Consider the following 72089-nt stretch of genomic DNA (forward strand, 5'->3'; position numbering starts at 1 on the left):
ACTTGCAGAGCAATCTTCGAGGTGCGCCAGTCTTGCCATAGACTAAGCCACGTGTAGTGATAGTCTAGCCGAGTAATACCCAACCAGCTGACTCCTGCATGCTCACCGACCTGTTTCCGACCAACTTGTCAGGAGGAACTGCTCGCGGTTCAAAGGGACTTGGAGCAGATGACAAGGAAAAATGATAAGTGGCGGGCATATTCTTTATGATTGCCTTAGTCGGACGTTCACCCCCTTCGACTCTATGCTCCGGGTCACCGGCGTTCATGTCCGCCCAACCCCTGGGGATAATGTGGCCGGTCATATTGACTGGTTTTTAGCGGCCTCCGAGGAGGCAGGTGACCTCGAGCAGAGGCTTTGTAACACCGTCGGCAACCAACTTCCTAAGGTCAGAGTCTCCGGTGACTGCCTTGCCCTTGGCTGCATCAGCGATCAGTTCCCCGACCTCGACTTTGCTCTGGTAGCCTCTGCAGGCTTTGGCCGTGTTCAGCGGACCACGACGGATCTCAGTGACCATGCAGACTCATTTTTGTACGCAGCTCGCTCCCTCCTTTGGACCATCCGGTTCAACCCGCTAAGGGGCATCTTTGGATCCTGGGGACACTGAATAGAATCGTTAGAACCAGTCCCCGGGCTTTACCCGAGCGGTCAACTTGTAACATAGGGACCTGCTTTTATATAACTCTTCCCTGTGTTCATGTGGCGAGTGGGGCTCATTTCTTCCTAGAGGGGACCAAGGCTTTCGTACCGCTTGCTAGCTAGGTTAGTAATGTTCAGGATAACCCTTAGCTCGACAAGCCCTTCGGTGGCAACCAGCGCTCGACCCGAGTTAGGACTTGTGACCTTGTGGTCCTTATCCCTTAGCAGCCCACATTCCTGACACTACACGAGCGCCTCTACATGAGCGCCTCCTTTTGTTCATTCCCTCGATTTAGCACTCACCATATGAGTGACCATGCAAAAAAAAAAAGCTAGCAGCATGCACAAAAGTGAATCCTAAACTATTCTAGCCCTTGATGGATCATGCTAAAAGATGTTAATACAAACGGACCGTACTAAAACAGGTGACAGACCTACAACTGACAAAGCCTAGTTATTCCTAGCTCATCATGCCGGTGGGTAAGCATGCCCACCCTACTCTGGCCATCCTATATGCCTTGTACCATCATCAAACACCATCAAGCTCACCCGTCAGACCATCCCACAACATTAAATGCTACAAGACAGGTCACTACAACACCACGCCGCCCCACGATCATGCCTCACTAAAAGCGAGCATCTGAGGAAGGAAAATACTCGAGTGGGAAGTATTAAATGAGAATTTATTGGTTATGTGAGTATCTGCTCTGTGACCAGTAAGGTTTGGTTGTTGGATTTTACCCTGTGAGGGCAAAAATCTAAAAATAGGCAACATATGTAATTGTATTTTCTAAAATAGATAACACATTGGCATATTTGTAAATCTAGCTCCTGTATTCAGCACCTCAAACACCAAAAAATTGATTTCGGTACTTGAGGTACCAAAAACTCGTGTATTCAGCACCTGAGGTGCCGAATATGGCACTGTTCACCGTATTTGGCACCTCAGGTGCCAAAAACTCCCTGCATTCTGCATCTAAGTTGCCGAATATGGTGAACATGGCCATATTCAGCACCTCAAGTACCGAATATAGGCCGACCCTGCTCACATTCACGTCGGTCGGTGCTTTCGGCGTGGTAGGTCACGTCGTGTTGGGTCGTTTTGCTTTTGTCGCCTTTTTGAATGTGTGCGTTGTCGTGTTTCACTATAAAATGCAAGCACGCTGTCGTGTTTCGCTATAAGGAGCCGCAGTGCAACCAGAGAGCAGACGAGCAGCGCGAGCAAGGGAAGAGAGGAAAGGAGAAGCAGCAGCGCAGCGCGTAGAGAAGAGAAGCAGGACGAGGTGAGGAGTAGCAGCAGCGCGAGGAGAGGAGAATCTGCCCAAGATGAGGAGGAGCACTAGCGCGAGTTACAATAAGTACTTAAATTATGTATTTAATTAATACTTGCAGCAATAATATTAATTAGATTTAGTAATTGTTTAATCCATTCAGTTACATTTGTATAATTATATGCTTGGTTTGATTATATGAATTTGATTATTTTCTTAGTCAGTGTAATAGTAATTAGTGTGAATTCTTATAATAGTAACTAGCGTGAATTTGTATAATAGTAATTATTTTCTTAGTCAGAGTAAGTAGATTGTATAGTAGTAATTAGTGTAAATTTGATTAGTCAATGTAATTAGATTTTTTAATTAGTTTAATAACATGATGACCTAGTGGTGGCACTTTGTGCTAGTGGTGGCGTAGGGTGATGGCCTACTGCATGCATGCTCTCTATAGGTGGAAGTATGGTGTCGGTACAATGAGAGGAAATAGAGAAAAAAAAAGAAAAAAGAGTAAAGGATAAAAAAACAATTTTTAGGAAGATTCAAAAAACATGGGTTGGGCAGAAAGATTTGATAAAAATCACAATGCACCAAAAAATTATCAAATTGATTTTTTTTAATTAATAGTGGTGTGCACCTGTTTAATTAGTATTTTAATTTCATATATGAAAATAGTGGTGCGCATAAGAACTCCTTCCCTTAGTTAAAGAAAAGAAGCAGCTATGAAGTCAGATAGAGCAATATTTTCAGTGTCTTCTAGTTAGCGTAGACTAGTCTCCTTCTCTCTTCAGCTCACTCAGCATAAAGAAATCTATGAATATGTTAATAGTGCATTGGTTAAATGTGAGCACTAAAATTTTGCTAGAAACTATAGACATAGTATTATTCACCGTAAAAAGGAGATGCTCACCCAGGTTGAGAGCGGCATGCTAATGCTTCTGACTTCAAGAAAAGCAAATATGGTGTAAAGAAAGCTAGCAAAACTAACTTTCAAAATAGTTTTGAATTCAATTTATAATGAGATTGAATATTTAGTCAATATAACTTTCATGTTAGTTTAATTAATATTTTAATTCAATATTAAATATTAAATATTTCATTTTAATTCAATATTGATGATTTAATTATCATTGTTAATTACTTAAATATTTAGCATTGTGAAGTATAGTACTATTTAATTTGCATTATTAATTTATTTATTATTTATTGAGGGGCGTAATTAGTTGTGTATCGTACATATATCTAAGTAGTTATTTTATTAGATGTACTTTATTTAGCAGATACGGTATAACTTTGATTCTTCGTAATAAATATCATATTTATTACGGAGAATATTCAACAGTTTTGCACGGGAGGCTCGTAACAATTCAAAATTGCCAGCACATAGAGAGTTCGGTTGAGGTATTTAATGACTTAGATGGCTTGAAATCACATATTATGAGCCTTTTACGTGTGAACCAGCAATCTCATACTGTTATCCTGGAGGGTGTGCGGCTACGACTTGTTCCAAATAGCCCGATCGTTGTCCATACATTGTTCGAGATGGGAAGGAGTAATGCATGAGCTTTGTACTCATGCAAGGTATTGGAAGAGAACTTTGATACGGGGGTGTGCATAAATATAGTATCATAACTAGTGCAAGGTGATGTAGTGACTACCGTAGAAGGATCAGGTCAGCAGGTGATACATGAAGAGGATGGAGAGCATGTCGGGGAGGGTAGTTCTGATAGAGAGGGAGCTAGAGTGGACCCTTCTTAGGTAGATGTAGGATTCATGGATGATGAAGTTGGTGGTAGCGAGGATGAAGAAGCTGCTAACAACAATGACTCGGTGCCTACCATCCAATACTTTCGTGGTGCTAGGCTGCTGGATTGTGTCGTCATTGAGTATAACACCTTATCTAACTAGAGATACCGGAATAGCAATATACAAGTCGGGCAATAGTTTCGTAACAGGGGGGAGGTCATCCACTTTATTAGCAACTATGTTGTAATGAAAAGAAGGGACCACAAGTTCACCCGATCTAACCCTATTGAGTATGAGATCAGGTGTATCAAGTACCCAAATTGTCCTTACTTTATACAAGCACATATGTTGAAATATGAGAACTATTTTGTGATCAATAGACACACCTCACATACATGCAGCGAAGAGGCTATTAGGAATGTGAGCCACGCTGTTGATGCAAGGTTCATAGCTCAACTCTTCAACACTCTTGTTGGCATGGATGTTTGTTTATCGCCAAAATCCATTATGGAGGAGGTGCAGACTAAGACGGGTATGCTGATCTACCACACCACATGGCAAGCGAAGCAGAAGGCGTTGAAGATGCTGTTTGAAAGCTTCGAGGAGTCTTACAACTATGTTCTGAGGCTACTGCAAAAGATTGCCATGACAAATCCAGGGACTCGGTGAACCATGGCGGATGAGCCAATCAAGCTAGAGGATGGGTCATACAGCACCACTAACTAATACCTCATTAGGTTATTCTGGTCCTTTGGACAATGCATCGAAGCTTTCAGACATTGCAGGCCGGCTGTATGTGTGAATGCCATATTTTTTAGCGGCGAGTACCATGGTAGGTATGACAACGATAGCAGCAGATGCAAATAATTAGATCGTTTCTCTCGGCCTTTGCAATGGTTGAGAGTGAGAACAATGATAGTTGGTTGTGGTTCCTCACTTTGGTGAGGACACGTGTCGTGGAAAACAGGGAACGAATTTGTATCATCTCAGACCGCAACAAGGGCCTTCTGCATGCGTTGGATGTGCTGCATGATAGCACAAACAACTCCATTGTATGGCCTGACGCGGAGAGAAGATGATGCATGTGACACTTGAGAGCGAATTTGTACACATGGTACCGCAGCAAGTCTCTTGTAAAGAGATTCAAAGGGTTGTGTCTACAGAACCGGTAGGCGAAGTTTAACGAGTTATGGAGAGAGTTAAATGAGACCACTCTCAAGATGATGGTAGATCAACAAGCACAGGAGATCAATCTATGAACGCAAATGGTTAGAGGACAAACTATCGTTAGCCGTTCACGTGCTATGTTCAACCGGTGGATAGCGGGGCAGCCGATAGAGCGTTGGACCGTAATCCATGACACTCACAGTGCCAGGTTAGCACATAGAATTTAAATGATCATATTGTACTCTTTCTTATGCGAATAGGCCTTCTAAATTATTGTATCCCATGTTAGGTACATCATCATGACAACGAACATAGCGAAGGCATTCAACAATGTCCCAAATGGAGTACGAGGCCTCCCGTTATGTGCCATCATTGAGCTCACATTCTATAGAACAGTGAACTACTTTCGAGACAATGGTAATACTGCTATGACAGCAGACTACTTTCGAGCTCACATCCTAAGGTGGAGGAAATCATATCCAGAAGGAGGAACAAGTCACACTTTTATCGTACAAGGATCTACTACCTGGACAACAATGAATTCGAGATCATGTGCTGCCGTAGGTATGCTTCAGGGTATAGCGTAGGGGACACTGTGCAGCAATATCAATTTGGGTCTTATGAGGTGAATTGCACATGCAATAAGCCAAAACTGCATCATATCTCATGCTTGCATGTCTTAGCTATTTGCAGGGATATGAGCGGCAATGACGGATCATGGTACATAGCACCGTACTTCACGATCGATGCATTGAGGAACACATGGCTTCCAAAGATGCGGTCCTTCAACATCAGAAGCGGCTAAAAAGCGATGCAGGGGCCTAAGTGGGTACATTATCCCCGAGCACAATGCACGGATCCTGGAAGGCCTAAAGCCATGAGGCTGTAAGGTGACATGGATGAAGCAGATATGTTGACGGCCTATGCAAGTGCAAACTTTGCAAAAAACCTGACCATGATAGGAGGACATGCCCAACCCGGCAGTAAACTATCATACCACTATCGAACTGTAATGTATTAGAGTTGTTGCATTTTAGTTTGTTGTTTCAAGTTATTCGCAGTCATAGTTTGTATTCTAAATTATTATTCACCTATTAGTTGTACTACTTATTTTGTAATATATCGTTTGGTACTGGCATCACATACAATATTTTTTTATTAAACCATGAAGCTTGTTATTTACCTATTTATTGAACCATGAAGCATGTAATATATTCTTATTTTTTATTCACATACTTATTGAACTATGAAGCTTTTAATATATTCTAATTTATTATTCACCTACTTATTGAACCATGTAACTTGAAATCACTGTCATGGCTCATGGTGGTTTTCCCGAGCTTCTTCAGCAGCAGTATGACGAGAATCATAGGGGACGAATGATTTTCATAGGGCATTAGGTACCATGATTATATGTGATTTTTAATTACCATATTGCTACTAACTCGGTACATGTATTGGATACCATTTCCAGTTGTTTTCGTTGCGAGCCCAAAGTGTCCACATGATTAAGGAGTTAGACCTCGATTCTATGAGCCACTCACACGGGTAAGACTATTACCTTTCGCTCTCATGATGGCCGGAGCTCCCATGGCGGGTGGTGGCAGAACACCTCTCCCGCCAATTGAGGAGCCACTGCTCACAGGTCTTATCGACCGGTGGCATCCTGAGACGCACACGTTCCACTTTTCTTTTGGCGAGATGACCGTAACATTGAGTGACATGGCCATGCTGATCGGGCTGTCAATATGGGGCACCCCGTTAGTAGTTTTGCAATGAACAAAGGAGCAATGGAAGAGTTACGTTGAGGGTAGATAATTATTTGTTATGTAATGCACTTTAAATATTGTAGTTCTATTCAAGTTTCATTGGCCGTCTCCATCTTATAGGTTTGGTGTGCAATATGACAAGAAGGATATTGGCTTCTTCATGTCCTGGATTCATGGGCTACCACAGTTCGGTCCATGCCCACCAGATGCGGACAAGGCTATAGTTTTACAGCACTATGAGGTGTACTTATACATCCTGCTAGGAGGTATTATGTTTTGCAACACGGTAGGTGATTATGTCATCTCTCATATTGTATGGTTAGCAAGTCAGCTCACGTCATATCCTTATGAGTCAACATCTTACAATTGGGGTGCTGGGTACCACATACAGAGGATTGTGCGATGCAACCCAGTGATCAAAGAAGAGAGGATCAGTTACATGCTGCCTATACCTCTTACAGCTATGGAGCTAGGAGTACCTCCCGGTTTGTCGGCCTTGGGTGCTCAAGAGCTACTATCCAGTCCCCATCTATGATGGAATTGCATATGATATGAGACTTACGATGGGGTATCGGTGGTTGCATGCCAGGCTGAGATGGAGTCAGCAGCAAGACCATGGTAGCTACTCCCGGGTGATCCGTGATTTGGACGTCCTTAGCGTCGATCTCGTGGAGTGAGATCCATGGTGTATGACATGAGTGACCAAAACTGCGATTGGAGGGCTCATCGCATCATATTATTGGCGGCACTCAGACTTATGGATGACCAAATGCTTTTTTTTATACATGAACAACATGGAAGTATATTCTCCTGAATGTGTACAGAGGCAATTCGGGTACCGACATATGGTGTTAGTACCTCCCCCACAAGACGTCAGCCGAGTGCACAAGTAAGTGTTTATTGTAGGTAGCATTAGTACCTTTGGTGATCTATGTTACTAAATTATAACTGTTTCATTCACGTACAGGAGGGGTGCACAGGGGGGCGGAGGCATGCCGAACTAGGCATCCATGAATGTTGAGCACCTACAGAGGTGGACGAAGTCAGCCACGGTGGATGTCATCATTCCTGCTGGACAATACTACGATGCCACGTACTGGGAGTACCTTTCGTTGTACCATCCACGCATGCGTGTCACCTTACCTAGTGGACTTATAGAGCCAAATCCCAGACCCTTCCCCGAGGATCGTGCCCACCGTCTTCAAGTTGTGGTAATTCTTGCGGTACTTATAATGATTTTATCAGTTAAACCTCTGTATTACTGACATGGCCCTCATCTTATATAGACCGAAGAGGCGCACAAGATGCATACACAGGCGGAGCAAGCTTGTGGGGAAGCAAACGGGTACCGACAAGGAAATAGGACGTGCTACTTCCATGATAGCTCAAGATGACGACGATGACGATTCCATACCACAACAACCCCTCCCTCCTCCATAGGACATTGATAACCTTGAAAATGATGGTGGATTTGCTGGTACTCATCCTTACAACTTCCCATTACCACCTCGGAGACGACAGTCATCTTACCCTGATAGCATTGACTGGCATAGCTGGCATTCTTCCACTAATTTACGTTGCCACTTTCTTCTGCCATCTTGATATGATCTAGGTATTCAACATCTATGCACTATGAACTATGCAAATGGCAGGCAGGACTATTTATTTTGTTTATGAACTATTTATGAAGTATTTGTCTAATCAATGTGATGGAAAGTTTATTATATTAACATACTATCCAAGCACAATTCTTTCCTACATATGAAAGGTATTTGTGAACTCGAGTTTTAGACACGCCAATGTATCAGCAATACCTTGGGGATTAACATTAGTTGCAACTCTAAAATCAACAATGTGATTGTTTGAATTGTTCAACCTCAGGTTGTGTTTGCTTTAGGATGAATGCTTAAAGCAAGCTTTGACCTTGGATTAAGATCAAAGGGATAGATGTTACTTCTACACCCACTCAAAATCAACAGCTTTCACAAGAAATGCTTTCAGAGGATTCTATACCTCCATGAAGAGCAATAGTAACTCATTGCTGAACTTTTGCAGAATGAAATGATCACACCAAGCAACGACTTTCACAGGGAATCTCTGTCAAGCATCAATGTCACACTTTTTCAGCTTTCACAGGATATCCTATGCTCCAACCCCAGCCAAGCCCATGCACTCAGTCCATACACCAGCCCCCAGCCAACATAAATAACCACACCCTCATCCATGGATAAACCACTCATTCCTCAGCTTTGTGAACTGCAATATCTTGCTCAGCTCTACCAAGCCCACCTAAGAAACATTGGTGGATTTTCATCCCTCAGGGGTCGAACCACCGATGTGCTTTTGTGGCGACCTTTGTAGGCTTCGCGAGTCCCAGAATATCTCTTACACCTATGACCTATGCTTCTTCATGTGTGCCAACTACCATTACGACAAGCCTCGACATGGACCGTATGAGTACCCACTGGTATAGCGACGTATATCACTAATGTGACACTTTTCATACGATTTCATGTATTGTCTTACTAATCTACCCCCTTATTTCATTTGTCCAGTCTCCTCCACCTATCTGTGACTTCATAGAATGGCTGAACATGAAGCAAAATGTGCACCAGAAGTGGTGAGTCGACATGAGCATGCGGTGGAGGAGGGAAGTGCACGAATGCCAGGAATACGAGCAACAGTAGGAGGAACTATGGCTCAAGTGTTGTGAGGAGGAGCGTATGAGGAAGGCAGCCAAGGAGCGCACTGCGGTTGAGGCACGTGAAGCAGAGAGGAAAAGGAAGTGGAAGAGAGCCCATCGTGCTAAAGCGGAGGGCCCCAATGCCCTGCAAAAAGGGCAAATATCCTAAGTGCACTCAATAGAGAGCATCTAATGTAATCCGATCTATTTTTATTTCCTAAGGTATATTTGGTTTAGCAGCGGCACACTATTAAATTAGTCTTTATGCGTACCATACATGCCCACGTTTGTTGTCGTCAACTCTTTAAGGTTAGGGTCTATATGCACAATGACGAAAAACCTCATATCGCGTGTAATATTTATCAGCGTACGTAATGTCTATACCGGGTTATATGATAATCGTACTTCATAACTATTATTATTCGACAAATTAGATTTTGTATCCTCCCGACGTTACTTCCCTAAAAAGTTACTTACATACATTAAACGAACAATAAAATATCGATAAAATTACATTGAAATAAATTTACACACACTCACTCATCTGGTTCATTTCTTTATTTATTCGCTCGTACCCTGATAAAACTAAATTGTGCTACAAAACCAGTCCGCTCGCACTTTATAGCGAAACGAAACGACATGATCGTCGCACCAAAAGCACCGACCAAATGCGATGTGAGTGGAGCCAACCTGTATTCGGCACATGAGGTGCTGAATACAGGGAGTTTTCGGCATCTGAGGTGTTGAATACAGTGAACAGTGTCGTATTCGATGTCTCAGGTGCCGAATATAGGATTTTCGGTACCTCAAGTGCCATAATCGATTTTTTAGTGTTTGAGATGCCGAATACATATGTTAGATTTGCAAATACGCCAAGATGTATTATCTATTTTAGCAAATATGGTTACGCCAATCGCCTATTTTATACTTTTGCCGCTCGTGAGACACACTTTTTTTATTACACTGACAGTGATTAGATCAATCTCTTCATGTTGACCGAGAAATTCCCCAAAGGAACATGGGGATTTTTCTCGCGCCTTGCCGAAATCAAAATATTTCTTGTGAAATTCCTGCGTTCTTTGCCATCACCAACTATGGAAAAGCTAAGTATGGCAAAAAAAAAATTTATAGTAATACTAGCGTCTATGACACGTGAGGGATAGAGCCATGAAATTGCGGAAAACCACAGCACACTGCATGCGTAGCTCCATGTCACGCTCTGTTTTACAGTCGTGCTCACCATGCTACAACTACAAGAAGCATTATGGCGCATTGGCAGTTGGCACCCATGCTAACGCCCGTTACAACACAGAGCTTTGCCCATGCTACCGGAGACAGCTTCTTTGCCGAGTGCCTCAGGCACTCGGCAAAGGATGATATACACTCGGCAAAGGCTTTGCCGAGTGCTACACTCGGCAAAGGACGCTCGGTAAAAAATTTGTCGGCAAAGACCTCTTTGCCGAGTGCACTTTATCGGGCACTCGGCAAAGGCTTTGCCGAGTGCAATGCCATGACACTCGGCAAACAGGACATCTTTGCCGAGTGCCTGTGAATCAAACACTCGGCAAACAGGACATCTTTGCCGAGTGCCTCACCTTGGCTCTCGGCAAAGCGGAGGCCTCTTTGCCGAGTGCCTTACCATGGCTCTCGGCAAAGCGGAGGCCTCTTTGCCGAGTGTCATGGCCATTGCACTCGGCAAAGTGACTGAAAACAGCCTTTTTTATTTGTTTTTGACATCCCATCCAAACAAACAGATATATATATATATAACAAACATCACCAACATCACATATATATCATCAACAGCACATACATATCACCAACACCACATATATATCACAAACATCACATGTCTCACAATATATAACAAATAAGTTCACAAGTAATCCAAGTGCTCCATCATCTACAACCATAATTGCAAATAGAAGTACCATTAACAACTACAAGTATCATCACCAAGATGGTCAATGAAACTGATTTGGTGAATGATTCGCTGAAGCATGAGGATCGTTCGATGCCGCCGATTGATTCTGCACAAAGGAGAAGAGATTGCATGTGTGAGACAAGATAAATATATACCATACATGAATAAAATTTTCATACTCCACTAGGTTTGACCGTAAGCATGAACATACAAACTAAAACATTTATACTCACAGGAGTAGAATAGTGAGGAGGTGGAGGTGGAGGTGGAGCGAATAGCGAAGGTGGCGGAGTCACACCCGTAGCGGCGCCAATGTACTGAAGAATCTCCACCATCCTCCGCTGATCGGCCTCCATCGTCGCCTGCATTTGCTCCCGTATCCTCCTCTCTTGTTCCAGCTGGGCCTACAATATATTCACCCTAATGTTACAATAATGCAAAGGAAAGGTATGAAAAAACCAATGAACGACGAATAAACCAGAAATAACCTCGAGTGCCTCCACCCGGTGGTGTGAAGTGTCCTTCCGAGGTCGTATGGCCGGGCTCGTGCTCGTGCTGCTTGCTCGAATCTGGGAGAGACTGGGAGTAGCGGCCGAGTCGATTGCGCCGTCGCCAATCCAGTATCGCCCATGCTTCTTGCCTCCTCCCACCCTCATGACGACTTCTCCATCAAGGTCCTCGGTGCTCGGATCGTACTCTGGCCCATGGACCTCCCTTGCCATCGATGTGTACTCACTAAGGCGGTTGTGGACGGTCGCATTGCTGTACGCCTCGGGCCCGTCCTCCGGGTTGTAGTCGACGTCGGACGTCGCCTTGCCCTTGTGGGCCATAGCAAATGCCTTGAAGATGGAGCAAGGCTGGCCACCATGTGACGCCGACTGCGAGAAAAACAGCAAGATGATTAGAAATCATGCAGAATTGAGCGTTAGAATAAATAAATGAATTCGCGTACCCATGTTTCTGCGTATCCGCTGAGGTTGCGGCTGCCTTGATGGTGTGCTACACCTGGCATCATCAAACGCCGCTCCCGGCACAAGTTGTGCGTCTCCTCCCACTCGCGTGAGCACCACTTGTCCACCATCTGTTCCCAGCACTGGGGATGCGCGGCGCACCAATAAGGAATCATCTACAGGCCATCAAGATGAAATTAAGCCTACTTAATCTCAAAAGGAATCAGTATTAATGTTCTGTATTTACCTGCAGGTACTGGTCCCGGGTCAGCGTCATGGTTCTTGCGTCCCTTTTGGTGACCTTCGTTCCAATGACGGTCCCGTGGTAAGTTACGACGGCCTGGATGCGCGCCTCGTAATGCATGTCCACGACGAGTTTTTTGCAGCATTTGGTAGCCACCGCATCCGCCCTGGCCTCATGTCCGTCCTGGCATCTAAAGAAATCCTGCATACAAACACGATGTATCCATTCATTATTTAAAGAATGTCCAATAAATACGATGTATTGAGGAATGTAGTGCGAGGAAGACTTACCCACAGCTCTTGCTTCACCCGCTCCGCCTTGTTGTTGAATACCCTGTGGGCCCGATCTGCAGCATCGGGGGCGGCGGCGTAGTGGTCAAACGAGTAGGCCGGCCCCGTCACTCCGGCGTACTCAACCAGGCCAGGGAAGTGCTCCTTGCACAGAAGACCGAGGATGCCATTGACTTGGCGTGTGTGAGCACCTCCACTCGCCACAATCGTCCAGTTCCTGCCCAAGTGATTAACAATCGTCCAATTTCTATTTTGATATTCAACATATCATATAAAGTAGTGATAACATCTAAAGTTACTTACTTTTCCCCCTCGGGTCGAATCAGCGGGCGTCTCTCACGAGGTATCGGTCGCTGAGGGAGGCTCGCGGGACCTCGCAAGTAGACGCTGGACGAACTAGAGGAAGCGGAACCCCCTGCTGTCGCCTCCTCCAGCGCGTCCTCCTGCGCCTCCTCCTGCGCGTCCTCCTGCGCCTCCTCCTGCGCGTCCTCCTGCGCCTCCTCGGCGTCCTCCTGGGGCACCTGCTCCTCCTCCTCCTCCTCACGCGACGACTCCCTCCTGCGGCTGCTCCTCCTTGTCCTTCGGTACAAGGACGTTAGCTTCCTCATCCCACCGCCCACCATCTTTGTTCAATCACCTGCAATTAAAAAGAGTAAACCAATAAGCACAGATAAACAAGAAGTACTTAGAAAGAGATGCAAAATAAACAAAACGTAATTACAAAATAACATAGTATTACATGTATTAGAAATAATCTTCATGATCGGGATTAGCTGGATCATAAGTCTCATCATCACTATCAATCATGTCGAAATAATCAACACTATCCGAATGAGCAATGTTGCCATTGTCATTGTCTAAATGTAATCGCTCAAGCATTTGTAAGTCTTTCACATTTTGCACCTCATCTCCAACGTCCTCTTCAATAACCGTTTCATTGTCTACTTCCATTCCGATCGCTTCAGTTAAGTCTATCTCAAACCTCCCTTCCAGTCCCTCTTCTTGAAAGAACTCTCCGTCATATGTGTTTGGGTCTAAGTTGTAATCTTCATCGTTTGGGACAGGCACTTTACCGTGTGGCGATACCCTGTGCACAATATCCCAACCCTTAAGATGCCTTATGGTTTGACACGCATATGGGAGATAATAAACTTGCGTGGCCTGTTGGGCCACAATATAGACATCGTCTCCTGGTAAGACAGAATCCTGTCGAATTTCGACTAGCCCAAGATTACAATATGTCCGCCTCGTTACTTCAGGATCAAACCAATGGCATTTAAATATGACGGGATTAAAAGGTTTGGAACCATGAAACTTGAGTTCGTATATTTCTTCAATTCTTCCATAATACTCGACCTCATCAACGCCGGGCGTAAAAACTCCGGAACTTGTGGTTCTTCGATTGGGCCGACTCTGCTCGTAGCTTGTTGTGCGAAAGCGATATCCATTCACGTCATAACCAGAAAATGACCTGACCCTATAGGCAAATCCATCGGCAACCTGTCTCAACTCGGCACACATAGACGCATCCCTCTGGCCCTGCAAGCTCAAGCAGGATACATCGTTATATTATTCGCACGTACGAGTAACTTGGAATGTCAAACTACGTACGAGCTAAATTAGACGGTACCTTCCGTTTGAACCAAGAAATGAAATCGGGCATTCCATTTCCCGCACCCTGTCTAAGAAGGGTATCTACCTGCTGCGGGGTAGGATCCCTTGATTGACGCCAGAATTCATCCAGAAATTCCCTGTACCAACGAGAAACAAGGGGGTTGGATGCAGAATAGTGATGGCGTATTTAACAAGTTCGTTGAGAACTTACTGCATGTACGGTGCCACTTCGTCAAGGTTGGTCAACACGTATAGCATGATATGGCGCCACTCTTCATGATTCAAGGTCTTGGGGGTCGATGCACTTGCGCTTCCGAGTTGGCCTCGGAAAAGGCTGAGGTTCGATTCATTTTCGCCAGCATTGTAACGAGGGGGTGGATTATGCACGCTAGGGAGGTGGTCACCATAGTATGTTGTTGTGAAGTTCGCCACCTCCTCCAGAATGTATGCCTCTGCAATGGAAGCCTCGATTTTGCATTTATTTCTACATTTCTTTCGAAGAACCTTTAGACATCTCTCGATTGGATAGCACCAACGGCCCTGCACGGGCCCCCCCATTCGTGCCTCGTACGGGAGGTGCAAAATCAAATGCTGCATCGGATTGAAGAAGCCGGGTGGAAATATCTTCTCCAACTTACAGAGCAACACAGGTGCCATTCTTTCCAAGTCAGCAATCACGGTCCGAGATAACTCCTTGGCACAAAGCTGGCGAAAGAAATAGCTCAACTCTGCTAGCACTAGCCAGACATGCTCAGGGACATAGCCCCGAACCATCGCCGGAAGAAGCCGCTCAATCCATATGTGGTAGTCATGACTCTTCATCCCTAAGACTCGCATAGTAGATAAGTTCACTCCCCTCCTCAGATTAGCTGCATACCCATCAGGGAACATTAACGTCTGGATCCATTCTAGTACTTCCCTCCTTTGAGGCTTGCTCAAGACAAAATCGGCCTTAGGCCTTCTCCATGTCTTGCCGCGACTAGGAGGCTTCATATGTTGGTTTGGTCTATCGCATATCGTTGCCAGATCCACTCTAGCCTTAACGTTGTCCTTTGACTTGTCAGGAATGTCCATGATTGTTGCCCAAAGTGCCTCGGCAACATTCTTTTCAGTGTGCATTACATCAATGTTGTGTGGAAGGAGAAGGTCATCAAAATAGGGGAGCCGAGTCAAGCCCGACTTATGAGTCCACATATGTTGCTCACCATATCCCACAAAACCACCTTCTGGATTGACCACGAGACCATCTATCTTTTCACGAACCGTGGCACCAGTCATTATCGGTGGTGCAGGGTCTGTCACTACGACACCTTTCGTAAAGTTCTTGATGTCTCGTCTGAATGCATGGTCAAGAGGGAGGAATTGCCGATGTTTGTCGAACGATGAATACTTGCCACCCTTCTGCAACCAAATGAACCTCAGACCTTCCTTGCATACTGGGCATGGGAACTTCCCGTGAACACACCAGGCGCAGAATATCCCATACGCCAGGAAGTCATGCAGGGAGTAGTGGTACCAAACATGCATTTTGAAGTTTTTCTTTGTAGCTCGGTCGTATGTCCATACCCCTTCCTCCCAAGCACGGACCAATTCATCAATCACAGGCTCCATGAACACACCCATATTATTCCCCGGGTGTCCAGGAATTATCAACGACAAGAATACGTTCTGTCGTTGAAAGCATATGCCGGGGGGGAGATTGAGGGGGATAACGAACACGGGCCAACATGTGTATGGGGCAGCCATCATTCCATAAGGATTGAACCCATCTGTTGCCAGCGCAACACGTACATTACGAGCCTCTTTAGCTTTCTCATGATGAATGCCATCGAAGTGGGTCCATGCTTCACCATCGGATGCATGTACCATCCTGTCAGGATTGTATCGTTTGCCATTTTTGTGCCATGTCATCTGTTTCGCGGATTCCTCGGTCATGTATAGCCGTTGGATCCTCGGTATGAACGGAAGGTGCCGTAGGATTGTCACGGGAATGTCAAGCTGCCTCTTCTGGCCATCACCAGAATCTACCTCCAGGAACCTAGATGATTTACACTTTGGACAGTACTTTGCTTCCACGTATTCTTTCCTAAATAGGACGCACCCCTTCGGGCAAGCATGTATCTGCTCATACGGCATCTTAAGTGCACGAAGGAGTTTCTGTGACTCGTGCATGCTCTTTGGCAGAAGGTGACCCTCCGGAAGCAGGCTGCCAATAACTGTCAACATACCATCGAAGGCGTCTCGACTCAGGCTATACTGGGACTTCAACGCCATTATGCGTCCAATGGCATCCAGTTGAGAAACCTTTGTCTGGCCGTGAAGGGGTTTCTGTGCCGCGGCAAACATGTCGTAAAACGCCTTTGCGGTTGCCTCTGGCTCCTCCTCCGTACGTCCTTCAGCGAACTGTGCCTCGTGATAGTCATTTAACATGTTTGCTACCCCGGCCTCAGCATCATAATCCTCGACGCGTGGCCTCACCACCTCCTCTCTCGTACGATCGGCTTCACCATGGTAGACCCACCGGGTATAGTCTGCCGTAAATCCATTCTTCCAAAGATGTTCCCCCATTACCTTCTTCGTTTGTCTTTTCCTGTTTGCACATTTGCTGCAGGGACAGCAAATTTTACTCGCTCCTTTAGCAGCCACGCCAAACGCCCGTTCCAAAAAAGCATCGGTCTTGTCGATCCATTCATTGGTGACCTGACCCTGACTTGCGCGGCCCGTGTACATCCACTCACGGTCCTCCATCCTCTAACATATATAGCGGCGAGTAATATAAACATCAATTGCATCTACACGACGTTCCTACTATCTTATAGGTGAGGTTAGGTCCTAATCCCACACGAGGATCCGTAGATGAGGTTAGTTTCCATTCTCTACTCCTATTCGAGACAGAATTTCGGCAGCACCTCCCCGCTGTTCTCCAAATACACGTCCTGCTAGGGAGAGTGTGTATCCGGAGAACAACAGGGAGATGATGCCGAAACTCTGTCTCCGATCGGAGCAGATCATGAAAACTAACCCCACCTACGCATCCGCGTGCTGTCCAAAAAACGTGGACAATTCAAAACAGATACGGTTTTAGATATGCAAATATCTGCATATTTCCAACCGTATCTCTTTCGAACGGGAGACGCCTAACTAGGTTACGTGATCTACAACATGATACGGAAAGATGGGTTATACCTAGGGTGGCGGTGGAGTCAGGCGACGTGGTGCAGGCAGTCTCGCAGCGCCAAGGAAGGCGATCGGGGTCACCGAGGTACTCCGGCGCCGCTCCGACTGGCTCTTCTCTGCCAAAAAAGAAATATAAAACTGTTAATACAAAATTTCGGCAGCACCTCCCCTGCACGGTGAGGTTTCCAAAACCTGCAACAAAACCAACGGCACGATAGCCGACATGCACATATATATGAACGGCACGATGGCCGACATCCACAAGATTATATCCAACCGCATATATATAACAATATCACAACCACTCCTACGACTACTTTGACTACCACCACAACTACTTTACCACTACTACTACCGCAACCATTAGTAATACTACGACGACGATGGTATGGCATACCTAGTGATACGGAAACGTCGGGAACGTGACAACGACGACCGGAGCGCCTCCTCCTCCTCCTTCTTCTTCCTCCTTCCTCCTCCTCCTTCTTCTCTTCCTCCTTCTTCCTCCTCCTCCTTCTCTCCCTCCTTCTTCCTCCTCTCCTTCCCTCCCTCCTTCTTCCTCCTCTCCTTCCCTTCCTCCTTCTTCCTCCTCTCCTCCACCCCCTCTCTTTCCTCCTTCTTCTTCCTCCTTCTTCCTCCTCTCCTTCCCTTCCTCCTTCTTCCTCCTCTCCTCCTCCTCCTCCTCTCTTTCTCCTCCTCCACCGGCGGCGCGTGGCGGCGGGCGCGGCGGCGCTGGCGCAGGCGCAGGGGCCGGCGGCGGCGGGCGAGGGCGGCGCGGGGGCCGGCGGCGCAGGGGCCGGCGGCGGCGGCGCAGGGGCCGGCGGCGGCGGGCGCGGGCGGCGCGGGCGCGCTGGCGGCCGGCGGCGGTAGGGGCCGGCGGCGGCGGGCGCGGGAGCGGCGGGCGCGGGAGCGGGCGCGGGCGGCGGCGGCGGCGGGTGCGTGCGTGCGTGCGTGTGTGCGGGCCGGCTGGGCCGGGTACTTAAATCCCTGCTTTGCCGAGTGCCCCCGATCTGGCACTCGGCAAAGAGGGGTTTTTTAAAAAACATGTGCAAATTCTTTGCCGAGTGCCCCCGATCTGGCACTCGGCAAAGAAAACCGGGATTTTTTTAAAAAAAAATTCAGGGTCTTTGCCGAGTGCCAGAAATATGGCACTCGGCAAAGACCCTCTTTACCGAGTGCCAGACTTCCGGCACTCGGCAAAGTCCCTCTTTACCGAGTGCCAGACTTCTGGCACTCGGCAAAGAGGGTCTTTGCCGAGTGTAATTTTTTAACACTCGGCAAACCCTAATTTTTTTCCCCCCTTTTGGCCTCCAAATTTTTTCTACGGTCCTCATACAGTACCTGGTACTCCATGTTCCAATGTGGCACATTTCTCGGATTTTTTCTATATTTCTTTAATTCATTTCAATTAATTGAATTTTCTTGGATAATTCAAATTATAACTGCTAGTCATTCGAATAATGAAAAAAAATGAATGGAAAAATGATATTCATGTTATTTAGTATATTGTGAGACCGTATCCAGGAACATAGCACCAATTTCGAATATCAAGGTCACGAAACATGACCACGAACTTGCGATCGAGTTGTTTTTAAATTGTATAAAAAGCAAACAAAGTCCGAAAATCTTGAAACTTGTCAAGATATCATGATATCATATGTGGAGGCTGTCATAAAAATTTGAGAAGGTTTTAAGCAAGTTATCACGTACGATGCTTGCAAACCGAAGAATCTCAGCAAGGTTTTAAGAAACTTCTTCGGAGATTCTTCGGTTTGCAAGCATCGTACGTGATAACTTGCTTAAAACCTTCTCAAATTTTTATGACAGCCTCCACATATGATATCATGATATCTTGACAAGTTTCAAGATTTTCGGACTTTGTTTGCTTTTTATACAATTTAAAAACAACTCGATCGCAAGTTCGTGGTCATGTTTCGTGACCTTGATATTCGAAATTGGTGCTATGTTCCTGGATACGGTCTCACAATATACTAAATAACATGAATATCATTTTTCCATTCATTTTTTTTCATTATTCGAATGACTAGCAGTTATAATTTGAATTATCCAAGAAAATTCAATTAATTGAAATGAATTAAAGAAATATAGAAAAAATCCGAGAAATGTGCCACATTGGAACATGGAGTACCAGGTACTGTATGAGGACCGTAGAAAAAATTTGGAGAGGCCAAAAGGGGGGAAAAAAATTAGGGTTTGCCGAGTGTTAAAAAATTACACTCGGCAAAGACCCTCTTTGCCGAGTGCCAGATGTTTGCCGAGCGCTTGCTCTCTGGAACTCGGCAAAGATACTCCTTTGCCGAGTGTCCTATTTCTGGCACTCGGCAAAGAGGGTCTTTGCCGAGTGCCAGATGTTTGCCGAGTGCTTTACCTCTGGAACTCGGCAAAGACCCTCTTTGCCGAGTGTCCGATAAAAAGCACTCGGCAAAGTATGGGACACTCGACAAAGACGCCGTCTCCGGTAGATGCTATATAGCTAGCTCGCCGGAAGCCATCCAAGAATCACCGGCGGCCGGGCGCCATGAAGCCGTCCTCGTCCCCGCGCGCCACCGGCACCCGCCCCGTCGATCCCACCGCCCACTGCTCCTCGCCGGAGCCAAGGCTGTCCTATACTGCCGCCGCCACCCCCTCGGGCGCCAGCGACGACTCGTGCATCGTCAACGACGTCGACGCCTTTGCGCGCACCATCTCCGCCATCCGGTCCAAGCCCGCGGCCGCCTCCGGAAACCTCGCCTCCGTGCTGTCGCACTACGCGGCCAGGTGGCTCCCGGACACCGGGTCCTCCCCCTCCGGCCGCTTCCTGCTGCCCCCAGAGAGCCCCACCGCCACATGGCTCAAGAAGCGCCTCCTCCTCGAGTCCCTCGTCGCGGCGCTCCCGCCCGACGACGCCGCCCCGGACGCCGACGATGACATCACGTGCGACTTCCTTCTCCGGCTGCTCCGCGCGGGGAGCATGGTGGGCGCGGACGCCGCGCTGCTCGGGGACCTCGAGTCCCGCGCGGCGCGGAGGCTGGACCGAGCGTCCCTCGGCGCCGTGATGATCCCGGCGTTCGGGCTCGCGCCCGCGCCCCTGCTCGCCCCCTGCGCGTCGTCGACGCTGCTGGACGTGCCTCTCGTGCTCCGCCTCGTGCGGGGGTTCCAGCGGGAGGGCGCCAAGGCCGGGGGCGGCGGCGCAGCGGCCGCCAGGGTGGCGAGGCTGGTGGACGCGTACCTGGCGGAGGCGGCGCTCGAGCCGGGGCTACGGCCGGCGGAGTTCGAGGAGCTCGCGCGCACGGTGCCGGCGCACGCCCGCGCGGCCGACGACGGGCTGTACCGCGCCGTCGACACCTACCTCAAGGTGAGTGCACTGCGCATGCATGCTATCTGTTGCCTAATGTTATCCGTACATTATCAGGGTAGTACTTCATGTCCTAGTTAGAAAAACGGTAAAAAAAAAACATGCGTGAAGTGTTCTTTTACAGTGGCGTTGTACTAGAATGCACGATAACGGTGTGTTTCAAATCCAAACTCCGCTTGAAAGGATATTTTTTCTAAACGTATGAGAGAATTGCATTGTTTCGTGTGAAATTTATGTTGGTTGTTGTGAATTCTTATGGTCTAAACATGTCGTGAGGAGTAGGGTTAAATTCCTGTTAAAAATTCCAAACTTTTGCTGTTAGCGAATTGAGCATGAGAGACAATGATTTAACGTAAAAAAAATTTACAATATATAGGTAAAAAATCACAGGAACAAATCTTATTATAATAATTCCGAATAATAAATATAAGAGGTGATCTATATTTACAGACTCTTTTATGAAATAAGATTCTATTAGGATACTTCTATAGCTTGAATCATTATGTAACATTTGCTATTGATACTGTTTTATGATTAGACCATGAATATGGTATCTATATACATTTGCCCCAACGGTTATATTCAATATCTAATTTTATTGGGGTTTATCAATATATTTTGCTAGAAAATACTAGTGTCCAAATCTGAATTTAAAACTACATTGACGTCGAAGCCAGAACTGTAGGATGGCCAAAAAGGTACTGACGTGCAGGAAGTGATTGGCGCACGGCTATCCATGCAGAGGACTGACGTGCACTGGCCGATGTGACTGTGTTGGACGCATGCTACGCTCGTGGTAAAAAGCCATGGAAGTAAAACGAGCAAGTGTACGGTGCAGGCACATGTTTCTGTGTGTTTGATCCCAGCGGTTCAACTTGGACATTAGTACTCCCTCCGGTTCAAAATATACAACTTTTTTATTTTTATGTATAATTTTAACTATTATTTTTTTATTAAAATATAGTTATAATATCTAATAAACATATATTATTATGAAAATATTTTCAAAACAAATCTACATATATAATTTTTCTGTTTCTAAATTAAATATTTTAAAAGTTATTGACGGTTAAAATTTTAAATGTTTGATCAAATATTAGTCTAAGCGACAAGTAATCAGATAGTGTCATTCAATTAGGAGTATTTTATTTCAAGTGTGATTTAAACTTATGCAGGAGATTGGCATCAATATACTTAATTTGAACATCGACAATTTTTTTTAAAAAAACCCACTACAACACACTCATATACAAGATGCTTAAAACTACAAAACACATACTAAAAATCGAAGATGCAGAGCTTAGAGATTGATGAAATTACCATAGGAGTCTCGCTATTGAAAAGTACGTCACCTACTACTAAAAGAAAATTTTATCTTAGTAAGACATATAAGAACCAAATACGGGTTTGATTTCTGGTAGGTAATAGATATAACCACCCCCACTAACCACTCTAACCCAAAGCTTGGTTCTCTTGAACATGGACAATCTCCATCTAAACACAAATGATTTTACAGAAATTTCATAGAAAGATAATAACTATGTTGAATCACCACTTCAGACATTGCCTACAAAGAAGAATTTTCATCTACATATGAAAATTTTGTACATACAGAATACATAAATACATATATATATATATAATATCTAACGTGTAAAAAATTTAAAGTTGCTCGTTTTAGGCTCTCGTGGTGGTCCAATGAGACCTTGAGGTGATGGGAATACATGTCAGACTTCGAGATAAAAATTGACATATATGTTTATATAATTTAGTTAATCATCAGGATACTTTCTGTAATATCTGGGTTGTAATTGTTGTTATTACATTAATATAAAGGAGCCACTTATGGCCAGTAGCCTGAAATTCAAAAAAAATCAGCCGACTACTGTGAGCTGTTGGATGGAAATCCAACGGATCACAGCTTTTTTCAAGCTCCAGCCAAAAGCTTTGTACTCTCTCTCTCTTTGTTTTTTTCTATTATCATTCCCCTCTCCCTCACGACACCCTACTTCCCTCATCTCCAGTAGCTCCCGCCACTGGATCCGCCACCTCCTGTCACTGGATCCGCTGCCTCCCGTCGAATTCACTCCTCCACCCCAACCCCACCAACCGGCGATCCTCCACCCCTGTCGGTCGCTGTCCTGCCCACCGCATGTAACACCCAAGGTAACCACATACCCGGAGTCTACCTAACAATCACATAAAATTTACTAAGTCTGAAATTTAGTAAAAAAAAAATTGGCAGAGTCTTCCCTGTAAATAAGAACATCCGAGGCAAAAAGTTCATAATAATAAGCACATGAATAATACATAAGCAATAATAACCATCACAAACCACCCAACGATAAGTAAATGCAACTATACCAACCACAAGACCGTCTCAAGCACAACTAGTGCATAACCAACTTAAGTCCAGCAAAGATTAAGTTTTAATGATTCAATATGAGTAACTAAGTATATGTGGAGGTATGTGAGTGCTCAAGTCGATGTGCTACTCTTAATCCTATGCATGCTACGATCATTTGATACCTAAAAGTCAAATAAAACATAAGAGTGAGTAAAAGTACTCAACAAGTATAATATAGAACTGGAAGAACATTTTTACCTCGTGAAGGAGCAACAAATAAAGGGACTTTACATTCTTTTGAAATATCATGGAAATTATAGTTTTCATCTAAAACAGACCACACATGAATACTTCCATCTAAAACATTCACTGGTAAAGCCGAGAAAGCGTGGTCAACTCTTAATCATAGGAACATGATTAGAAGAATTAAACTGCACAATCGGTGTTTTTAGAAAACCCCTGACATTTGAATGATATTAAACTTGAATCTTTAGACCGGAACAATATCATGAAATTTGAATCATACCAACATGTGAAAAACACAAATATTGAATGAGCATAATTGAAAAGATCAATAAATCAATCGACAAGCAAACCATTCTATCACACAAGTTCGTTATGCACTTGCCTTAACCTTATGAGAACCTGGTGGCATGCCCTCGGCACCAAAACTCTCAAAACATGTGGAGCGAAAAATACACGTTAAAAACTATCCCCACAGGACCACAAATCTAGTCTTCCAACTAAACCCTAAAACCTGATTAATACATTATCCCAAAATTCAACTAAATTTCTAAGTTGCTCATTATTTTATCAATATCTTTTAATCCGCTTAATCAATTGAAGAAAATAAATACATCTCAGACATCTAAAAAAATTCCTAAAACTTTATTTATCATGTCTTTGGGTGAAACCTTCTTCTAACTAGATCAAACCTAGCTAAATAACCTTGTGTGCAAATTAAAATTAACTGGACAACAGCACTATTTTGATGGTTTCTCCTAAACAGCTTATCGGAATTGAACAAGACCAACTCCTTTGCAAAGATATCAACAAGACCTACAACTTTTGTTTAATCTTATAGCAATATTTTGCACTGATTACTGCCAGATTTAATAACAATGCTGATAATTAATAATGGATAGTTACCATATCCAGACACCCCAGGATTTCTCCCGGAAGGAGATCCCTTGATGAAATGAAACTACTCATATGTACCCAATGTGTCCCATAATCAAGAAGATTTATCTCGAAAAATAGAAGGGAGGAGTCCAGAGGACATATGAAACCCCCATAGATATATAGAGCCACAGGGCCCTGTAGAGGACACGCCCAAATGGAGAGACACAAGTCATTAGAAGCCCTATCAAGCCAAGAGAAGTCGAGAAAGTATGTCGCCGACTAGGTTTAGATCTATCTAGGCTAGCCACATACCACCTTGTAACATGCTCGGATCAATACAAGTCAAACAAGATGTATAGTTATTATCCTCTCAGAGGTCCGAACCTGTACAAAACCCCTGTGTGTTCTCTCATGATTCGTTTACTCAAAGCATCCCTTTTTTCTTCAACAAGTTTGTTAAATCGGTGGTTCACAAATCTTCAACACCTGACACCTCCATGGGAATTCGTCAGATATGCCCAAAATCCCTAGGTAGGTGATTGATCACAAATTGGCTATCTGGCCCAATGTAAAACTGGTCAAACTCCTTTCATTAAGGGATCCCCTTCCTAGGATCTAAGAATAGGAGGGAGGCATCCAGAAGACATACGAAACCCCTATAGATATACGGAGCCATAGGGCCCTATGGAGGACATGCCCAAACAGAGAGACACAAGTCATTAGAAGCCCAATCAAACCAACAGAAAGTCGAGGAAAGAAGTCAACGACTAGGTTTAGATCCATCGAGGCTAGCCATATACCCCCTTGTAATAGGCTCGGATCAATACAAGTCAAATAGTATGTAGGGTTATTATCCTCTCGGAGGCCCAAACCTGTATAAAAACCCATGTGTGTTCCCTCATGATTCGTCTACTCAAAGCATCTCCTTTTTTACAACAAATTTGTTAGATCGACAGTTCACAAATCGTCGACACCTGACACCATCCATGGGAATCCATCGAACATGCCTAGGATCCCTAGGGAGGTGATTGAGCACAAACTAGCTATCTGACCCAACATAAAGTCGGTCAAGGAGAAACTCTGATGGTTCATACCCAACCAGAAAGAATCCATTAAAAAGGAAATCAAAAGGCTCACCAAGACAAATTTTATTCGGGAGGTGGATCACCCCGAGTGGCCCTCAAACCCCATCATGGTCAGAAAGTAAAACGGCAAATGACGAATGTGTTTCAACTTCACTGATCTCAACAAAGCCTGCCCTAAGGTTGCTTTTTCTCTACCACAAATAGATCAGATAGTTGACTCCACCTCTGACTGCAACTATCTAAGTCGTCTCGATGCCTACTCTGGATATCACCATATTAGTATGCATCTAGAGGATGAAGAGAAGACCTCCTTTATTACTCTGTTTGGAGTCTATTGCTATGTTAAAATGCCATTTAGATTGAACAATGACGGTGCCACATACCAACGATGAATGCAGACAACATGATCAGATTGGTCAGAATATCGAGGCCTACATCTATGATATCATCGTCAAAACTAGAAAAAAAGAAAGATATCATCTCTGAACTACAATAAACGTTCAACAGCCTGTGCAAGAATCGAGTCATGCTAAATCCGGAGAAGTGCACATTCAAACTTAACATGGGGAAACTACTCGGTTACCTAGTGTGCTACCAAGGAATAGAAGTCAATCCCGGAAAGATCAAAGCTATTGAAGAGATACAACCCCTCAAGTTAGTGCGAGAAGTTTAGAGACTAACTGGATGCATGGCAATCCTCAGCCGATTTATTTCCCTGTTGGGAGATCGAGGACTTCCCTTTTTTAAGTTACTAAGACAACATGATAAGTTTGAATGGTCAAAAGAAGCAGATGAGGCATTCAATAATTTGAAGAGGTATTTTTATCCCCCTGTGCTAATCGCTCCTAACCCAAATGAAGATTCGCTCTTATACATCACGGTTGGACCACGTGCTGTAAGTGGGGTATTGATGGTGGAAAGAGAAGTGCAAGACAAATGAGAGAAACACCAGCGACCGGTGCACTACATCAGTGAAGTGCTCCACATTCCTAAAGAATGTTATCCGCAGATGCAGAAACTAGTATATGCTATACTGGTAGCCTCTCGTAAGTTACAATATAACTTTCAAGCTCACAATATTACCATACCATCAATATTCTCACTGGGCGAGATCCTGCAAAATAGAGATGCAATTGGCTGAATCGCCAAGTGGTCTGTTGAACTTAGAGAATTCGACGTCTGTTCCGTGCCTCGAACAGTAATCAAGTCGCAAGCACTCACCAACTTTGTGGCCGAATGGACAGAACTAGATCAAAAACAAGATGACCATAGTAACTTATCAGATGTATGGAACTTATTCTTTGACGGATCACTCACGCTTCAAGGCACGGGTGCTGGGATTATATTGATCTCTCCAATAGGAGAAAGCCTACAATACACTTTGTATATCAATTTTTTTGCCACGAATAACGTAGCCGAATATGAAGGTCTATTCGCTGGACTCCGAGTAGCTTCTGCTCTTGGCATTCGTCGTCTACTTGTGAAAGGAGATTCACAGTTGGTGGTGAGACAAGTTAGCAAGGAGTATCATACCTCAGATAAGACCATAACGGACTACCTCGTGGAGGTGAGGAAGCTGGAAAAGAAATTTGTCGGACACAAGGTCAAGTATATCCCAAGGAAGGACAACTGTCTCGCCAATAGTCTTACCCGCATACATCCCCTTGTAGTGGACATTCGCGACTTGGGGCTGAATATTCTGTGGCCCTTCCCGGTAGCGTCCGGGGGCTTCAAGTTCCTATTCATCACAATTGATACATTCACCAAGTGGATTGAAGTTGAACCAGTTAAAAAAAATCATGTCGGCGACAGCCAAGAAGTTCATCACGAAAAGCGTCATGACAAGATTCGTTGTCCTGAGTAGGATCATCACCGATAACGACATTCAGTTCTCTAGCGCGGTATTCATCGATTACTGCGGGTAACTAGGCACTGCAGTCTGCTTTGCGTCCGTGGCACATCCATAAAGCAATGGACAGGTCGAGTGGGCAAACAGCCCAGTACTTCAAGGAATCAAAACCCGCGTCTTCAACCGCTTATCTACCTACGCTAAAGCATGGGCCTCCGAGTTGCCTAACGTACTCTGGGCACTTCGAACGATGTTCAGCAGGGCGACAGGTGAAATGCTTTTTTCCTAGTCTGCGACCGAAGCAATGGTGCCTTGTGAACTAAAAATTAAATCTCATTGAGTCGAACTATACGCTAACAAGGATGAAATCTCGAGAAGACAATATGACCTCAATACTCTTGAAGAAAAAAGGGAACAAGCATTGATAAGATCAGCGCGGTACTAGCAAGCTCTCTAGCGCTACCATGACCGAAACATCCGCAAAAGATCTTTCAAACCTGGAGATCTAGTTCTACTACTCGTACAAATCCAGAAAAACATCAAAAAGTTATCTCCGAAGTGGGAATGTCTCTATAGGGTGGTCAAATCCAACCGACCAAGGTCGTATAGGTTAGTTATGGAAGATGGTCAAGTCCTTAAATTTTTTTGAAATATCGACAAACTTTTCAAGTTTTATGTGTAAGTATTTAGGATATATTTTGTAAATATTACTTTTCATATTATCAATATATTTGTTTTTACAAATTTCGAGACAATGCCTTAAAAAAACATAGATAAGCTGCTATTTGAGCACTTACACCCATACACACACTCGGAATTCTAAGACTGTCAATCTGGCAATCCTTCCCCAATAACCAGTCAGGGGCTTCATGTACACTAGGATTACAAAACTTGTTGTGCGTGTCAAATTTCTGACAAGAAGGGAAAAAGTATCTTTAGAAACTGCAAAAAACCTTATCGTGTCCCCGAAGTGCCAGAGAGCTACAACGTTCTCCACTCGGAGTCTGACCTAAGTTGATAACGATGAACATTCTGGAAGCTCCCTAATCTACTCAGAAGAAACAAAGGCCGAACACTTGTTTAAATTTTTTTCCTTGAATTCACAAGAAGATTCACAGTCATACACAAATATTGTAGTAGAAATAGAAACCTTTCATTTAACAAGATTTTGAGCTCTTCTACATATAAGCTAAGGGAAAGAGGATTACAAGTCCTAAAAGATCTACTCAAATAAGAGGAAGGAGAGTCTTCGACCAATGAAGCTTCAACGACTCAGCAATTGGAAGGAGAGACTTCCTTGTTTCTCTCCAATCACCGGTGCCAATGGAGATAATAGGGTCATCGATGTTCCATCCCCATGTCGAACTTGCTGGTGCCGTCACCCGATTATCGACATCTCTGGTGATATAGGGTTTGGTAGAGACCTCGACTCTCCACCCTCATCATCGATGTCGTTGCTCCATCTACCCCCTTCGGCCATCTTCGCTGGAATAACACGAGGAGAGAGAGGATGAAGCAGCTGGCGCCTTGCCATTTTTCATGGAGACACTGCCAAATGCCTCCCTCTTTTTCGCCTTAGCTGCTGCTTCTTCCTCCTCTATTTCCGCCTCTAGAAGGTCACAGTCCACCTCATCTTGGATTGGAGACAACAGCAGCTTGCCATCTTTAATAGGGATACCACAAGTCATCACGCTCTCTTTAGACTCCTCATCGGAGGAGATGTCGATAACCTCTACCACCGAACCAGATTTGGTTGGAGATCATGGTGGGGTAAGGGGTGAGTACTCGAGGGAGGATGAAGAATAGTCAGGAGATGAAGGAGTGTGGTTAGGCGAAGGAGGAGGTTCCATGATTGAATCTAAGTTTGATGTAGCCAAGCTCCGGTACCCAGGGGTTTATATAGACCAACAGGTCAAGAGATGCATCGCTTCATCTCCCAAACATTGATCCTGGGCATGGCGGCATTATGAGCCACGAGCGCCCAAGCGATGCGCGATCATCGAGGCTACGTCTTTTCAATTGGCTCACATAGACAAATAGGTGGCCGTTGGTGCACTTGTTATCTGCTAAATTTCTTAGTGCATAGGGTACAATCGAGAAGATGGTACATCAACCCTTCCATGCTCGTGAGAGGGAATCTTTTCACCACTATGCAAAATTTCTGTTGCAACAGTTCAACTTCCGAGCCTAGCAAGCGATGAGCCTGATCTCCTTCGTACCTTTGCAAGTACAGGATGATTTTTATGGACCTACTGATAATCTACCCAGATGGAACACCTTCTTAATGACTCGCTTGAGAACTCGAAAGTGTTCGGAATCCCGAGTAGGTGATATGAGAGTGCCAGAAAAAACCAGTTATATGTTTCACACTAATCGAGGCCCCGAGTCCTACTTGATAACATGGTCAGACAAAAAGTTTATCTTTATTGGATATATATTTGATCCGTCAAAGTCTCATTTCACGTACTGATAAGGGCTTGATGATGAATATAGATAGTTACTATATCCGGGCACCCCAGGGTTTCCTGCAATTCTCGATGCATATCTCTATTTCCAGAAAGGGGATCTCTGGATGAAAGAAAGTACCCGTGGGTACCCAAGGCTTCATGTAACCAGGAAGGTTTATCTTCAACAACAGGAGGGAGGAGTCTAGATGATATATGATGCCCCCATGTATATAAAAAAAACCTTGTGTGTTCCCTCATAATTCGTCTACTCAAAGCACCCCTTTTTCTTCAACAAGTTAATTAGATTGGTAGTTCACAAATCATCGACAAATACCGTTGTTCAACAATTGAACTACTGATCACGAGTTTCAGCGACGATTCCACTCATCCAAACTCATATACAACCATCTAGGGGCTAATTAGATGTTACCCTCACTGCGAAGATCACCAATTTGCAATGAAGTTCAACAATTTTGCAAAAACCCTCCTCTTTTCCCCTTTTTTCTCTTCTTCTCTTCCTTCTCTTCTTATTCCTTTCCTTCCCTTCTTCCTCCCTACTCTCCTCTGCTGCTCCTGGATGACACTGTGGCAGCACAATTATTGTAGCTCCTCATGCTACTGTAGCATCAGCAGCATAGCATAGCGAGAGGGAGAACGGTACCTTGGGACAGTGGATGACGGATGCATAGGGCAAGGTTGCTGGCAGCGAGGTACCCAATGGTGGAGGTGAGCGGCTAGCAGCATGGAGGAGTTAGGACACATGAGTAAGGGGATATTTAACTTTTTGTCACTTTCTTAGATGACCACTCTTCAAATACCACTCTCTTACTTGTCTTTCATGTTTTTTTGTCATTGGAGAGCAAACATTAGTTACGTTAATATGCCACTTTCACCTATTAACGGGGGGCAAGAAGGGGAGCATGATGGTCGTCATCCCCTTCCTACCTCTCTTGGTTGCAGTCCTCGGGTCCCTCTGCTGGAAGCTCTTTGCTAATTGGAGTCTATGTTGTTTGTGCCTCCTCTTCATCTCCACTGCACATCCCCTGCCATCTCCTTCCTACCACCACACACCCGCTCGGTCATGCTCGGTGTGGGTGAGCCTATGATGAGGGAATGCAACGGTGGAGGTCACCATTGAGGTGCCGATCGTCAGCTCCTTTCCCCTAACGATGACCCCTCCCAATCCTCCTCTCTGTTGCTAACGTGCAAGGGCCTGCCACATGCAATGGTTTGCGATGCGGGGGACATGATGAAGGTAGAGGCGCCGCCGCCGCCGCCGCCAAGGAGTACACGGGTGGCCCTGAACATGGGTGCAAGGATGAGGAAGAAGAAAGTGAGGGGGTAGAAGAGTCTTTCTAGAAAACTTATTTCGGGTGGCATTTTCATAGTTATGCTATTAAGAAGCTTTCTCTCTCTGATGGCAAAAAATGAAAGACAAGGAAGATAGTGTCATTTAAAGAGTGATCATTCAAGAGAGTGACAAAAAGATAAATATATCAAGAGTAGGATGACCGGAGGAATAGGAGGCGGGCATCGGGCAAGGCCTGGATGCCCAACCGTTCCTTTTATTTTTTTCGTTTTTCTTAATTAGAAAAGAATAAGGAACCTCAATTGAAATCGGATAGTCTAAATTTATTATACTTGCTACAGTTTGAAAGTCAAATTTTCATCATATATTTAGTTTGCCCAGTTAACTCTTTATTCTTATAAATTCGGGGTATTATACTGCCGGTCTGTCCTGCCTCACGGCATGCCTCCATGGCCTTCCCTCGGGCCCGGCGCGACGGCTCGTGCTCCTGCCTGTCGACTGAAATCGCTTGAGTGAGCAGGAGAGTCCTTTAATATAATACATGCCATGTTTGAAGGCTTCACGTTTCAGATTGTTTTTCCAAGAAAATTTGCTCAATTGTCTTGGGCCCTGTTTGGGAAGTACTTCTTCTTATAGAGTTCTAGGGATCTGGGATATATCAAATGAACACTGCTGTATGTATGATCTAGTTGTATGACTGAGCCATCGCACATGACAGTAAGAGGGACTTAGGGTGTGTTTGATTGGGTGATTCAGCAGGGATAGGATTCCCATCTAGGTAAACAGTGCTCACCCGGGTGTTTAGTTAGGTGACTCAGGGTTGACGGGGTCATCAATCTCTACTGAATATTCCTCTAGATTTGGGATCATCCGACTCGAAAAAATAGCCAGACGAGGCTGCCTGCTTCGGTCCGCTCGTCCGTGACTCCTCACCCCGTTCCTATCAGAAGCAGATGACTAGTGGGTTGGATGAGTAGTACCTATCCACTTCTAAATTTTTTCTTCCCTATTTCTCTATTTGAACAGTGGGGTTGATGTATAAAAAATGATAAATCTTTTTTTTAATGATGAATCAATTTTAACAGGATTCACCTCAATATATCTTATAGATTCAAAATAAAAATCTCCAAAGAGGGCTACTCCTAGAAATTCTAGCAATTTTTAATGCCTCAAAGAAATTCCCAAAAATCTAGAAAAATTGACTAATATTCCTCTCATGTAGCGTAATAATTTCTAAAATTATTTTCAACCCTAGATTATTTGATGAAAAAGTGAGTTCCTTTGCAATGCTCTTTTTATATGTATTTTTATCATTTTATGTGATATTTTCTTTTTAATTTAATTTGAATTCAAATAAATTCAAACATGCATAAATTCATCCAAACGCTTATGGAATACATATAAATATGAATGCACACAAATTGGGGGTTTCACTAAAAAATCATCACAATCAACTCAGCTCATCTAATCCATCCAACAAAACAGAAAATTAGCTCATCCTATCCAACTCATCCCACTAATCAAACATAAAACTGGCTCATCTCATCTATCTAACCAAACAAAAAACTAAAGCATCTCATAAAAAAACAGAGATGATCCTGTCATATCTAAACTTGTCCTCTAATCAAACACACCTTTAGTAGGACACACCTAATTCATGCGCCCTTGCAGCACAACGTGCGAACTACCCCGACAGTCCCCTTACCTTTCTATTTTTGGAATCTTTTTCACTCCCTGTAATTCCTTTTTCGAAAAAATTTGTACGAGAAAAGTTTGTCTCAGGTAATTTAGAAAAAGTTTTAACGAGAAAATAGAAAAGTTTTCAGAAAAATTTATATGACCCCACGCTAACTTAGACTCCAGTGGTCACGCGCGGAACAGGATTTGCGTTTAGTGACTCACGCGCTGGCAGCCGTAGATCAAACGCCAGTCATACGGCTGGGTAGTACTCACAACAATCCCCATATCAAATAGTTTCTCGCTGAACTCCTGACTTCCAAATGACCTACTCAAATGAGTAAAATAAATCAGCAAATTGTTATTGTTCCTCTTGCCTCTGCATTTGTCCTTTTCATGAGGAGTTACTGCTCGCTATCTACAAGTCTACACCAACCAGATTGTATCATTCCAAACATGAGTACTATACATGCAGTCTAGTCACATAGATCAAAATGTAAAAGGTATCTTTGTTTCTGGCCTCTCGATGTTTTAGAAACTACATGCGATTCTGATAGAAATCATCACATGAGCTACCTCAACCTACAAGTGCTACGAAACAAGAGAATCACCCGTCGTTGCACATGGCTAATCTTTCTGGTACACATCAACTACGAGCTTATTTGGTTCATATATTAACTTTATTACTATTTGTCATATTTTTTTATCACACTTATCAGGTTACTTAATCAAAATCTTAATCACACTTTAACATATATAAGAGAATCTTGCCATACTTTTTTAAGTCACCGATGCATAAGACCATAGTAGCGAAAAGATAATCTTATCATAATTGTAGTTACGAACCAAACAGATAGCTAAGTTGATCAACTCTGAGCTGAGTAACTTTAGACGTGATAAACTGTGACAAGTTTTAGCTATGAATCAAACAGAGCCTAAATCACCACTCTCTCAGTTACTCTTTTTTCTTCTACCACTTCTTTTTCCTAGTTTGGTCCAACTAGCATGCGAAAACTGGGATGATTCCCGAAAACTGGGATGATTCCCATATGAAAAATGGTCACAGAACTAGTTTGTGATAGAAGAAAATTAGGTTATGCCTCCTACTAGATGCATATATAAATTGTTTAATTCTTTTTCCCGAAAGATCGATGCATATATAAATTGTTAATTGTATGGAAATACTTTAAAAAAAGAAAACAGTTTTAAATTTAACGAGAAAGAGAACTCAGATTATCACAGTCTGTGGCAGCATGATCCTAGTGCATTCAAATGACCAATCTTGATACTACTTGATTCAACACTGATCGCGCGCCCAGGCACACCCGCTCGCGAGCAAGGAGGAGCGGCGGTCGCTGTGCCGGCTGATCGACGCGCGCAAGCTGTCGGCGGAGGCGGCGGCGCACGCCGTGCAGAACGACCGCCTGCCGGTGCGGTGCTTGGTGCAGGTGCTCTTCTTGTCGGAGCACGGCAGCGGCGGCCAGCTCAACCACCGGCAGGCCGAGTGGAGCGGCGGCTCCTTCCGCGACCTGCAGATCAGGAGCCCCGCCCTCGACCTCCCCTCCGCCACGGCCGCCGGGAGTGTACGGTGCCAGTCCAAGCGCGAGCTCGTCGCCCAGCACCACGAGCTGCGCCGCCTCCGCGAGGATGTCGCCCGCCTCCAGGTCCGTACAATACCATGAACAGCGCGGTGGTCAGTGTCAGTTTGACACATGGATTTATGGATGCATACGTTGGTGGCTTCATGCAGGTGCAGTGCCACGCGCTGCAGGCGCAGGTGGACCGGCTGGGCTCGGAGAGCCGGCGGCGGCGAGGGCTGTTCAGGTGGGGCGCGTTCCTGTTCGGAGGCGGCGCGGACGTGGTTAGGGTCGACGAGTCCGACAGCGGCGTGGAGAGGACGCCGCTGAGAGGGAGGAAGCATGGCCGCCACGCACCGACGCCGGCGACGGGCACGCCGACGATGGCAAGGTGGCGCAGGTCATACTGATTCTTGAGAGCATCGTACCTAGCTAGCCAACGCCGACGTGCGGGTCTTTTTTTAAAAAAAAAGTGAAGTGTGCTATATTTGTTTTTTTTTCCCTTACACGCTGATTGGTAACTTGTTTGTTTTTTCTTTGTGTTTGAGGTTTTTGTCAAGTATCTAATCTGTATTCTTTTTTTTCCTTTTCAAGTGTTACCTTCTCTCTCTGAATGTGGTGACTGGTGAAGGATGAAGTAGGAAATGTGACTCATTTTTTAAATTATAAGTCACAATTTTATATACAGTAGATCAACATCGAATTAAACAACCCACTAATCTCCATACAAATCCAATGGTTAAAAGAGTGACTTTCATCTCAGAAAAGAAAAACTCAAACAACTTACAAGTAGCTAGCCCACCTTTCGCGGAAAAAAAAAAGAACAGAACGTACACTCACCTTCTCCATTGAACCCTTGGTGCACAACTCTCCTCTGGTCCTCAACCACCATGGTTTTGGAGAGGGAACAGAGCAGAAATTTTGTGAGCAACTGCATCGACGAGGATAGAAATTCCAGGAGGGGAGGGATAAAAAGATGTGCATCATCGTCGCGCGGTCAGACTTCCGGAGCGACTGAAATTGTCCATTGATTTCCTTCATTTTACCCTTCTCTTCTTGCAATTCCTATCATTTTCCGGCTATGCACATGAGGCACGAAATTGTTATGTTGATACTTTTTTTAAGTTTCACATGCCGATCTACAGCTCTAAATCTTATCATGAATTAAGTATTTAAGTTTGGATCACCATTCCTGCCCACGGATCTATTACATAATATCCATATTGCAAATAACCTTTCAAGTTCCAACTCTGGTCTTTGCTAGTTGCTACATTATCATCTCCGCAGCTAGTTCTGAGGCCCTTCTCCTGCTTCACCTTCCTCCGCTACCTGCAGCATCGACAGCGCCGACGCGTCAGTGCCGAACATCTTCTCCCTGACCACCATGTACTCAGGCCACGTCACGGCCCGGAACGCGGCCTTCCTCCCCAGCGGCACGGCGGACGCGAGCGGCGCCACCTTCATGTCAGCCGGCGGGCCGAGGAAGTAGGGAACGGAGATCCGCTCGCGCTCCCGGTTCACGACGGCGCGGTGGAGCACGCTGTGGAAGCGGCCGCTGGTGAGCACGTGGAAGAGGTTGCCGATGACGACGGCAAACGCGCCTGTCAGCGCCGGCACCGTCGCCTACCGGTCCGGCCCGTGGCAGAGGAGCTGCAGCCCCGGCACGAGGCTCTGCATGATGAACGTGAAGAAGCCCGAGCCGTACATGAATGCAGGGCAACGCGGGCGCTCGTTAATTAACCAGTGTAGCACGTGACGTGATTAACACGAGACATGCACGCACGTGAAGGCGCACGTACCAGAAGCGGAGGTAGTCGTCGCCGCCGTCGGGCCAGACGCGGCGGAACTCGGAGCGGATGGCGGCAACGAGGAACGTGCACCCCACGGACCACATGAGCTTGGAGAAGTGGAGCGCGTAGGGCGGCACGCCGTAGCCGTTGGCCTCCCCTGGGCGGCGCCCCGCGCGGGTCTTCTCCGGCGCCGGGCGTGCAAACAGGCGCGCGATCTGTTCCTCCATGCGCGCCACCACCTCTCCCGTCACGCCGTGGCCAACGAGCAGGAACCCGGCCCACTCCTCGGCGGCCCGCGCCACCGCGCGCGCCACGTCCGGGTCGCCCATGTCCACCACCGGCACCGCGTCGCGCCCCGCCGCCGGGTGGTCATGCGGCCCCGCCCACGCGTGCGTCTCCGGCACGCTCTCCGCCGACCGGAATTCGAAGTAGGGAGCGGCGACCGACGACGGCATGGTCCGCGGCGGCTTGCAAGAACTCGGCACAAGATCAAAGCGGAGGCTCAGAATTTAGGCAAGCAACTAAGCTCTGGGTTTGGAATTGCACATGACAGGCATGCCATTTATGCGTGTGAGCGAGCACGCAACGCCAGCAATTCATGTGGCGAGCGACAACTGTGCCAGCATGCACGTCGACTCACATGAGCAACGTTTCTGCCACGTAAGCTTGCAGCACACGTGGCATGCAAGGTGACACTTGCTTTGCTTGGGCACCGGCAGACCAGTTTCAAGTTTTGGTGGAAACGGTGATGAAAACCTTGTGAAGGAAAAGCAAGTGACGAGCATGGTGTGGAGTGTTGTATATGAATACCATCGACCATATCTGTTTCAGTTCTTCTCAGCATAAAGCTCACTCTTTCTCAATTCTCAAGGTAGCCTCAACGATTCTCCTTGTCATTTTAATTTTTGTTTTCTTTGATTTTCTAGATACCGTGCCGTTTCAATTTTATTAAGTTAAAACTTAGTTTTGCCCCCCCAAAAAAAAGTTAAGACTCGGTTTCATGCTACTGCCAATTAGTACTAGTGGGCCACAGTGGGCCGGGCTGAATTGGGAGTTGTTAATGTACTCGGATCCAGGCCAGCCAAACTGGGCCTCTTTCTCTATGAGACGTTCCCAAGCGTGAGTTTTATTTTTTTATATTTTTTCGATTAAAAATTTAAATAAATAGATTTTTTTTAAAAAAATTACGAAACTATACGCCTAACGTCCTCTTACGAGCGATTAGGCTGTTACCGGCCCGCTGTAGAAAGAAAGTGGTAAGCTACAGTACATGACCGCTCTAGAAAGAAAGTGGTAAGCTACAGTACATGAGCATGAACAGTAAATCGCGGTGAACAGTATTTCGAAGTTCAAAACAATGTTCTGTTGCTCTAAAATTCTAAATTTTTTTTACGTATTTCATAATTCATGTGCAACCTATTTTAATTGAATTCATCCAAAAATACTATGTAAAATTTAAACTAAAATTCTCAAAAAAAAAACTATTTTTATAACTTCTGGCAATTGTTAGGGCATCAAATAAACTTCTAAAAAATTAGTAAAATTTATTAATATTCTTATTATGTGACATGATAATTTCTAAAATTATTTTTAGCACGCCCTGCAGCGCGCCTTCTCCACCTTGGTCAGCAGCGGTGCCTAGCCCGTCCGCGGCCGCAGCATGGTCGGTGGCGCGAAAGGGTAGGAACGCGAGCTCCCGGATGGCGAGCGGCGAGGTGCCTCAGAGTAGCTGAACTGGAAGTCGAACGATGACGCGTCCCACGGCGCTGTCTGGTCGGGTCGGCGGCGAGGAGGACCTCGCCCTCGCCAGCGGCCGCGGTGAGGGGCACAGGATTGCGGTACGAGGAGCGGCAGAGGGGCAAAATGACCATTACGGTAAAAAACTGACAAGATCCACGGCTTACGTTGACGCAATCTGACAAAAGTAACGGAAGTGGCGATGACAAATTTGATCCAGTGGTGGCGTAAATTTTGGGTGACACGTAAGGAAAAAGTATATATTCTAATGGCGCAAAAAAAAAACTAACTCATTATTCTAAATTTGATTTAAACCTGAATAAAATCTTATGACCTCCTTTTTCAATACACACAGTTGATAACTAATTATTTTTACTTTAAATAAGTATTTGTATAATTGAGTTTACCAATCTTCGACAAACCTTAAGGAAAAACTATGAAAGATCTGTCATTTGCAACCGATATAATACGATTAACGTCAAATAAATCATAAAAGTACTTCGAACCACCGAATGGTTGCCTGATCCTTTGTCATTAGCTCTCTCCAAAATCCTGCATTTTTCTCACACTAGATTTTTCTTGTGTTTTACACTTACATTCCTACGATCGGCAGGGGTTTCCCCATTTTAATGTTCTCATTCCTCGGTTCCAAAGATCTAAAAATTGTCCTTGAGCTAAATCTGCGTCCCCCTCTGACTTCGGGCTGCAGCAATTTCAGTTTGATACTGCTGGATCATAACAATGCATTCATTTAAATAGGATACAGCAGGTTTACATTATTTCACATAGCATTTACAAGCACACCAACATTACGCCATACAGACACTTGTACATTTAAATGTACAAGTTTTTATTGATACGTTAAGTTTTATTTGAAAGGGAGATGAATTGAGATGCTATGGGACAGCGGTGAGTGTCCCGCTTGGCCACATCTCCATGATGATGCCACTGTCCTCAATCTTGACTAGCAGCAGCAGAGGGTCTCGAGGCAGCACTCGCAGGTCTCGTAGCAGCAGCAGCAGCAGCACACAGTGAACAGGCTGAAAAAAAGGAAGAAGCTTCCGTTGTGAAAGTGACAAAAAAAAATTAACTGAATTAATTTCTTATCTACAGCATAAGCTCCACTGAAACATTTAACAACAGCTTTTCATCTTGTATTTTGAGAGGTTACTGGTCCCAGTAGAGTGGTGTGAAAGACAGACAATATTGCCCTAGGTGTAGGCAATATACATGAAAATGACTGGCAACCACCAACTTTGCCCAGACGATGTCATTTTTTCATTTGATGAGATGAGCCACAGGTAGTCGGGTACCAAGCGGTTGGGCGATTTGCGTGGTGAATCTCTCTCCATCCGGAAAGTAGGTGCGACATCGCTTGTAACATATCCAAATTTCAACAGTTTCAAGCCCAATAGGGACCTCCATAATAATAGCTGATGGAACCTTCGCTGTTCTGAATCTTGATAGGCTAGGGCAGATGGTCACAAAAAGGATGAATCAACTTGTCCAAAGAAAGATTTTGAAGAAGAGGAAAGCTAACATGCCGTGGTCGAAAAGAAGCATAGCAATTAATTGGAGGCACAAAGGAGAACTTGATGAACTGAGATAATTTCTTCCCTTAGAAAAAATATTTTTAAAGGGCTATTGTTAAGGAAATATCAAAAGTTTGGTGTATACAGCGCAAACATCAAAATTATGTCTTGTGCTCTTGTATACAGCATAAATGGCATACTACTTACTAGTTTGTTAGCTGATCTTGTGACACAAAAATTATGTCTATGTTTATTCACAGAAAGTAGTGGCAACTGGTTAAATCCATATACTTATGAATTATTCTCCCCACGCCTTTCATCCAACTAACCAGACAAACAACTATTCTAAAACTACTCTGATGACCTTCTACATTACAAGACAAGGTTCTTTCTTTACCCGAAACGAATCAAGACAAGTTTCAGAATTCAGAGGGGTTTCTTCATGGATATCATGGCAAGTATGTTAACAAACACTCAACTAGAAAGAACATATATAACAGAGTACAAGTAATAGAGTCATAGAGACGAACAAAACATAAAGGTTACCAATTACCATGCATATAGGCAGCCCTTCTCCTCATGACGCTTTTGAACATGATCGTAGTAGGACATGTCCTGCGCACTCGGAGGGTTATACATCTTGCTCGCTATATGTCTCCCTGGACAAGTATCTCCAATATACAAGGAGAGAAGAAAAAGGGCTCTGAACAAAGCAGGGAGCTGTATAGAGGGTCTGTTAGTTATCTGTGTGGATATGAAGCCTTCTTTATACGGCTTTCAGCTCCAGCTTGCAATGTGTTGGTTCCATGCACCTTCCATGTGCCCTGTGGGACAAGGAAGATCGACCACGGAAGCATTATTGTGCCATCTGGTTATTTTTGTCAAATTGGCTTGCTATTTGTACAGGAAAAAATAATTCAACTTACCCTATGGAATGCGATAGTTTACAGAATATCAGAAGTAGCACCAGTAATTTGTCCATTTTTTAACCAGGATATGTATGTCAGGATTCAGAACTTCAGATGCTTGGAAATACTTGAATTCAAGTATTGAAGTCAGCTTAACAGCTTCTAGAAGTACTAAGGAGAAGTAGTAACTACAACCAAGCCTAGCATACCAAACCAAACCCTGTAGGACTACATCTCTTCAGTGACAGCTAGACAGGTCACCTCAGAATTGGACTGGAACAAATCCACATTGATGCAAGGAGGAAGGCCTTTTTTTTCGCATGAGTACCCATCTGACTGAACATCTGCACTAGGCTCATAGCTGGACGGAAAATAATTTCATGAACATTTTTGGTGAAGTGAGGTGTCACGGCCGGCAGTAGAGAACAACGAGCAGAGCTGGTAGCGATGAGATGCCGCTAAATGCGACCAAGGAACCGTGCGCTTGAACTTGGGCGGCGCCGCGATGGCTACGCCCGAGAGCAAGGCACGGGATAGAGGATTGAGTTGGATTTTAATTGATTCTCACGGTTATATATATATATATATATATATATATATATATATATATATATATATAGGAAAACTAGTATGTACTCCTGGGTGTATGTACTCCCACCTCTCATATACCACTTTTACACGTGTGTTATACTTCTTTATCACTTTAAATATACTTCATTAGTAATTATAAGATACTACAATACAAATCCCACGAAAATTTTTATGAAATTCCATGATTTTTATCTTAATTTGCGTATATACTTCTTTTATGTATAAAAAAGAGTATATAGCAAAAATGAAAGGCTAACATTGAATTTTTTTTCATACAACTCATATTGGAGTATCTTAGAATTAGTATTAGAGTATACTAAAAATGATAAAAGAGTATAAAGTGTTTGTTGAGGTGGTATATTGCATGTGGGAGTACATACTCCTAGGAGTATAGAATAGGTGTCCTATATATATATATATATATATATATATATATATATATATATATATATATATATATATAATCCTACCAACTCTTAGCTAACTCCAACTCTAATAAATCTAACCGAATCTACTAATTCCAAATCTAGCTCTAACCAAATCAATCCTAATCTAACTTGCCGGTGAAGTTGCCTCCGTGGTTGGCTCATCTCTTGGGCGCGACTCGCGCGCACGGTGTCACTGGTATGTCTGCCCCCACATGACATCTCTTCCTCCCTTGGGAAACAGCTTGTGCTCGAGCTAGAATGTGGGATAACATTGTTGAAACTCCGGAACACGTTCCCACAAGGCCTCTGTAGCTGGTTGACCCTCCCATTGGACCAACACTTCCCAAACACCTTGGCTTAGGCGCGAACGTAGGATGACAGCAGATGTTGGCATAGCACGACCATTGTGAATTTGAGGAAGTGGTGGTGGAGCAGCTGGAGGATCTCCGATGAACGGTTTCAGCAAGTTGACGTGGAACACCGGATGGAGGCGTGCCTGGCGGGGCAGATCAAGACAAAAAGCCACCATGCCAATGCGTTCCAGAATTCTATAAGGGCCGTAGAAACACAGAGCCAGCTTGCTAGAGGAAGCGCTAGAGATGGATGTCGCCAGGCGGGGATGTAGACAAAGCCATACTCACTGGCCAGCGTCGAATGTGAGAGGCCGGTGCTTGTCGTCGTAGTAGCGCTTGTCGTGCTGTTGAGCTTGATGAAGGTGATCGCAGACGTTGGTGAGGAAGGAATCTCGGTCCACTAACTGCCTATCGACCGCTACCACACGAGTCGTGCCCCTATCGTAAGTACGAAGGGTAAGAGGATTGCGACCGTAGACGATGCGAAACGGCGTATCCTACAGAGCCATGTGGAATGATGTGTTATAACAATATTCGACCCACAGAAGCCTCTGCACCCATTGTCACGGCCGATCTCCAGTCATGCACCACAAATACATCGCGATGACCTTGTTCACCACCACAGACAGTCTGTGGGTGAAAAGTGGTGCTATTTAGTAGATGGACGCCGGCAAGTTTGAATAGTTCCATCCAGAAACGGCTGGTAAAGATGGCGTCGCGATCAGAGACAATGGTCGCTGACAGACCATGAAGACACACCACCTCTGTGAAGAATGCACGGGCCACGGACTCAGCTGTATATGAATGTGCCAGGGCACGAAAGTGAGCGTATTTGGAAAACCGATCCACGACAGTCAAGATGACTGACTTCCCGTGTACCTGGGCAAAGCCTCAATGAAGTCCATTGCCACATCCTCCCAAACTTGCTCCGGCACCGGTAGAGACTGAAGAAGGCCAGCCGAATGCTGCGTTGAGATTTTGTTTTACTGGCAAACCGAACAAGCGCTCACGTAATCTTCGACAACTGATCGTGCCCCCATCCAGGAAAAATTGCGACGGATGCGGTGGAGCGTATTTTGAAATCCCTCATGTCCTGGTTCATGCACCGCTAAGATGACCAGGAAAATCAGCGGAGAAGCACTGGCGAGAACAATGTGCCGGTCACGGATGATCAAGCCATCGCGTACCGACCATGATGGCCCCATGTCGCCATTGTTGATCTTGGTCATGAGTTCCTGCAATGCTTCGTTCTTAGTCGTTTCCCGTCGAATGTCGTTTAGAAGATCAAAGGTTGGCCTGGAGATTACTACCGCCAGGCTTATACTAGTTTTCTCCGTGCAACGAGATAAGGCATCAGCCACTGTGTTCGATGTGCCAGGCTTGAACTCGACCACGAAAATTGTAGCCGAATAGTTTGCTAATCTAGCGATGTTGCGATGTTGTGGAATCGTCGACAGGCGTTGGTCAAGCAAGAATTTTAGGCTATAATGATCGGTCTTGACGATGAATGGACGCTCCCAAAGATATGGTCGCTAGTGGCGCACCGCATAGACAAGGCCGATGAGTTCCCGTTCATAGGCGGCCAATTTAGCATGGTGTGGTGTGATCAGCTTGCTAAAGTATGCAATGGGCACACTACCTTGGTGTAGAACAGCTCCAAATCTTGAGCCCGATGCATCACATTCCACGGTGAAGGAGACAGTAAAATCCGGTAGTTGCAATATTGGTGCTGTGGTCAGAGCGTCCTTTAGTTCGTCGAAGGCGAATGAGGCTGCGACAATCTAGGCAAAGCCCTCTTTCTTCAGGAGTTGAGTCAAGGGCTCGACAATGGAGCCGAAATCCCTGATGAATTTGTGGTAGTAGCCCGCTAAACCGAGGAATCTGTGTAGAGCAGGCACGGATGCCAGACGAGGCCAGTCCAGCATGGCCTTGATTTTAGCGCTGTCCATGGCGACTCCGTCTGCTGAGATGACATGCCCAAGATAGGCCATGGATGGTGCGCCGAAGGAGCATTTTGACTTCTTGAGGACAAGGTTATGCTGATGGAGGTGGAGCATCGTGCGTGTGTGAAGAAGGTGATTGGCCCATGAGCTGCTGTAGATCAAAATGTCTTCAAAAAACACCAGCAGAAAGCGTCGCAAAAATGGTTGGAGGATCTCATTCATCGAGGCCTGAAATGTCGCCGGTGCGTTGGTGAGGCCGAATGGCGTCACGACGAACTCAAAGAGACCCTCATGAGTGCAGAACGCTGTCTTGTGGATGTCGCCGTCGAACATGCGGACCTGGTGATAGCCAGAACGCAAGTCGACTTGGTGAAGAAGTGTGCCCCCTTCAGTTCATCGAGAGCTCAGCTATCATGGGAATTGGAAACTTATCCTTCACTATCTTATCGTTGAGAGCTCGGTAATCGACGCAAAAGCTACATGAACCGTTGCGCTTCTTGACGAGGAGCACCGGTGAAGAGAAGGCCGATGTGCTGCGGCGGATGAGTCCGAGTTGTAGCATGTCAGCGCATTGGCGTTCCAGCTCATTCTTCTAGATGGGCGGGTAACAATACGGCCGGACGACCACTGGTGGTGTGCCTGGAAGTAGGTGAATGCAGTGGTCGCACGCCCAGGATGATGGAAGGCCTGCTGGTGGTTGGAACAAGTCGTCAAATTCCTATGTCGTTTGTGGACGATCCGGTCTTCTCCAGGCGGGAGATAGCCACATTGTGTGTGGCGATCTAGTTCTTGAGGCCACTGATGTTGCCTTTGGTCGCTGTGATCTGGCCAACCGTCATGGCGAGGGACTTTAGTTGGGTTGCGATGTCGCCGAGCTGCTTGACAACGTTTTCAAGCATCTTCGCAGCGTCGGCCATGGGGATTGGAAGAGCTATCTCTGATACCAAGTTGTCACGGCCGGTGGCAGAGAACAGCGAGCAGAGCTGGTAGCGATGAGATGCCGCTGAACACGACTGAGGAACCGTGCGCTTGAACTTGGGCGGCGGCGTCATGATGGCTACGCCTGAGAGCAAGGTGTGGGATAGAGGATTGAGTTGGATCCTAATTGCTTCCCTTCATTGATTCCCACAATTACATATATATAGATAATCCTGCCAACTCTTAGCTAACTACGACTCTAACAAATCTAACCGAATCTACTAGTTCCAAATCTATCTCTAACCAAATCAATCCTAATCTAACTTGCCGATGAAGCTGCCTCCATGGTTGGCTCATCTCTTGGGCGCGCCTGGCGCACACGGTGTCGCTGGTATGTCTGCCCTCACATGACATTAGGCCCCTCTCGCATTCACCGATAGATGGTTACACGAGGGACCATGCTTGTATCAATTCGGTCTAATTGCCATCATTTATGAGCGAAACATCCATTGATTCACAATTATAAGGAGGGATGAAACTCGTGCTGACAACGAAGGGGGAGGGGGCAATAATATGGGCCTTGCTTCAGTATACATCTTCTAGTAAAGTTTACTAATCTTAAACCAATGTAGTTATTAATTAATATTGGGGTTGAGCTAATATGTATGAACCATCTCTCAAAAAAAAGTATGAACCTGAAAAATAGATCAAGATCAAGGATTTGCCACCCCTAATTATCAATTTGATATATTTTTTTAGGTCAGTGCAGATTTTCCTTCATCTAATGCTAACTAGATTGCTTTAAGATTCATAAACTTTTCTAGAGTGTTTTTCTTTTCAGTACGCAAATTTCGTTCCACTGGATGTCCATCTATAGACTCTCTTTCCATCTCAATCTCATATAAAAAAGGGGAAATTCCCTGTGTGGCATCAGAAAAACTACCTTTTCTCTATGAGCCACTCAAATTTGTGAACATCCTTCATTGCCATCGATTTTATTTTTGATTTCTTTCTTGCCATTTCGTCCACATTTCCGTTCATTCTGTCAGTTGCCATCCAAATCCACTGTTCATCAATTCACTGTTCACCGGTTTTGTTTCTTTAAAAATCAATGCTCTTCGGTTTCTCCAAAAATCCAAGAATTATTTTGCGTGTTCCATAATCCATGTGCACCTATTTTAATTGGATTCACCAAAAATCTTGTGTAGAATTTAAACTAAAATTTTCTAAAAAAGACTAAATTTATAACTTCTAACAATTGTTAGGGCATCAAATAAAATCCAAAAAATCTAGAAAAATTCACTAATATTCATTGTTCACCAATTCACTGTCCGCCATGGAGCATTACAAAGGAACTCACTTTTTCACCATATAACCTAGGTTTGAAAATAATTTTAGAAATTAGTCCATCACATAAGAAGAATATTAGTGAATTTTCCCAGATTTTTGAAATTTTATCTAAGGCCCTAACAATTGTTAGAAGTTATAAAAGTAGTTTTTTTGGATAATTTTAGTTTAAATTCTGCATATATTTTTTAGGTGAATCCAATTAAAATAGGTTACACATAGATTATGGAACACGTACAAAAAGTTCTATGTTTTTTGAAGAAATAGAAGACCACTAATTTTTGGAGAAACATAACCGGTGAACAGTGAATTTGGTGGAAGATTTTGGATGGCAACGGACAATGAAGAGAAGTATGGACGGAATGGCAAAAAAGGAACCAAAAATAAAATTGATGGCAATGAAGTTCAAAAATTTGAGTGGCTCATAGGGAAGAGGTAGTTTTTCTGATGGCACACAGGAAATTTTCCACACAAAAAAAACCTTTTCTCCCACTCCGACACCTCCCTTTGAGCCCTAGCCTAACTCAGACCCCAAAATCAGTGAGCCCCAACCCTAACTCACTGAAGATGAATCCGGAGAATGAACCGTCATATAACCCCAAAGATAAGAAATTTGAGTACTCGCAACCCAAAAAACACATGAGTTAGCAAATTCGTATCTCATAACTTATTTTAATTTGTGGAACATGACAAATTAAATTGTATAGGTACAACTCTACACAGTGAACAGATATCTCACCTGTATAGGTTAAACTAGAAGAAACGATTTTTCCATCATAGAATAGCCTGAAGAACAAACATAAGAACACAATTTTTGCTCAAACTAAGTTTGTATAAGTAATTTAAGCTTATTTCTTTTGTAAAGTTTTAGTAACATAAATGTTAAGTTGTTTGGTTATATCTAGTGAAAATATATTTAGCTAAAGCTAGTCTTCCTTCACTCTATTGTTTACTATTTTGTTTCATAAAAAACAAGTGAGAGCGGAAAGCCTGTAATTTTAGTTTAGTGTTTTGTTAGCCTAGTTTTACCCCATCCTAACTAAACTATGTTTTTGTTTGGAAGGCCCTATATCTAGTTTGACAAAATCTGGGTCTGACATTTACCATGTTGAATCATTTTATTTTTGTTTGATGCCTAGCATCAGGAGCCGAGGTAAAGCAGTCAAGCTGACATTATCAACTAGGCAGAGCTGTTCATGTCATGAATTAACAGGATTTACAATGCCACAAATATCTATGAATTCTTGTAGCAAAATCCAGATTTCTGATCCTTTTCGCCTTCCTAAGTAGAAAAAGAAATAATGCCGTTGAGTTATCAAATCATAAAAAAGCGCTATGAACTTACCTCATTTCATGTTCACCCATCAAATCTGACAGTTGTGTAGATCCATCAGAATTCAAAAGATAAAAAATATATCAACATCAACATGATATCAGCTATTCAGCTTCATTCGAAAATTTCCAAGGAAATCAATATCTCATCCCTCCGGTCAAGTAGAATTGGACATTTATCTTGAGATAGATATGTCCATAACTTGAGAGTGCACCAAAGAATCAAGCATTCGTTGTCAAACCAGAACTATTAATTACAGACTTTGGCACAAGGGGCTTACAAAGACAAAAAATTTCTTGCGCAACACCCATAGCTAGCTAACAATCAAGTGGAACGAAGTACATCCGAACCCATGATTAATCATGTCATGGTGGGAGACACAAGAGGAGCAGATGTAGGAGGGACTGCAAAGCTGATGTCTCTTGTTACTGGATGAAATACTGCATTCCTCTCAAGGTGTTCCCATACAAGCCTCCTTCGCTCCTCAGATGCGGCTCGCTTCTCTTCCTCCTCTTGGAAATTGCTCTGACAAGTCAGCAAGAGTCTCTCATCCATGTCGAAGAACATTTTCCTGACATTCATTGTAACATTTAGAACTGACTGGTTCCAGTGCCAACGGGCGTTCCTTTCCAGAGCTGGATATATGATTGGGAGGATAACTTGGCGGTTTTGGGAGATTAGATCAAACAAATGTTCGTTATTCCACAGGAATAAGGCCCTTTCAGCAACCTGTTAACAATAAAGAAAGAACATTCTTAGGTGTCTGCTAGCCAGTAGTGTTCAAATTATAAAAGCAACACCAGGTTTTGCCATATTGTTGCATAGCACTTAGAGATGCCATGCTGTACAAAGCATCCTGTAAAGCACTTCTTCAACGAATGGCATGGAGAGAAACAAAATCGTGCTTAGATTAAACTGTCTGGGAAATTTAATTTGGGACTATTAATGTTTGTTTTTGTACCCAGTATCTTGTAGCTACACCCAATATGTGGTTGTTTGTGAACTAAATAGAAAGTTTCATTTCCTACGAAATAAGAAAATATCAGTTCCTGAACCTGCACAATAATCAGGCCACAAAATTCAGAAAAGAACAAGGCTGTGTAATGCTAATCTTACATGTTGGATCACAATGTCTTTATTTCTTGCAAAAGTTCTCTTGATCCCTCTAGCAAAAAACTAGAAAACCCAAACAGGATGAATATATCTTGCAAATTCAGAAAATATTGTTTGTTGTATTTCCAATGTGGGGGTGTATTGCTATTGTGTACCATTTTTCCATGCAAGTGAAGTACTAGTGTCTTTTTAATGCTGTATCTTACTGCAGAAAAGACAGATTTAAAAAAACAAGTTTAGGGATAAAATGGCCAAACATAATTAAGGATTGAGGATTGAAAGGGCCATGAAATTTCCCTCACCATATAGTGACACTGCATTAATTCTAAAGAGCTAATTCAAGTACAACTACGTGGCCTGTTTTTTGTTTCTTGATAAGATAATTCAAAAGTCTATACTCCACACATGGAAACGGGAAAACTACAAGACTTTTGTTCAAATCTAACTATAAAAGTATTTCTAGTCTTCTACGAAAAAACCGATGGACATGTGACAAGGCGAGCACTTGTGGCAATACTTGTCAACAAGATACTTCAAAGAAACTTATACAAAAAATAAGAAGTGTCCAAAGGACTGTTTCAGATCGATATTCAAGGTAGAGCTTTTACCTGAAAATGAGAGCTATTCAGGCAGTGTGCAATCCTGCGAAACAACGGAACCACACACTTTTGGAAATCAGCCATTTCTGTCAACTCCAACACCTCCTCCAACTCTCCCAAGAACATCATCTCCTTCTGACTGTTCGTCACCGGCCAGTACTTCAGGAGGCCTCTGATAACAGTGCCTGTGAGCTTCGATTCTTTCTCGATAAACTGTGTAATGCAGTATGTCAACTGTGGCAAATACACTCCCACTGTCTTCGGTTTATGAAGAGGAATCAGTGCCTTCCATAGAAACAACTTATGCTCCTCCTTCAACGGCTTTGCAAAACCACTGATCACGCTCCCGAACACCTCCAATAGCTCAGCAATCCCATTGTGACGATCCGTTTCGAACACAAACCTATAGAAGATGTTGCTCACTGCCTTACGGATGAATGGCCGATTGCCCATGAATTTGCCATATATCCGATGCAAGACTGTCTTCAAGCATTCCCTCTCCCTAGGATCATCGGAATCAAACAAGTCGAGCAGCCTGGAGATGAACGAATTGTCCATGTACTTCCTAGCAACCTTGACATCTATGACCCGCGACATCACAAACCGGAGGAGCAGCTCATACACGACCTGCAGGTGGTACCACGACGGGTCAAAGAACGGCTCGTCCTCGTCGGAGGCCGAAGACCGGACCTTGGGCGGAAAGACCCTGAAGAGGTTGATGGCGAACATGCGGACGCAGGCCGAGACCATCGCCTCCGTGAAGGGCTCCTCGGCTGCAGAGACACAGTCGACGAGGGACACGAGCACCTGCCGCTTCCTCTCCATCTCAGGCGAGTCCCTCACCCGCTCGGCGGAGAAGTCGAACACCACACAGCAGACGTTGAGCTTCCGGAGGAACACGTCCTCCCTGGTCTCCGACCCAGGCGCCGCGGAGACAGGCGACACCGGCAGCGGAGGCGAAACGTGCAGCTCCGCCTCCGCCCCATTGTCGCCAAGCGACGGCGGGGACTTCGCCGGCGGCGAGCCCCCGCCGCAGCCGGATTTGGGCGACTTCCGCGAGATCTTACCAAGAAACTGCTTCCACATGGCGGCGGAAGCACAGTGCGGGCGCCCACCGCTAGCATCAAAGACCCATTTCAAGAATCCATGGCCGGACCACGGACAACTACCGACCACCCACCACGGACCCAAGAAACGGAGCGGCGAATCTTGCACGGCAAAGAACCGTGCGGCGGTCGGAGAGCGGGAGCGTCAGCAAAAGATCACGCAGTGGCTGGAGGCACTCAGATCCGGAGGCGAGGCGCGGAGGCCGCCATGGATGGGATCTCGGGGGAAAGAAGGGGGCAGAAAGCGCAGAGCTTTGGCGTTTTGGGCGGACTCGCAGTGGGGGTGGGGCTCGAGTTTACATCTGGGTGTCGGAGGTCGGTTACCGACCTCCGGCGGTAACCGAAAAACCGCGGTAACCGCGATTACCGGTCAAAAATTCAAAAAAATTCGGAGAAAATTCATTCGGTAAATTTTAAATTTTTGCGAAAAAATCATGTTTTTGCCCTCTCGGTAACCGAGCGGTATGGGTCGGTTACCGAGCGGTTTGGGTCGGTTACCGAGCGATTTTCTCGTATTTTTGATTCGGTCGGTTACCGAGCGGTTTGGCTTGGTAACCGCTCGGTTTTCTCGATTTATCGAGCGGTTTTATCGAATTTCAGAGCAGTTCAACAAAAAACCTAAAAAAGGGTTCAATCTTGTAAAATCAATAACTAATTCATCCGAGCTTCAAATCAAGTGAAACAAATTTTTTTGGCTTCCTTGTAACATGATCTACATGATAAAAGTATTTATACTCATAAAAAAGTTCAAAATTTTCTGTGAGAAATTTTATTTGTTAAACCAAGGTAAATGCATAGTTTACTCTTTGCTAATCCAAAAATCATGAAACTAATTTTGTTAGTCTTCTTACATGATCCTATATCTTTTAAAAATATATGAACTCATGAATTAGTTATTGTAACATGCATGATTGTGTAAATGTGTTGCGACTAGATTAATTCATAACTGACCCATCACACCTTAAAAATTAGTGAAACCACTTTCATTAGCTTATTTATATTATGATTTACGTAGAAAAAATAATAGTAGACATGAAAAAATTAATTACAGTGATGTTTCTTAACATATTCACTTTATGCTTGTGAACTTTGTAAAAATCATAGAGAATTTAATAAAACTCTAAATAAAGTGAAATCAATTTTAAAGGTTCTCTTAAAATACGTTTTATACAAGAAAAATATGTGTTTGCATGTTACACTTTTCCTTAACGTGAGTTAATAATTGAGCCGCACGCTTCAATTTTTTTCATTTTTTTCAAACTTTCTCCCTATAGAATATGATGCAAACGACATTATTTTTGAAAAAGTTTTTCACAGAAGTTCTTAGAATTGTGTCTAGTTTTTTTAAGATTTTTTTTGAATTTTTTTGAATTTTTTTTATTTTTTCGAATTTTTTGAATTCAAATTTCGGTTACCGAACGGTTTTTGAAATCGGACCGGACCGGGAAGGTCGGTAACCGCGATTTTTGAGCGGTTACCGACGGTTTTTTGAACCCTGCCGGAAAGAGGAAGAGGCTTCAAGAGGGTAGCTCGACGCATCTCAGCCGTTGGTTTCGGTGAAGCGTGATGTATCAGCCGTTGGAATGCTTTGAGATTTATTGTGATTTTTTCAAACATTTGATAATTTGGTGTTGATATGGGATGGTGAAAGTGACCGGAGCTCGCCGGACTTAGGCCCTTTTGGTTCTGATTCTTCACCTATTCTCAAGAATCCGTTCAAAACATGGCTTTTGCTGATGTTTCTCCATCGGAAACGGCCACAGGCATTTTCACGCGCGAAACACTTCCTCGTTCCAAAATCACCCTCAGCCCACCAAGGCTTCCGTGCCCGTCGCCTGCGCCGCCGATGCCTTCTCCAGCAGCTGCATGGAGGAGCTCCACGGCAACGCGTGGAGGAGGAGACCCAGAGTCCCAGATCTTGTGGCCGAAGGTGTACACGACGAATGTGGTGTTGAACGTGAAGAAGGATGCGGTGAGGACATAGACCACATGTATGTGGAGGGAAGGGAGAGCGTGCAGATGAGGAGGGGAAGGAGCTTGATCTCATCGGATCCAATTATCGATGGTGCAATGCCGCCATTTCTAGCCACGACAGGAGCAACGACGGCGATAAAAGTGGGGGAGCGGAGGACGGTGTGTATCTGGTACGGAGGTGTAAGAGAAGAACAAGGTTATTAGTTGGCCAGTGGGAGGGGAGGGGAGCCGGCGAGCATGGGTGGATCGGAGTCAGGGTCGGTCCTGAGGGGGTCGAGCGGGGCGGTCACCCTGGACCCTCAAAACCGAGGGGCCCCTCTTCATGTATTTGTGTATAATATACATGTCTAGCAGTCTGCACGATAACAGATAGAACTAGATTTAAAGTAGCAGCTAGGCCTAGCAGTCCGCATGGTATGACGCTGATGGTCTCATTCCTCTGATTCATAAAAAATCAAGTGACCTGTATGCTTACCTGTCTAGCCTATTTGATTGTTTGCCTGTTTCTTGTTTTCTTCCGTCCAGACAATCCAGTTTCCTGCGTTCCACGGGAGCACGATTTCAAGGTGTTCTGCATACCCGCAGCTTTGATCGAGGACATACGTCAGCCATTACTATATGAGTTTTCGTCGTTGTTTTTTCTCCTCTATAGTTTCTACTCCACTCAAATAAATCTGACACTTGCTGAGATCGCACGTTTGAAATATGGAAAGGTCCCCACTCGCTCTGGCGATCGATGGGTCCGGCTTCGTTGCACGGTACGGGGGCGGCCCCCGCATGCACCCAATCATCATAGTAAGTAGTTAGCTGCCAGCTCAGCGTTTGTGCTGTGGTGCTGGCACCTACGAGCAGATATCATGCATTAACACAAGCATACGTACGTGTACTCCGATCCCTCACAATTTTGTCCCCGCGAGTATTTACGATAATTTTATTCCCACAAGCATTTACAATAAGCTGGAACAACCTGAAATGCGTCTGTAGCTTACTGTAACGAACGTATTCCAGGTTGTTCCACCTTATCGTAAATACTCGCGAACTCTACCCAGAATATTTTATTTGTAATTGATATATAAATATTTTGGTATTTATGTTAATGGGGGGCTCATTTTTAGTTTCACCTTGGGTCACTAAAATCTCAGGGACAGCCCTGATCGGAGTGAGGAGGAGAGCGGGCAACAGGGAGTGAGAAAGAAATGAGGATTAGAGGAGAGATATTATCAGAAAAAAAGTAAAATGATATCATAAAAAACGGTTATAGCATGCATATTATTGAATAGGTAACAATTATCAATATATCACATAGCGTGCATGAAAAAAAAATAGTACAAGGGTAAAGTGATCAATTGCACTATAATAATCTCTTTTAAGAAATTGAATCCAGCCAGCTAGCCAAACAGTTTCTAAAGATGATTCTGATTCACCAGAGAAATATTTTTAGGAAGAATTTGAAACCGAAAATATTTCTAGAAGAATTTGGATCCCTACATTGTGGCTGAAACTCAGACGGGTTCTTCATAGTTTTTTTTGGGCGATGAGCTCAGTAGGTTTTTGAATATTTTTAATGGGAATTCAGACTGATGTGCTAGCAAAATCGCTGATCACTAATGATATAACAATAATCAGAGACTCGTGCCACAACATTTGGGCACTCGGTTCCTTCATCAATACTAGACGAGCAAGTTCATGAGCTACCTTATTACAACATCTAGGTCTGTAAATGACTTTGAAATTACTCCATGTAAAGTGCCGTAAGGACCTCATCCGATCCCTTCGTGTTATATTTGTGAATTAGAGATATACAAAGGTTTGTTTGAATCCTATTTGACCAAGGCGACAGCTATTGCTGGAAGTCCTACTTGGGTACACATCCTATCCTTTCGGGCAATTCTTGATGCTTCAGCCTCGTCATTAGGCAACACCCAATCCTGAAGGAACTCGTGGATGGAAACCATTCACACATCTTTGTATTCGAGTAGGGTAAGATCATCTCTAACCATATTTCCTTTATTTATTTTTCTTTCTGATTCCCCACCCTGCTATATTCTTTATTTTCCCTCATCTATAACAGTTTCCCTTTGAATGGATTCGTGAAATAAAAAAAGAGAGAATCCCGAGATGAAGGGAATGAGAGAGAGAATCCCTTCGTAAAGGGAAGCCGTTGGAGCGTTGAAGGGAATAAGCATCCCTTCGCAAAGGGAACGGGACTCACGAAGGGAAGCCGTTGGAGATGGTCTAACGACTTAGTTCGTTTCTCTTAGGGAAAACCACTCCTTCGTTTGCTTCACCTACTGGAGAGATAGACGGCTTCGGGAGACACTCTACGAACACCTTGGAAGGTACTCGAGATTAGGACAAAGCTAATCTCATGAGTTCGTCAGCTAGGAAATTGTCTCATCTCGAGATGTACCACACTTCTAGCCCGATGAAGTGTTGCTCCAGTTTCTTGACCTTCAAAAGGTATGCAATCATGGTCGGGTCAAAACATTAATATTCCTTTTTGACCTGATTTGCTACTAATTGTGAGTCACCATTCATGAGTAGTCAATGGATCTCAAGTGAAACAACTGCTCGGAGACTAGCCAACAATCTTTTGTACTATGCTACGTTATTGGTAGCAGGAAATTTGAATTGAAGGGCATACCTTAGCGTTTCCCCTATCAGCGAAGCTATGATGACCTTAGCCCTCGATCCTGGTAAAGTTAATGAACCATCAAAATTCATTATACACGTCTCGTGGACTACCTTTTCTGTGTTAACAGCAGGTTCATAATTGGTCCATTCGACAAGGAAGTAGACAAGAACCTGGGATTTTATGACCGGGGGACAAAGTGGATGTCGAACTCCCCAAGCTCCATGGCCCACTTTATGATTCGCTCAACTGCTTCTCGATTGCGGAGGATGTCTCCCATCGCGAAAGTCAAAATAATAGTAACTCTGTGCGACTGAAAGTAATGTCGAAGCTTTTGAGAAGTCATGAGAACTGCATAAAGAAGCTTTTGTACCTGAGGGTAGCATACCTTAGGTCAATGCATTACTTCACTTATGTAATATATCGACTTCTGGATGGGCTCTCACTTGTCCACAACCGGTCATTCCATGATTAGTGCCACTATGTATAGGAAAAGTTCTTCATCTACATCAGGTGAGGTTAGCACGGGAGCCTTAGACAAATACCTCTTTAAATCCTAAAAAGCTTTTCTGCCTGATTGGACCACTTGAAACCTTTATGATTCTTTAGGAGCTTGAAGAAGGGAAGCCCTCTCTCTAGTAGAGTCAGGAAATAATCAACTGAGCATGGCCATGCATCTGGTTAGGTGTTAGATTTCCTTCTTATTTCTCAGAGATAAAATTTCATCAACAACCTTTATCTTCTCGGGGTTTGCCTCGATGTCCTGACTGAACACCAAAAACTTGAGTAGTATTCCTAATGCGACTCCTAAGATGCACTTCCTAGGTTTCAACATCATTTGATGCTTCATGAGGTTATCGAAGGTTTCATGGAGGTCAAGTAGGAGATCTTCCTTGAGTGTACTCTTCAATATCACATCATCAACGTATGCTTCAATATTCCTTCCGATTTGGTTATGGAGGGTGATTTGAACAACACAACATTAGAAAGTAGCACCAAAACTTTTGAAACCAAAAGGCATCTTTACATAGCATTATACTCCAAACAGGGTGATAAAGGAGCTTTTCTCCTCATCCTCCTTACACATGTTAATCTAGTGATAACCCGAGTAAGCATCTAAGAAACTAAGCAACTCACAACCAGAAGTTGAGTCGACCAGCTAGTAAATTCTAGGGAGCGGAAAAGGATCCTTAGGACAACCTTTATTGAGGTTGGTGAAGTCGATGCACATCCTTCCCTTGTCGTTGGCCTTCTATATCATGAACGGGTTGGCCAACCACTCGGGGTACGTCATCTCTCGTATGAAGCATGCCTTCAGGAGCTTGTTTATTTCCTCTTAGATGGCTTCTCGACAATCATTAACAAATCGACGGAGCTTCTACCAAACTGGTTTTGCATCAAGCTGGATAGCTAGCCTATATTCAATCACCTACCTAGGGATTTCGGGCATATCGAATAGCTTCCATGAGAATACATCTGTGTTAGCTCAGAGGAAAGTGATGAACTCGAGTTCCTATTTTGGGTCCAGCGCAGCACCGATCTGAACACACTTGGATGGTTCTGTTGGGTCTAAACGAACTGTCTTGATCTTATCGCTAGGCTTTAGGGCAACATTGGGCTTCGAGTGCTTAGGATCTTCCTCCATGGGACTATCTTCGTAGGAGGGTATTTGCTCCACTATCTTCGGGCTCTTCCTATCGCACTTCAGAGCCATAAACTTCTTGCCTCGAATGGTGATGATCCTCTTCGGGCTTGGAATCTTCACGACCTGATATGCATAATGTACACTAGTCATGAACTTGTCTATGCTTGGCCACCTAAGAATGACATTGTATGTTGTATCAAAGTTTGCCATATCGAGCATAATATTTTCCATCCAGAAATTCTTAGCATTCCCGAAAGTAACTAGGTGCAAGACCTAGCCAAGAGGTTTGGCCGAAGAACTAGGTATGATGACATGAAAGGCGTACTTGACTAGTTCGATCTTGGATCTGGTAACATGTATCTTATCCAGAGCACCAAGAAACAAGATATTCAAAGAACTTCCACTGTCATCAAGTACTCAGTTTACCTTACAGTTATTGATGCTAGGCTCGACCACTATCGATAGGAGCTGGGATGACTGACGACGTTTGGGCAGTCGAGTTGATCGAAAGTGATGGGCACCTCAACCCACTTGAGAGCCTTGGGGAGCCTAGACATTGTGGCACATACCTAAAGTTTAACATTTTTTTATATGCCTTTTGGACTCATAGCTATAAGATCCACCGAAAATATGAGTTACCTCATTTTGCTTATCCTAAATTGGCAAGTCATCATCCTCCTTGTTGCGACTCTATGACTTGGAGTTGGAAGGCTTGCTTGAGGCTTTCGCTTTCTGGTATTACTCCTACCTCTTGATTACCACATAACAGTTTTCTAAGTCATGGGTATCGGTGTTGTGGATGACACAACACTTCTTCTTGGAACCATCTCCCATTGAGGGATTTTTGCCCTTATTAGGGAACTTTTGAGGCTAGATGTTAGGAGCCATCCAAATAGAATTCGAATTAATCATTAAGACAATCATTTAATAAGATGAGAGCTAGCGCACGTCCATCTCTCGACATGCCACCTGCTAACACACATCTCACCGCAACAATTGTGGCAACTAATGATTAACACGAATCCAATCCTGATAGTCTCGGTACGTGTTTTATGTCCAAGATCAGAACATACACTTTTACAACAAGCTTCATCACATCAAGGCATAATAAAGATCAAGTAATGTAAATATATTACAAGTCTTTAAGTTATCACAAGTTCAACAATTTACAAAACAACGAACGTTAGGAGAACAAATGCAACAATTTTGTCTCCTAACCGGTAAGAGTCACTACGCAACGGAATTGAAGTCTATTAACATCAAAAGAGATGTGGCGCAGTTTGCCCTAAGGCACCACCGAGTCAATACAAGTAGCCCATACTACTCTTGCCCATCATCGACATCGGCGGGCATGAAGTAGCTGTACACTACTTCTTCTTTGCCAGCAAAACTCAACAAAAGCAAGGTGACTACAAAGGTACTCTCAAGACTTATTCCATAATAGGTACATATAATAATCCAACTTCAAGGATCATACATTTGAAGATGTGTAGTAGGAAATCAGTCACAAGGTTAAATGAATTGATACACAAAAGCATTTTATCGACTCAAAGGTGTGAGCATCTACATATCTTAGCATCTTGTATCCTCCTATCATGAGATCATAACCATAAATATAATTGTTACTCAATCATACTTCTCTCAACATAACTCGCCACTAGCCACTTCCCAACATACCACATACACCCCAACATCAAAACTCTACAATTGCAGTGGATGGACATAAGCATGCTCACAACTTTACCCACACGACTCGGATCCATCCACTTGGCCCCTGAGATAACCTTTTTCATACCTGGAACTACCCACTTGCGCATGCTCGTATGGCACTGGGGTTATCTCAAGCGTGTCACGAACACCTCCGGCTCTCCACCACCTTGCTTTTCCATATCATTTTTCTCTTACACATCATAGGGTGGCAAGTCAAGCGTTAGCATGACGTATGATAATCGGCTCATTCATACATTTATTGAATATGTGGAAGTACAGAAAGTGCCTAAGCCAACAACAAATAACGGTCAGTGCTTAATCGATACAAGTGGTCTATGACATCCTGGTTCCTCTCCCTACCTATCCCTAACACTATCCACATATCGTCTCATCCCCACCAATTAATTCATCCCAACCTCATTTGCATTGTGAAATACATTTGAGGCCCATAGCTCGCGAACAATGGGCATACCAACGCTCGACTTCTACCAATGACTTATGCATTGCTAATCATCTCGGATATCTTTTAAATTAGACATCAACATTTTCATACCCAGGTTACAAGGATGAGAATCATCAATAAATAAAAGTAGGAACAATTCATCAACATAGGTTCTACCCACAAATCCTGACATTGACTCACTAACATGCACAACATACATAAGGCGATAACTTATAAAATTAGACACCATAAGATCCAAAGGAAAATGTGTAATATGCTTAGATACTTGTCTTGTTGCTCTGGTGCTTCACTCACATACACCTCCAGTTTGGTGTCGACCTCGACTGTTTGAATTGTCGACGCATCACTCTCTAAACAATGGAAGAACGCATCGAATGAATAAACTAAAGACACAGATGAATGCTTATGATATATGATTATGAATGAGATGCAATGCGCCATGTTACGTAAACATTTGCAAAGGAACGCCTAGGTGATTGGGTTAAAACAGGTTTGAATCTCGTATGAGAAACTCTAAGGTCACATGGTTTTGAGTAGCTGGTGGTTAGATAGGCCCAAGTGGGTTAGATTGTGGAGGTCGAACAGAGAAGAAATCAGTACTGAGTGGACCTGGCAGTTAAACCACTAGGTCTGGCAGTTAGACCAGCCTTAATTGCAATCTAAGTTTTGACTATGGAGTTTGACTGGAAGTTTGACTAACCAAGTCACAACCCAACTGTTAGAGCGACCCTAGTGGCGGTTAGAACACTGGGCCTGGCCAACGACACCTCGGTGAGGTCGTCCGTGAAGGCTCTAGCGATGCCTTTGACCATGAACGGTACCAAAAAATTCTACAAGACTAGGGGAGTGTTTCTTGGGAGGTTTGGGTGACATGCACGGGGCCAAACTCGAGGACCCCATGGATGGAGTCTATGGCTAGGATGGAGCTCGGGTCTAAACCAAACAGGGACCGGTTAGAGCTTAGGATCAATGGGGAAAATGGTAGAGAAAGTCTCATCTCGGCGTGGGGAAGCTTTCTAGGGGCTGGCCAACTTCAGGGAAGCTTCGATTCGAAGATTGAGCTTTGGGGTGGTGATTGACCTTGAGGTGGAAGAAGTGGCATGGAAGTGTCCCTGACAAAGAAGATAGCGGGAAGGAGCTCAGGAAGCCTTCGAGGAGCTCGGGGAAGTCCTCTCCGTTGATCTCCAGTTGTCAAGGTGGTCAAAGTGATCTTCTCTCTCTCTCTCTCTCTCTCTCTCTCTCTCTCTCTCTCTCGGTTTGGTGAAGAGGAGTGAGGGAAGGAGTGAATGAATGAGAGAGAGCGAGTGAGAGTTGGTCGATAGCTTTAAGTGGCACCTCTGTGCTCTGGCATTTAGAGTGTGGGGAATCCCGATCAGACTGCAGGCAGGGCCTAGTGCTGAAAGTCTTCTTTCTTTTCCTCGTTTCTTTTTCTTCTCCTTCCTAAATGACTTTAGGGTCTTCCTATTTATTTCTAAATAATTTCTACTCATAATATATATGGTGGAAACACACATTAATTAAGCATGTAACATTTTTGAAATGTGTTTAAAATACATAAATCAAAACCAAACACATGAAGCATGATGGCATGATGCGTATGCATGCTTAATGACTAGATTAGGGTTTTGAGGTGTGTCAATACTCCCTCCCTTAAGCCAAATCTCATCCCGAGATTCGACAACTCATGGGAGAGGGCGATGGTGATCCATTGTCACAATCGAGGATTGATTCAAGGTGGAGAAGATTTTTCCATAAATAGAAGAATATAATTTGTCGGATTTCTTGAACATCATGAATGAAAAGTCATCGGACTTCTCTATGCTCTAGCGGTCAGACCGTGGCTGAGCCCGGTCAGACCACGTCACAATGGCGGTTGGACCATGATTATGGCGGTTAGACCGTCAATCGGATAGAGAGTTTTTGGCTCTAGAGGCCTCTCACAGTCAGACCGCCCGGGGATAGAGACCAAAAATTGGTAATGCACGCCTTTGGCGGTCAGACCTATAGCGGTGCAGTTGGACCACCAGGAGGGTCTTTTCTTGGCTGAAATGGTTTCTAAGTGTGTTCCTTTGGAAAAGAAGTTTTGAATCGCAAGATGATGAACTATAAACATGTGAGATGTCCAAAATATGCAGAAATGGAATGATACTCACAATTTGCAAAAAGATCGGGGTATTCTGATTGGATTCAATCCTCAGACTCCCAAGTAGCTTCGTCCTCCGTGTTGTTCTCCATTGCACCTTGATGAATTTGATGCATTGGTTTTGCGTCTTGCGCTTCGCTTCATCCAATATCTGAATTGGGCGTTCGCAATAGGATAGATCGGGTTGTAAGTCTTGGTTTGCAAAATCAATGACTTCAGTTGGGACTCGAAAACATTTCTTCAATTGCGAGACATGGAATACATTGTGAACATGAAGAGGGATGGAGGTAATTCCAGCTGATAGGACACCTCTCCTTGCCGAGCAATGATTCGAAAAGGGCCTACATAGCGAGGCACCAACTTTCCCTTAACTTGAAAGTGTTGCGTCCTCTTGAGAGGAGATACTTTGAGATAGACAAAATCTCCAATGATGAACACTAGCTCTCTTTGATGTCGATCTACATAGCTCTTTTGACAGGATTGAGCCGCGAGTAGACACATGCGAACGGTCTTGACACGCTCTTCTGCCTCTTTGACCAAGTCCGGGCCCAAGAAGGATCTTTTGCCGTACTCGGACCAATTTAGCAGCATTTGACATCTCCTTCCATAGAGCGCTTCGAACGGGGACATTTGGATGATGGATTGATAACTATTGTTATAGGAAAACTCTGCAAATGGTAAGCAAATATCCCATCTTTTCCCATATGTTAGAGCACAAGCCCTCAATATGTCTTCAAGAATCTGATTAACTCTCTCCGTTTGGCCTCCGGTTTGGTGATAAAAAGTGGTACTATAGAACAATTTGGTACTCATAGCTTCGTGGAGGATTATCCAAAAATGAGAGGTGAATTGAGTGCCTCGATTGGAAACAATCTTCCTAGGAATTCCAAGAAGGCAAACAATTCACAAGAGATATAACTCAGCATAGTCCTTTGCACTATATTGAGTTTTCAAGAGGAGAAAATGTGCAGACTTAGTAAATCGATCCACGATGACCCAAATGGAGTATAGCCTCGGGAGGTCTTGGGTAAATCAACAACAAAATCCATGCCGATCTCCTCCCATTTCCATGAAGGAATAGTCAATGGTTGAAGCATACTAGCCGGTCTGAGATGATCAACTTTCACCCGTTGATAGACATCACATTTCGACACATATAGGGCAATTTCTCGCTTCATACGAGTCTGCCAAAACCTTTGCTTGAGATCTTGATACATCTTGGTGTTTCTGAGATGGATGGACAACAGAGATTTGTGAGCTTCATCCAATATTTTCTTCCTTAGCTCAAGGACCTTAGGGATCACTAGTCATTTTCTGAACCACAAGGTACCTTGATCATCAACTGAAAAACATATGGCTTTCCCCTCTTTTATTTTGTCACGAATTTTGTCCATGCCATTGTCGTCTTTTTGAGCTTCTTTAATTTGGTCAAGGAGGGTGTATTTTATCTCAGTATTGGAAAGAAATCCCTCTGGTACCATCTCGAGTCCAAGTCTTTGAATTCATCACAAAGCGTGGTAACTCCAGGCTTGAGCGAGAGACAATTGCATTGAGCCTTTCTACTCAAGGCATCGATGACAACATTCGCCTTGCCAGCATGATAATGAACTTTCAACTTGTAGTCGTTGATCAGTTCAAGCAATCTTCTCTGCCTCAAATTAAGATCGGCTTGGGTGAAGATGTATTAGACTCTTGTGATCAGTGTAGACATGACAAAGATTACCTAGGAGATAATGGCACCAAATTTTTATAGCATGCATAACGGCCGCAAGCTCTAAATCATGAATTGGGCAGTTCTCCTCACGGCACTTTAACTGAAAGGAAGCATAAGCAATGGCTCGACCCTCTTGCATGATAACACATCTGAGGCCTATGCAAGAAGCATCGCAATAGACATCGAAATTTTTGTTCATTTCCAGTTGAGCAAGAACGGGTGTGGTAGTAAGAAGACTCTTCAATGTTTGGAAAGTTTCTTTACATTCGTTAGTCCACTCGAATTTACTTGCCTTCTTTAGCAGCTCAATCATGGATTTGGCAATATTTGAGAAGTTCTCAATGAACCGGTGGTAGTAACCCGCAAGTACAAGAAAACTCTAGATGTTAGTAACACTTTTGGGTTGAACCCAATTGAGAACCTCTCGCACCTTACTTGGGTCAACAACAACTCAGTTTTCAGAAAGAACATGATCAAGGAAAATAACTTCTTTGAGCCAAAATTCACATTTGCTAAACTTGGCATAGAGACGATGATCTTGAAGTCATCCAAGAACAATTCGAAGATGCTCTGTATGTTCTTCTTCAATCTTGGAATAGATGAGAATATCATTGATGAAGATTACAACAAATGAGTGGAGCTCTTCCATGAAAACCATGTTCATCAGATACATGAAGTAGGTCGGTGCATTAGTCAGGCCAAAAGACATGATGGTGTACTCAAATAGTCCATAGTGAGTAGAGAAAGTTTTCCTAGAAACATCCTTCGATCGGATCTTGATTCGATGATAGCCCAACCTCAAGTCGATCTTGGAGATGAAATGTGCCCTGGTCAATTGGTCAAATAATATGTCAATACGAGGAAAAGGATACTTATTCTTCATGGTGACAGCGTTGAGTGGATGATAATCAATGTCCATCCATAACGAGTCATCATTCTTCCTGACAAAGAGAACCGGGCATCCCCAAGATGAGGAGCTCTGTCGGATGAACCCTTTCTCAAGAAGCTCCTTCAACTGCTTTTTCAATTCCACTAAATTATTTAGAGGCATCCGATAAAGTCTCTTGGATACTGGAGCTGTTCTGAGCATGAGCTCAATAACAAATTCGATATCCCGGTTGGATGGCATTCCTAACAATTCTTCCAGAAAAACATCAGGGCACTCGCATACCACAGGAATATCTAGGATATCCATGGTTGCGGCACTTGTCAAGGAGTAAAGATGGGAACCGCCCTCTCCAAGGTGAAGGGGGGTCCGCACACCACTCGAATTTTCAAGAGAGATAACTCCTTTAGTACAATCAATAAGAGCACCATTTTTGGTTAGTCAATTCATTCCTAAGATGATATCTACTCCTCTAGTATCGATCACAATCAAGTTCACAAAAAACAAAACTCCATCAACGAGGACCTAGCCATAGGAAACAACTTGATTGGCTTGTAGCTTGGTACCAGGTGCATCAATGTGAAAGGAAGAAAGTAGTGACTTGATGACAATATTGTGATGCAGGACAAAATCTTCCATGATGAATTAATGAGATGATCCAGAATCAAAAGGTACGATCACAAGATGAGAATTCACAAGTAGTGTACCAACGAGTACGTTGGCATCCTCTCGAGCTTCTTCAGCGGTGATGTGGTTCACTCGACCACGCTTGGGAACTTGATTAGTCTTGGGGACTTGACGATAGGGTTGCACGGGTAGTGATGGTCTTAGAGCAATCACCATACCTCTTGGCTTCGAGAATCGGCAATCCTGCGCGAAGTGTCTAATACATTCACAGTTGAAGCATGGGCCTCCGGGGTCCAGTCACACTCTCTTGGGTTCCAACGGGTCTCAGAGCTTGTCCTTGAGAAGAGGAGTACAGACATCGCACCACCCACATCGGTCCTGAGGTAGTTGAAGTCAAAACATGATGTGGAGGAGGATGATTCTCCGTGCAGGGAAGTTGAGAGATCCCACCCATAGAAGGCAACATGCCCTCTTGCACTTCTTCTCCTCCCAATGGATCTTGATCTTGTGCTCGATGCTCCCAATGGATCTTGCCTCTTTGCTTGAGGTCCAGGAATTCCCGCTTCTTGATATTCATCACACCCTTGGGGATGTGGTAGTCACGGAAGGTCTTGCGGAACTCTGCTCAAGATACACGATGGTCGACGATGTGCATGGCAAGATAGTTGGTCCATCACGTGCTGACGACACCCTAAAGTTGATGGGCAACAAAAAGGGCCTGCTTGTGGTCTACGCACCTGAGAAGAGTGAGCTTCTGCTCAATGGTACAGAGCCAGTGGTCCACATCAAGGGGATCCTCATCACGTGTGAAGGTAGACGGTTGAGTTTGGAGGCAGTTTGAATAGTTGTTGTGGCGTCTAGCTCCACCTCCTCCTTGAGGGCCATGTTGTGCACAAGAGCTTCAACAAGGCCGGTTTGTGCCTGACGATTTTGCTCGATTTGCATCAATACATCCGCAATGGTTGGCATTGGGGGTGGTGATGAAATGTTCCTGTTGGAGCCCTCGAGAAGGGTACTCTTGAAATTGTTTTGGCTCATCATCCTGTTAGTGACGACAAGGATGAAATAAAGATGAATGATAAATCTCCGATTTAGCGGAAATGGCATCGGTCGGATCAAGGCAAGTGATGCCCAATGAAAGCATCCTATGATAGGGAAAAATGCATGTTCAAAGATAAGGTGCAACAAAAGCATACATGTAGCCTAGCTCACTGCTCTCAATGCGTTCTGTGCAAGTGTTAGCAATTAGACCACAAGACTGGTGTCAGACCTTCCTTTCCACCACATTCCACACACAACACAATTTTCAACAACAAAATTGCACGCGATCCAGTAATCACGATCGTACTCTTAATAATTTTACAAATACATTACATTTAGGGGCATAACATCGCTAATTAATCATCCAAAAATTCACAAAAAAATAAGCTACACCCTATTACATTGTTCTTAACTCCAACTAACCTAGAACCACCCGCGATACGGAGTTCTAACAAAGTCCTCCGAGAATTCAACCAAAAGATGAGCATGAGGAGACACATGTCATAGGGAGCACTTGGGTGTCCAAGATGCTACGATTCACTAACCGTACACTACTTCTTCCTCACCTGCAAAACTCAACAAAGAAAGGTGAGTATGAAGGTACTCGTAAGATTTATTCTATAATGGGTATATATAATAACCTGACTCCAATGATCATACATTTGGGGATGCGTAGCAAGGAATCGGCTACAAGGTTAAATGAATTTATACGCAAAATTATTTTATCGACTCAAGGGTGTGAGCATCTACACATCTTAACATCTCATATCTTCCTATCATGAGATCATACCATAAACATAATTGTTACTCGATCATACTCCTCTCAACATAATTCACCACTAGCAACTTCCCAACATACCACATACATCCCAACATCGGAACTCTACGATTGATGCAGATGGATATAAGCATGCTCATAACCGATAGTACAACAATTCAAATTGATCTGACACCCTACAAGGGGTACATATTTACGTATATGACTCGGGTCCATCTACATGGCCCTCGAGACAACATTTCTCATATCAGGAACTACCCACTTGTATATGCCTCTATGGCACTGGGGTTACCACGAGAGTGTCCCGGACATCTCCATCTCCCCGCGCACCTTGCTTCTCCTCATCCCTTTTCTCTTACGCATCATAGGGTCGCAAGTCAAGCATTAGCACAATGTGTGATAATCGGCTTATTCGTGCATTTATTGAATATGTGGAAGTACGGAAAGTGCTTAAGCCAACAGCAAACAATGGTCGGTGCTTAATCGATGCAAGCGTTCTATTGCATTTGGGTTCCTCTCGTGACCTACCCCTAACACAGCCCATCTCGTCTCATCCTCACCAACTCATTCATCCCAAACTCATTTGCATTGTGAAATACATTTGAGTCCTATAGCTCACGAACGATGGGCATACCACCACTCGACTTTTACTGATGACCTATGCATTGCTAAGCATCTCAAATATCTTTTAAATTAGACATTAACATTGTTATACCCTGGTTATAAGTATGAGGATTATCAATAAATCAAGGTAGGAGCAATGCATCAACATAGGTCGTACCCACAAATCCTGACATTGACTCACTAATATGCACAGCATACATAAAGCGATAACTTACAAATTAGACACCACAAGATCCAAAGTAAAAGGTGAAATATGCTTAGATGCTTGCCTTGTTGCTCTGGCACTTCACTCACGTACACCTCTGGTTCGGTTTCGTCCTCGACCGCTTGAACTGTCGACGCGTCACCCTCTAAACAATGGAAGAACACATTGAATGAATAAACAAATGATGGAGATGAATGCTTATGATGTATGATTATGAACGAGATGCAATGTGCCGTGTTATGGAAACATTTTCAAAGCAATTGGGTTAAAAGAGGTTTGAATCTCGTATGAGACAACCTAAGGTCACAGGGTTCTGAGTAGCTGGCAGTCAGACTGGCCCAGGCGACGGTGACCTGGTGGTCAGACTGGACCCATGGCGATCAAACCACTGGATCTAGTGGTTAGACCGTCCCTAGTGGCGGTTTCAATCCTGACTATGGAATTTGATTGGAAATTTGACGGGCCAAGTCACAACCTGGTGGTCAGATTGACCCTAGTGGTGGTCATTCCGCTAGGCCTAGTTGATGACACGTCGGTGAGGTCGCCGGCAAAAGCTCCGGCAATGTCTTCGATCATAAAGGGTACCAAAACACTCTACAAGACTAAGGGAGTATTTCTTGGGGGTTTGGGCAACATGCATGAGGCCAAACTCGGGGACCCCATGAATGAAGTCTATGGCTAGGGTGGAGCTCGGGTCTAAACCAAATAGGGACCGGTTAGAGATCGGGAATGATGGGGAAAATGGTACGGGAAGTCTCACCTTAGCATGGAGAAGCTTTTTGGGGGTTGGCCAACTTCAGGGAAGCTTCGATTCGAAGATTAGGCTCTGAGGTGGTGATTGACATTGAGGTGGAAGAAGTCATGTGGAAGCATCTCCAGCGAAGAAGACGGCGGGAAGGAGCTCGGGGATGCCTTCAGAGAGCTCAGGGAAGTCCTCTCCATTGATCTTCGACCGTCGAGGTGGTCGAGGTGATCTCTCTATCTCTCTCCATTTGGTGCAGAGGAGTGTGTGAGGGAGTGAATGAATGAGAGAGAGCGAGTGAGAGTTGGTCGATGGCTTTAAGTGGTACCTCTATGCTCTAACAGTCAGACCACGGGGAATCCTAGCCAAACCACGGGCAGGACCCAGTGCTGATTGTCTTCTTTCTTTTCCTCGTTTCTTCCTTTTTCTTTTTCTTCTCCTTCCTAAATGACTTTGGGGGTCTTCCTATTTATTTTTAAACAATTTTCACTCATAATATATATGGTGGAAATGCGCACTGATCAACATCATAACATTTTTTAAAAAAAATTTAAATATTAAATCAAAATCAAACACATGAAGCATGATGTCATGATTCGTATGCATGCTTAAAGACTAGATTAGGGTTTTAGGTGTGACACTAGAAGTTCTTTTCTTGAGATGCGACCATGACATTATGAGCATTCATCTTTTTTTCTTATTAGCCTTGTCGGTTTTCTTGTTGGACTTGCGCTTCTCAGCTGACTTAGAATTCTTGACCCCTACGCTAGGATGAGGTAGCTTCTCCCCATTCTCGAGTGATTTGTTCCAAGCGACAGCTTTCGCAGTGGTTGCGTAGCGCTCAACCAACTCAAACAATTCTCTGACATTTCAAGGGGACCATATCACCATATCTTCAATCAACCTCCTGTCCCATACGCCTTATCGAAAGGTGCAAATGACTGAGGGGTTGGTGATCTCAAGGATCGTGTTTCTGATGTTGCTGAAACACTTGATGAAGTCTTGGAGCGACACCTTTGGTCCTTGTTAGAGTCAATGAAGACTGTTTTCTTTCCTAGGGTAGGCATACGTGCCCTAGAAGTTCGCCAAGAAAAGGTCACAAAGATTTTCCCAGGAGGAAACTTATTTTGGTTGGAGATTGGTCAGCCATGACTAGGCTGACCCTTCAAGAGCCATGTGGGGGGGGGGGGTAATTGGTCATGACCTTCTCATCTCCCCTAGCCGCCAGGATGGCTATCGTGTAGATCTGGAGAAACTTCATCGGGTTGGCACTTCCATTATATTTTTCAATTGTATCGGGTCAGAATCTACTTAGCCAACAAACTGATCTGAGTTGATGCATAAATGTCTAACACCCAGTAACCAAAGGGCTTCCCCTATAGCCATGCTCATTGCATCGATCGTCAGGGGTCAATCGGTCATGAACCTTGGATTTTTTTTTAGGCCTTTCGGCAGACACAACATCTTTCATCCTACCACGTTGGCTTCTGGGCATTCTGTATAGGCCCTAGAATGATGTCCCCATTGGGAATTATTAGGAGTCTTTTTAGAGGCACACCTCTCATGTCCTTTATATGAGGACGAATGTCAGCTACCCTAAGGTACTTGGTTCTTTTGGATTCAGGTGACTGAGGCCTCAACTTGAATTTGGGCACAGGTGATACACCAAGTTATCTCCTGCGTACAGCAAGCACCGGCGGGAGTTTCCCATCGACCTTGAAGGGGATTAAAGAGGAGCGCTCTCATGTGCTCGAGCTGTTGCACGATGTTGGATGCATACTGTCGGGCGTTGAACTGGCCAAATATGTTCTTACAAGTTAGAGTGACATCATGGTCTTTTCCCTGGTCACCGCTAGCGTTCTCGGGAGCAATTGCAGGAGGAGACACTTTGGTATTGGAGTTTTATGGAGGAACTCCCCCTATGGGTAGATTGCCACCGTTACTAGGGTTAAAAAAGCCATCCACAATCTTATCACCTACCTCAATGGCGTTGATCTCATGACACTCCTTGAAGTCATCGGTGGAAGAAGAAGAAGTGTTGAATTCGAAAAATCAAGGCTCATCCTCTAGGATCTCCCCATCATGGTCGTTGATTCTTTGGTAGGTGACACCACCGGGAGGGGGGACAGGTTTTGCTATTGGGTCTTTTGACCCCCCATCTTTATGATCACCTGGATGATCGTCTTGACCAGCCGAGTAATGAGTCTATCGGTCGCATGTTATTTTTGGAGATAGATTAATCTCTGTACCTCATCGAGTTTGACATAGACGTCGGGTCCAAAATCGTTGCAGGACTCAATATAAGTGGAACCCATGAGTGAAGAAGCGATACTTTCTTATGATGACTGATGTACTCATATCCCCACATATGGTGCCAGTTGTCGATGATCTGAAAATTACTGCCGATATATTTGAAGGTAAAAATAGGGATACATGTATGTCGCAGAAAGAGTATTGGATAAGAGACACATATTAATATAGGTTCGGACCTCCCAGAGGATAACAACTCTACGTCATGTATTGCCTTGATTATCTCATGAACAAATATTACAACAATGAGGGGGGGGGGGGGTCTAGTCCTAAGAGTAAAGGCGGATTATGTCATGTTCTTGGTTCTAAGTCCTAATCGGATGAAGAGGTTGTCTGTCGTGGATCTTCGAATGAGTATATGGTTTCTACTGACTAGGCTTGATCTAGGGTTTCATGACTTCAGGGATCTTGAAGGCGGGAGATGTTTTACTGTTGAAAGGCTCGTAGGCTTGTGTTGGCGTGGCTTGGATGTACCCCTCCCCTCCTTTTATAGTCGGGGTATGGTGGGCGTAAGCTACTCAGACTCGTCCCGAGCATACCTTCCTTGTATTTTAAGTCCTTTGGATGTCTAGGTGAGACCTGCCAAATATAAAGATAGCCTCCATATTGGATACGATTACCTACCCATCCACATGCCCCAGATACTCCATGGCGGTTACGAAACCACACTGGAACAAGTAAAGGGTACATGCAAAGTGGGTTTATCTTGTAGATATACCGTATTTATAGAATATATAATAAATAATTACATATCCTCGTTAGGGTGTTTGCTAAGTTCTTCATCTTCCAGAAGTAATTGGTTGTCGAGAGCTCCTTCTTCTTTGGATTGGTGAGTTGCATGCGTATCTGGACAACATGCGCCCACGATCGAGAGGCAAACATCCTCTCATGTGCTTCCCAGGCCTACCACACACTCATCATGTTCATGACATGCGATAGTTGTCTTATGTCAGTGAAGCAAAGATGCCACTGAGCACGATTTGATCGCAATTGAACCAAGACTTGTAGTCTAGATTCGCGATCTCACTTGCACCTTGAGTCGTCATCATACTAACAATTTGCTAGTTGCACTGTGTTGACGGCACGATCGATCCTGCTGATGATGTGCCGAGTTTGTTGACAATGATAGCGAGCAGTGCCCAAGCGACTAGGAAGATGAGCCACGGTGAAGAACTTGAGCAGTCGCACGGAGCGCTTTCCAAAAACCTTATTCGCCCTCTCCCAGTGCAAGATCTCAAGAGCGAGGGTTTCGGAGACCTGCTCTCCCATTCACTGGTGCACGCCAACGCTGGGATGGAATAGACTACAATAGTAGCACAACCGAGAGAGAAAGAGACAAAACCCTAACTCTTATATAGACTCACATAATGAGAGCGTTCTCAATTTTAAGGCTACTCTCAATTCGCAGTCTATGTTATACATGTACCTAATGAAGTGGGGATCCTTGCATATATAGGGAGAAAACCCTCACCTCTACCTCTATTAGCAATATGGTACTAATAGAGGGTGGGCTTCTACATGGGCGACATCTCCACAATATGGGCCTTTGAGATTTATTAGGAATTATTATATGGGCCGGTCCAATAATTCTAACAATCCCCCACCAGATCTCAAAGTCCCATAGAGAATTGGCAGTTTCCCACTATTGTTTGATATACCAGTGTTTCAGTGGAGACTGTTAAGTTGAACATACATATAGAGCATCAAGCTACACTCATTCACAACTTGAACAATGGACTATGCCTTGAATTGCAAGTTTGTGCAAACAAGTTTTACTTAAAATCATAACTGATACATAGCTGCTAGTAGGCTACCCCGCGGGTGGAGCATATAAGTCCTACTTTATGGTCTCTTTATGAGTTTACTAGAGATCACCCAAATCTCATAGACTGCGACCAACAGTCAGACTCATATAAGTGTGTTCTTTCAAGAATGCCCTGTAGGTCAGTATTTTAGCTACTTAAAGCCAACATAACACATTAAGGCAATAGCCAACCTACCTTACAGACCTATAATAGTATTGCATCTTCACTTGAGTGGGTCAAATAACAAAGGTACTCCCCTTCAGTTAGACCAATAGCTTGTTCCTCCCAGGTCCTAATTCACAGGATCTCCGATCACATAGGTTGGGTTACCACTATGATATAACTCACATGGGTCTCATACCCATCTCCTTCGATGCATTATCTATCACACTCTGTGATAGTCCCTTTGTAAAGGGATCTGCCAGATTCTTAGCTGTTTGGATATAATCCAAGGTTATCACTCCAGAGTTTTATATTTCTTGACAGACTTCAATCGTTTCTTTACATGCCTTGAGGACTTGTCATTATCCTTAGAACTGTTTACTTTGATAATAACCGTCTGATTATCACAGTTCATAAGGATAGCTGGTACTGATTTCTCAACCACAGGTAAGTCCATCAACAACTCTCGCAGCCATTCTGCTTAAACAGTGGTTGTGTCTAATGCAGTGAGTTCTGCTTCCATAGTTGAACTTGTCAAGATGGTCTGTTTGCAAGACCTGCATGATACAGCAACACCACCTAGAGTGAATACATATCTACTTGTGGTGTAAATCTCATCAGCATCATATATTAAATTTGAATCACTATAACCCTCCAGTACCGATGGGTACCCGAAATAGTGAAGACC

General features: G+C 44.2%; 4 protein-coding genes across 4 annotated transcripts; 1 reads left to right on the top strand and 3 right to left on the bottom strand.

Annotated features, from left to right (window-relative positions):
* Positions 1–14286: 14286 nt before the first annotated feature.
* On the bottom strand, positions 14287–17623 carry LOC133927960 (uncharacterized). Its single transcript, XM_062374273.1, has 2 exons — positions 14509–17623; positions 14287–14434 (listed from the first exon to the last, which is right to left on the bottom strand). The coding sequence occupies exons 1-2, from the start codon at positions 17043–17045 to the stop codon at positions 14287–14289; spliced, it is 2685 nt and encodes an 894-aa protein (XP_062230257.1). The 5' UTR covers positions 17046–17623.
* A 2347-nt stretch (positions 17624–19970) lies between these two features.
* Positions 19971–34835, top strand: LOC133929691 (coleoptile phototropism protein 1-like). Its single transcript, XM_062376478.1, has 3 exons — positions 19971–20829; positions 33985–34329; positions 34416–34835. Exons 1-3 carry the CDS (start codon positions 20014–20016, stop codon positions 34650–34652), a joined length of 1398 nt encoding a protein of 465 aa, XP_062232462.1. The 5' UTR covers positions 19971–20013; the 3' UTR covers positions 34653–34835.
* Positions 34836–35529: 694 nt separating this feature from the next.
* LOC133927961 (gibberellin 3-beta-dioxygenase 1-like) lies at positions 35530–36487 on the bottom strand. Its single transcript, XM_062374274.1, is given in 2 exon segments — positions 35530–35970; positions 36026–36487. Coding segments are annotated over 2 exon segments (903 nt in total).
* A 10716-nt stretch (positions 36488–47203) lies between these two features.
* Positions 47204–50246, bottom strand: LOC133928545 (serine/threonine protein phosphatase 2A 57 kDa regulatory subunit B' kappa isoform-like). The gene is made up of 2 exons (XM_062374934.1): positions 48844–50246; positions 47204–47851 (listed from the first exon to the last, which is right to left on the bottom strand). The coding sequence occupies exons 1-2, from the start codon at positions 49918–49920 to the stop codon at positions 47483–47485; spliced, it is 1446 nt and encodes a 481-aa protein (XP_062230918.1). The 5' UTR covers positions 49921–50246; the 3' UTR covers positions 47204–47482.
* Positions 50247–72089: the final 21843 nt, after the last annotated feature.

This window comes from Phragmites australis, chromosome 9 (assembly GCF_958298935.1).
Source record: "Phragmites australis chromosome 9, lpPhrAust1.1, whole genome shotgun sequence".
Classification (NCBI taxonomy): Eukaryota; Viridiplantae; Streptophyta; class Magnoliopsida; order Poales; family Poaceae; genus Phragmites; species Phragmites australis.

What these genes read in the sequence shown, in the direction of transcription:
- LOC133927960 (XM_062374273.1), bottom strand. Translation starts at nt 17,045, where the DNA reads ATGGAGGACCGTGAGTGGATGTACACGGGCCGCGCAAGTCAGGGTCAG. An exon ending in GAAGTGGCACCGTACATGCA is followed by an intron (nt 14,435 to 14,508) that starts GTAAGTTCTCAA and finishes TCGTTGGTACAG; the next exon opens with GGAATTTCTGGATGAATTCT.
- LOC133929691 (XM_062376478.1), top strand. Translation starts at nt 20,014, where the DNA reads ATGAAGCCGTCCTCGTCCCCGCGCGCCACCGGCACCCGCCCCGTCGAT. An exon ending in CCGTCGACACCTACCTCAAG is followed by an intron (nt 20,830 to 33,984) that starts GTGAGTGCACTG and finishes TCGCGCGCCCAG; the next exon opens with GCACACCCGCTCGCGAGCAA. An exon ending in AGGATGTCGCCCGCCTCCAG is followed by an intron (nt 34,330 to 34,415) that starts GTCCGTACAATA and finishes GGCTTCATGCAG; the next exon opens with GTGCAGTGCCACGCGCTGCA.
- LOC133928545 (XM_062374934.1), bottom strand. Translation starts at nt 49,920, where the DNA reads ATGTGGAAGCAGTTTCTTGGTAAGATCTCGCGGAAGTCGCCCAAATCC. An exon ending in TGAATAGCTCTCATTTTCAG is followed by an intron (nt 47,852 to 48,843) that starts GTAAAAGCTCTA and finishes TATTGTTAACAG; the next exon opens with GTTGCTGAAAGGGCCTTATT.